The 72,089-nt window shown below is 41.5% G+C and overlaps 3 long non-coding RNA genes across 16 annotated transcripts; 2 read left to right on the top strand and 1 right to left on the bottom strand.

Moving 5' to 3' along the window:
* Positions 1-33,037: 33,037 nt before the first annotated feature.
* On the bottom strand, positions 33,038-71,489 carry LOC116738335. 14 transcript variants are annotated; one of them, XR_004344164.1, is made up of 11 exons: positions 71,073-71,485; positions 70,515-70,631; positions 69,927-69,996; positions 69,513-69,600; positions 63,711-63,867; positions 59,348-59,489; positions 44,369-44,479; positions 44,114-44,190; positions 41,505-42,619; positions 39,793-39,955; positions 33,038-34,909 (listed from the first exon to the last, which is right to left on the bottom strand). It is a non-coding gene; the product is annotated as an uncharacterized LOC116738335 (long non-coding RNA). The 14 variants fall into 14 exon arrangements; XR_004344157.1 differs by having other exon boundaries at positions 69,927-70,631; positions 71,073-71,487; XR_004344159.1 differs by having other exon boundaries at positions 69,513-70,007; positions 71,073-71,486.
* Positions 36,469-39,484, top strand: LOC115524824. Its single transcript, XR_003972226.1, has 3 exons — positions 36,469-36,514; positions 38,468-38,524; positions 39,451-39,484. It is a non-coding gene; the product is annotated as an uncharacterized LOC115524824 (long non-coding RNA).
* LOC115524823 lies at positions 42,578-46,680 on the top strand. The gene is made up of 4 exons (XR_003972225.1): positions 42,578-42,641; positions 42,722-42,875; positions 43,486-43,568; positions 46,637-46,680. It is a non-coding gene; the product is annotated as an uncharacterized LOC115524823 (long non-coding RNA).
* Positions 71,490-72,089: the final 600 nt, after the last annotated feature.

Genomic DNA, 72,089 nt, shown 5'->3' with positions numbered 1-72,089 from the left:
CACCATACTCTGACATTTTTGTTCTAATACCAGCAAACATGGCTGCTCTCTGGGGTCTGCTGGGACTTTTGCCTGTGGAGAGGCTATATGGCCTCTACCAAATGCCCTCCAAGCAGGGGAACCACTTCTCCCCATGTGGCCTACAGACCCCTCAGACCTCATTTTCTGCTCCTGGGGATTCATTCTTCCTACCAGGTATTGGGCTCTGGAATTTCCAACTCTGTGCTTCCCTGTTTTTATAGCGTCATAATAGTATTGAAACCCTCTCTTTTCTCCCCATCAATTATTTTGAGGAACAGATTTCTTGTTCAGTCCCTCGTGGGTGTTTCCACTCTTTCTCTTTCTCTTCAGCTGCTTTTGGGAGAGTGTTTTTCCTATACTCTCCAAGTGCACCACACTCTCCTCCAGTTTCTCTGTCCTCTCTCCCCCAAAACAGCTCCCTACCCTCTATGGTTTCACTGTCCCCCACTTCACCTCAATGCACTCATAGCTGCCAAATTCCATAGCTAAAATCATGCACATTGTTGTGTTAATAACCAGATCAATTTCCTAGGTGTGCATAATGGTTTGGTGCTGACCTAGCTGCATTTCAAGGGTGAGAGAAGCCAAGAATCTCCATGCTGCTCTGCCATCTTGGCCCCACCCGGAGAAGTTTCTCTGTTTCTCTAAATCTTGTTCAGGGTGTTCCCAGGGGGTGAGTTTCATGGAATATTTGGCCTACCTCTCAGCAACAAGCATGTAAACCTACTGATAAAAATCTGAGAAACCAGGTTGGTAAGATGGAATAAATATGTTAAATTCTTCAGCAAACATATAGGGGTCCTCAGTCACTTTAGGAAATGCTTTAACTCTAGTTTGAAATTCAGCTTTAGTCGTATGCACATAAAATACTTGGGGTCTGTTTATTTTGATGAATTTCCAATAGTTTATTTTTGCTTTTGATTCCTTTACCTTAGGAGACGTATATAGAAACATGTTGCTGTAACAGATGTCAGAGAAATTACTGACTGTGTTTAATTCTAGGATTTTGTTTGGATTTAGGGCTGTAAGCAATTTTGACTTTATTTTTGTGTATAGTGTTAAAAGTAGTCCAGTTTAATTCTTTTATATGTAGCTGTCTACTTTTCCCAGCAGAATATATTGAAAAGACTATCTTTCCCTATTGTATATCCTTGTCTCCTTTGTCATAGATTAATTGATCATCTACATGTGGGTTTATTTCTAGGGTCTCTATTCTGTTCCATTGATCTATGTGTCTGTTTTTCATCTAGTGCCATGCTGTTTTGATTACTACAGCCTTATAGTATATTTTCAAATCTGGGATTGTGCTGTCTCCAGATTTGTTCTTCTTTCTCATTATTGCTTTGGCTATTTGAGTTCTTCTGTGGTTCCATACATATTTTTGGATTATCCTAGTTTTGAAAAAAAAAAAGCTTTTGTTACTAAGATAGGGATTACATTGAATCTGTAGATTGCTTTGGGTAATATGGACATCACAACAATGCTCATTATTCCAATCTATCAGCATGGAACATCATTCCATTTGTGTTATCTTCAGTTTCATCAGTGTTTTATAATATTCAGAACACAGGTCTTTCACCTCTCATAAAGAGCTTTTGAACAGCAAAGAATATCATCAACAAAACAAAACTAAACCTACTGAATGGGAGAAGGTATTTGCAAATGAAATATCTGATAGGAGTTACTATCTAAAATACAAAAAGAACTCGTACAACTCAACACCAAAAATACAATCCAATTAAGAAATGGACAGAGGACCTGAAAAGACATTTTTCCAAAGAAGTAATATAGATGGCCAACAGACACATGAAAAGATAAGATGCTCAACATCACTCATCATCAGGGAAATGCAAATCAAAACTGCAATGTGATATCACCTCATGCCTGTTAGAATGGCTAAAATCAAGAACACAAAAAACAAGTGTTGGTGAGGATGTGGAGAAAGAAGAACCTTGTGCACTGTTGTTGGGAATGTAAATTGGTACAGCCACTGGGGAAAACAGTATGGTATTTACACAAAAAATTAAAAATAGAAATACCATATGACCCAATAGTACCACTATTGATATTTGCCCAGGGAAAAGGAAAACACTAACTAGAAAAGATACACACACCCTTATGTTTATTGCAGCACTGTTTACAATAGCCAACATATGGAAGCAACCTTAGTGCCCATTAGTAGATGAATGGATAAGGAAAAAGTGGCATACATATATGATGGAATATCATACAGCTTTAAAAAGTGTGAGATCATGACATTTGAGACAACATGAAAGGACCCAGAGAGCATTATACTAAGTGAAATAAGTCACTTATTTGTCCTGAGAAGGACAAATACCATATGATTGCATTCATAAATGGAATCTAAAAAATATTAATAAGAAAACAAGCAGAATCAGAACTATAAATACAGAGAATAAAATGATGATTGCCAGATGGCCAGCGGGTACAAAATGGGAGAAGGGGAGAGGGAGATATAGCCTCCAGTTGTGAATTGAGTAAGTCATGGGAATAAAAAGCAGAGCATAAGGACTACAGTCAAAGATACTGTAATAGAGATGTAATGGGATAGGTGGTATCTCTCTGGTATCTATCTGGTATGGGATATTGGAATGTGGGAGAGGGCTTCTCAAAACAAAGGAAGGCAGTATGGCCCAATGAACTCCCATACACGTATGAATAGCTCTGACATAACTCTTATACCCTGCTGCACTCAGGGCTCTGTTTTTCAGGTACAAGCCCACTGAGCCTGTGCAAGCACAACAAATAAAGTTGCTTCCTGGACAAAGAAAGCCTCAGTTTCCTGTCTCTCTGTGCGAGAATCCTGCTATATTTCTTGGGGGCTTGCTTCCAGGATTCGGGGATGGTGCATTCACACTTTGTTTATCACTGGGGTATGAAACTCAGAGCACCAGGGGAAGTGACCTCACCTGGTGCCAGCAGACCACTTGATTCATAGGAGACTAGCCCCTCCCGACGCACTGGGGCAAGGGCCCCAGATGCACAACAGAACCAGTGAGGTCCAGGAACCAGCTCAGGGAGCGCCAGTGGTCAGACTGGTAAAAACCAGGTTCATTTTGGTAGACCTGCCCCTAAGAGACAGAAGGGGAGCCTGATCACCTCCCAGAGTTGCCTGAGTAGTTCCATAAGGAATAAGAAGTGAAGCCACAACTCTAAGGTGCTGGGCACTGGGCAGCAGGTTGGAGTCACTCTATGACTATGTGTGAATGAGACAGACAGTGGAAAGGTTCTGACCTGACCAAGGGACTCAAGCGAGTGTTGAATCCCAATCTACGATTCCATGGTAAGTGACTTCATACAGCTTAGGGCGGTGTCAGACTTCCCTGGGAGTCTTATCCAGGTCAGGGCTTGATACTGGACCTGTCAATGCTAAGAGGAGCCTGAAATATCTCCTGGAGGATGGAGATTCCTGGCCTCCTGAGGGAGACATTCAGTCAGTACTATCTTAAAGTTAGATCTATATTGTAAAAGAGGGTAAATGGTTAAAATTTCCTCATGTAAGAGTTGTAAACTAGGTGCCAAACTTCTGGCCCTTAACAGGACCAGGGAAAGCAAGTTCTTGCAGGCTTGCCCTCTGAGGGCTCTTCTCAGGAAAAGCCACCTAATAAACCCTCATGCCCTCCTTATCCAGGATTATCAGAGATGAAAACTCATCCCCTCAAAAGGAAGGCACATTCAATGTATCTATTGACTAAAATGCTTCATGGTGAATTTGATCCCATGAAGGTTCCATTTTCCTTGCAAGATTCTAAGCAAATAAAAAGTACCTGGGAAAATTTGCAGACAACCCAGATCAATATATAGAAGTATTCCAAAGCCTAACCCAGATTGCTGGGAAACAACAACAATACAGGCCATCCCTAATAAAGGGGACTCTAACACTCTTTCTCTGTTTTTCCTAATACATTACAGTGACTCTAACTGTATGTGGGGGCTTCTCCCTCATTCATTTCCTGGGTCAATGATTATGATGATTAGAGCCAACTGTCTCTAGTTAGTCTACCTTGGGATGGATACTTTAAGGAATATTTTCAAGCAGCTACTAAAACTCCTTTTGTTTCAGGGAAGATCCCTGTCTTCTCTAGCCTGGCATGGACTGCCTAATTCTACTTGTTAGTGGACAAAATCTGGCGTCTGCTCCTCTGTCCAAGTTTACAGGCTTTAGGACCAGGAGACCTCTCTCTTTTCTCTCTGGGCTTTTATCTGCCTTCAGGCTTTTAGGCTTAATCTCACCTCTTCTGCCTTCCTCTCCCCCTCCTGTTTATGTATCACCTTGGGTAAGACCTGCAAAACTGGTTCCTATACCATGCTCAGAGCCTGGGGCACCATTGGCTCCTCCTCCCACCTTCTGATGTCAGGGAGCAAAGAGCATTCCCTTGGGACACCCACTTCAGATCTCCCTACCAGTGTCCCAGGTAAAAACTGACAGTAGGGAACAAGCTGATTGCCTTTTAAGCGGATGCAAGAGAAACGTAATATTTAAACTAATGTAAGTTTATTGGTTTAATTAAAAATAGAGTTATTGGCATTAAATAGAAAACTTTTTATTCTATGTAGGTTTACTAAAGTTCAAATAAGCTCATGCTGTCTCTGTTGCAATTTGCTAGCAAAAAGATGACTTAAAATGATGGTTAATTCTTTCTCAAAGTTTTTGTGGGTAATTGTTAAGATAGCTTTCAAAGTCTTTGGTAACCTGAAACTTGTAAGTTTTGCTTGGATGATAAATTGAAATTGAATTCATTGGACATCTAGGTCTTTTCCAAATGAGATAACATGCCACAGCATTGATTGCTAAACATAGGTTTGTGCTTTTGACTTCTTATTGCACAGAAACAAAGGATATTTGGATCTTTTGGAAAACATGATTTTGCTTAATTGATAAATTTGCCATCTAAAGAATTCTGCTGTAACCATTCACAATTGGTTATTGCTTAGTTTTCACTGGAGACTAAGGTTTCTAAGAGTTAAAATTCTGCTAAATGCAATTAATACTGATAAAAATAAGGAAATTTACTATATAGAAAAGTAGGAGATATGTAAGAAAGATATAAACAATGGGAATACATTTTTGTTAAAGGTAAATACATTTTGTAAAAGGTAAAAGGTAAAGGTAAAAAGGAAAGTAATTTTGTCCAAAATGAGACTGGTTGTTTGGAGAAAAGGGGCTTAGGTCACAATCTGAAAGCAAAGAAAAGCCTTGTAGAGGTTTGTGAAGGGAAATCTTTGGAAAGAAATTTTATATGTGGTCAGGACAGACTAAGGTTAAAAATAAATGGATTTTTTTTAATTTTTTTTTTCAACGTTTATTTATTTTTGGGACAGAGAGAGACAGAGCATGAATGGGGGAGGGGCAGAGAGAGAGGGAGACACAGAATCGGAAACAGGCTCCAGGCTCCGAGCCATCAGCCCAGAGCCCGACGCGGGGCTCGAACTCACGGACCGCGAGATCGTGACCTGGCTGAAGTCGGACGCTTAACCGACTGCGCCACCCAGGCGCCCCTAAAATAAATGGATTTTAAAAGTACACTGGTATAAGATTAAAATTCTGCCCTACTCTGTTAAAAAGGCAAAGGTTTCTTGGATTGTTGGTATTCTTTTGATTTTTTAAAAAAAAGGTAAGCGAAGGGTTTTTTTTTTCCAATTTTGTCTGTCCAAAAACATGGGGAAAATATGATTTTAACCAAAAGCGTGGACAGTATGCTCTTTTGAGTTGTTTTACTCAAGCTTTGGTTGAAATTGCTCCTCCTTTGATCCAAAGGCTGGAGAGATGATGATGATGTCCTTGCTGCCAGACACCAAATGCTCCACATTTGTGTTGTTTCTCTTTAGCACAGGAATGGATGTCTGTGCCATTTAAGGGATAGATGACTATAATACATAAATGGCTCTTACTGGAATACATAGGAGTCATTTTGCTACACTTAGTCCAGTTTATGCCAATTTCCAACAGCCTAGATACTCTAAAATGGATATCCACATAGCTGGAACATATTTCTGTGGGCACTGCTGAAAAAAGCAAGGGAATAGACCTCTACTTTGGCCCTTTTAGCCCTCTCAACAGCCAATTTTATCCTCACAAAAAATGGTTTTCATAAGCCTTTTAAAATATATTTGTTAAGATAATTACTTTTGGGCCAAAATAAAATTAGTGCATCCTTCTACAACCAGGCAAGTCTTGCTTGGTCATAGTCAATACCCCCAAAGTCCTGCAGGAGGAAAATGGAGGGATAGGAGAAATCAGGGAAGACAAGGTCACCTCTCAGAGGGAGAGTCAAGGGGCGCCTGGGTGGTGCAGTCGGTTAAGCGTCCGACTTCAGCCAGGTCACGATCTCGCGGTCCGTGAGTTCGAGCCCCGCGTCGGGCTCTGGGCTGATGGCTCGGAGCCTGGAGCCTGTTTCCGATTCTGTGTCTCCCTCTCTCTCTGCCCCTCCCCCATTAATGCTCTGTCTCTCTCTGTCCCAAAAATAAATAAACGTTGAAAAAAAAAAATTTAAAAAGAGGTAGAGTCAAGCCTGGATAAGAGTGACTGCTCCCAGCACCTTACGAGATTGACAAAGCTTTTGGCTGCCAGTCGAATAGCCAGCCAAAATTCAGAGCCAGGAGATAAGACTTCTTCTCCTGGCCAACTGTCAGGGTCAGAACATGAGGATTCTCTTGGCCAGCTATGGAAAATTAAGATAATGGATGCCTCTGCCTCCTTTTCCTGTAGATGGGCAACTCCCCAAACAAAGCCAATACTCATTTGGAATGCATTCTGAAACGTTGGGATGATTTTGATCCATAAATTCTGAAAGAATAAAATAAAGACAGTTCAGTAATTATCAGGGGCTGGAGGTCCTATAGGGAATGTCCAGTTTCCTTCTGGAAATGGCAATGGTATTGCCACCACTTCCAAGCTTGTGCTTTAGAGAAATTAAGGAGGTCTAAGGTTAAGCCCTTAAATTATATTAAATTAGCCTCTACTTTACAGACACAAAATAGGAGCCTGAAGGCCTTCCTGGAGAGGTTGAGGGAGGCTCTCATTAAATATATGGCTGTCTCTGCTGACACCCCTGAGGCTGAGATGATTTTAAAGGACAAATTTGTTACTCATTTGGCCCCAGATATTCAGAGGAAGCTGCAAAAATTGGCTGTTGGCCTGGAAGGGACCCAGGAGGAACTCTTAGGAGTTGTCAATCAGGGACATTACAACCGAGATAAAAATGAAACAAAACAAACAAACAAACAAACAGGAAAGGAGCCTTAAGAAAAATCTGAGACCTTATTCATGGCCTTACACATTATGTCAGACAGAGGAAGATGGGCACCAGAGGCAGGGCCTGAGGTGTGGCCTGAACACAAGGTGATTGTCTCCCTTCTGTAGACAGAGAAGGTGGGGGAAGGGAAGAAGAGGACTCAGAAGCCCCTTTTTGTCTTTTTAATCTATGCTTGCATCATTTAGTTTGTAAGTTGTATTTAGAGAGATGTAATTTTTGATTCTTGATAGCATTTGGAAGCTTCAAATAGGCATCCCATTCAGTTTTGTCAATCTTAGGACCATGGTTGTGCAGTTTAGCTTTGAGAAAATTAGGTTGGAGATGACCAAAAGCTCCCCATCATGGACATTGAAGTTCTACATTATTTCTGGTTAAGTCAGTCTATTTATTTATCAGTGTGCATACATAGAGGGACCATAGTTTTTAAACATGAAACCATCCAGAGTCCCAGTAGGCAGGATGCCCTCAAACCATTTTGATGTCTGGGATCCCATTTCTTAGAAGGTTTTCAGGGACATCCTGTTTCTAGAAGGAATCAGACCAAAGGCCAGCACAGTTCCAGAGAGAACAGTCGAGCCCCAAACAGATCACAGACTGAGGATCGCACAGTTCCAACAGGCAGAGTTCCAATGGGAACAGCCCAGTTGCAAAGGGGAATAAGAACAAAGGTCTTCACAATTCCACCTGGCACCATTCCAACTGGAAAGGTCTGATTTTGAAAAAGACTCAGACTGGGGTGCCTGGGTGGCTCAGTCGGTTAAGCGTCTGGCTTCAGGTCAGGTCATGATCTCGCGGTTTGTGTGTTCAAGCCCCACATCCGGCTCTCTGCTGACAGCTCAGAGCCTGGAGCCTACTTAGGATTCTGTGTCTCCTTCTCTCTCTGCCCCTCGCCCACTTGTGCTCTGTCTCTTTCTGTCTGTCAAAAATAAATAAACATAAGATAAAACAATTTAAAAAAAGAAAAGGACTCAGACTGAGGGCTAGCCCAGTTCCATTAGGAGCTGTCTCATTCAAAACAGAAATTAGACCAAAGGCTGGTGCAGTTCCTTTAGACTGAAGGCCAAATGAGTACCCTCTGAGATACATTTTTTTTTTTTTTTTACTCATAAATAGTTCCCAAATCCTGTAGAAGTGAGACCTGAGGTGCGGAGCTTGAAATCCAGGAGAAAAGCCCAGGTGGGCAAGAAAGCAGCTCAAACAGCTCCATGGATACTGTACCTGTTAGCTAGCCAGCTCTGGAGTAGTTGGGGTCTTCTCTGGAGCCCATTTCTGATCACCAAGAAATGTTAACCTTAAAAATAGAAACTGCCAGTTATTTTACCAGAAGAAGATGGTTTTATTCAGGAATGAAAGAGAACTGTAATCTGGGACACACAAGCTGTCACAAAACCGTAAGCAAGTATGGGAAATAAAGGATGGGCAAGCTTTTTTAAGGAGAAAGGGGTAAGTAAGAAAGGCTGATTAAAAGTCCATTGGAGTAAAATGGAGGTTTGAAATGTGGTGGCTTCTCATTGTCTGAGCTGTTGCAGAGATGGCGGTGGTGAGGAAAGAGTTTCTTCCCTCTGGCTAGAGTAGTAGATTAGTATCCACATTCAATGTCAAGTCTTTGTAAGGTCAAGTCCTTCTCTTCCTATTGTGTCTACAATCAACTTGCCATGGTTGGGTGGGAGAGCTGCCCCTACCATAACATTCTGTGTCCATTTTATAAGGTTTCCCATTACTAATTTTCAAAGTTCATACAAGCTTTTGATGAAATGTGAAAAAATTTTTGAAGGTTTGGGTTTGAGAGAGTGAATGGCTAAGAAAGAATTCTTGAGGTGTTTTTGTTATTTTATTATGACGCAGGAACAGGACCTGTGGGCAGGAAGAACTGCACTGAGATTTTTTTTTAATTTTATTTTAAAGAGAGAGAACACAAGTTTTGGAAAGGGGCAGAGGCAGAGGTGGGGTGGGAGGGAGAACCCCAAGGAGGCCCCATGCTCACCCTGGAGCCTGATTGAGTTCTTCCCAGTCTGGAAGAGCAAACATTAGAGAACCAGTAATGGTTCAAACAAAAGTCATAGAAATCATACTTTTTTTTCAGTTCATTTAGTGTCATGTTACTAATCCTTTGTTCAGTTTGAATTAAACTTTTTAGTTCTAGAAATCTTGTCCATTTCATTTTTATGATTTTAAAGATATCAAAAACCTGTATTTTTTAAAGTTCTTTTTATGAACCTTGTTGAAGATGAAACTCATTTTGCAAATGACAAAAGACTGCAATGCAGTTGACAAGAAAATCCAGTTATTTTTGTGACACAGAACACTTCAATAATTAGAATATCAAGTGATGACTTTATTATCAAAACATATTAAAACTTCAGGAATTTCATTTATATATTTGAACAGTGACAACATTAACCCAAGCAATACAACTTAAAGTTCATCATTATTTGTTTGACAGTTCTTTCCATGTAATTTAACATACCAAATAAGCCTAATTAGTCAAAAAGACTTCATTTACAAATCAAATCTTAAGGAAGCTTGTTAAAACCCTCAAAGTTTTAAAGTACATGTCTAAATAGGATTATGGATCATTATAAAACTTGAAACAATTATTTATTTAACCAATGTGCCAATAAGATTTTTTTTTTTAATTTTTTTTTTCAACGTTTATTTATTTTTGGGACAGAGAGAGACAGCATGAACGGGGGAGGGGCAGAGAGAGAGGGAGACACAGAATCGGAAACAGGCTCCAGGCTCCGAGCCATCAGCCCAGAGCCTGACGCGGGGCTCGAACTCACGGACCGCGAGATCGCGACCTGGCTGAAGTCGGACGCTTAACCGACTGCGCCACCCAGGCGCCCCGTGCCAATAAGATTTTAAAGGCAAATATGTAGGGTTATATAGCTGTGAGTAAAACTTAGCTCCTTTAAGATTGAGAAGTTTTAACCTTTTTTAAGTAACCAAGGACCTGATAAAGACAAAACATAGAAACTTTGGTTCTCTATGGAGACAAAAGAAGAAAAAAACAACTTCGTTTACATTTTTTTTCATCAAGAGCTGACCAACAATCCAAGAAGCCTTTGTCTTTTTTAACAGAGAGAAAAGCAGAATTTCAATCTTCTACCAGTGTACTTTTTAAAATCCATTTATTTCAACTTTGTCCTGACAGCATATAAAATTCCTTTCCAAAGATTTCCCTTTATGAAACTTTTACAACCTTTTTTAAAATTCAGAGTTGCTTTCCTTATTTCCATGAATCTTAATTACATTTAGCAGAAGAATTTTAACTCTTAGAAACTTTAGTCTCCAGTGAAAATTAAGTAGTGACCAATTGTGAACTGTTACATCAGAATTTTTCTAGATCTGAATTTTAGAACAGAGGTTTTTCCCTAGTACAATCTTTCAATAAAGCACACAGCATATTTACCAACAAACCCAAGTATCCTCAGGTTATGTGCAATAAGAAGCTGAAAGCACAAAACTACGTTCAGTAAACACTGTTTTAGTATTTTATCTCATTTGGAAAATACTTAGATACCAATGAATTCAACCCAATTTATCATTTAACTTAGCAAAACTTCAAAGTTTCTGGTTACCAAAGCTCTTGATAGCTGTCTTAACATTTACTCATGAAAACTCTGAGACACGAAATTAACCATCATTTCAAGTCTTCCCTTTGCTAACAAATTGCAACAGAGAAAACAGGAGCTTATTTGACCTTTAGAAAATGTTGGTAGAGAAAAGTTTCACATTTCGTGCTGACAACTCCAAAGACATGTCTATCTTAATTAAACCAACAAACTTAAAGTAGTTTAAATATTGAGTATGGTCCACCTGTGTCCACTTAAAAGTCAACCAATTTGTTCCCCCATTTCAACTTGTACCTGGGACACTGGTGGGGAATCTGAAGTGGGCAGTGTAAGTCCAAGGTGGTGCTCTTTGTTCTTTGACAGTGAAGGGAGCAGGAGGAGCCAATGGTGCCAGAGGCACCCAGGATGGTATAGGAACCAGTTATGCAGGCAATATCCAAGGTGGTACAAAAACAGGAGGAGGGGGAGGGGAAGGCAGAGATGGGAGGTTATCTTCCTGCTGCCAGGAAGGCTGGAGGCAAGTGAAAGCCTAGAGGGCAGAGAAAGAGCTTTTCTGGTCCTAAAGCCTGTCATCTCAGATAACAAGATGCAGATGTTTTCTCCCCACCAGCAAGGGGAAACGGGCAGTCCAAATCTGGCCAGAGAAAACAGGGAACTTCCGTGAAACAAAAGGAGTTTTGGCAGCTGCCTGAGAATATTCCTTAAAGTCCCTGTCTCAAGGTAGATTCACCAGAGACAACTGGCTCCAATTATCATAGCCATTAATCTGGGAAATGAATGAAGGAGAAGCTTCCACTTAGAGCTAGAGGAACCTGAGTCTATAAGGAGGAACAAAGAGTGTCAGCATCCCCTTTGTTAGGGATGGCCTGTGTTTCCTCCAGCAAGCTGGATTTCTTCAGAGGAGGCATATTTAGACAATCATCCAATATATCAGGAGGGAGTTCATCAACCTGGTTAGTGACCAAACATATTCTGCAAGTGGTCCTTAGATCGGAGTCCTGACTTAGGGCCATTCAGGCCTAGACATTGGCCCCTCCTGCTCCCTTCACTGTCAAAGAGCAGTCCATTTTCCCTGTTTCCTGCAGAAGAGATATAACGGAAAGTTTATACTGAAGCTTAATGTCCCATTATTGGGTGATTTTTCCTCATATCCTAAGGAATAATGAGTCTTTGCAGTGTTACAGAAGACCAGTCCTTTTTTAAAGCTTGCAATCCTAACTGGTTCCAGTGGGTTGAAAGTCATGCCAAAGAAGTGTCCCTAGAACCAAAGAAGCAGCCTAGAGAAGGTCCATTACCAAAAATCCACACCATCCCCACCTTCTGACTCCTGGGTGGTGTCCCACACAGGATATGTCTTTGACACTAGGAACCCGTGACGTACCATGGTTTTCATTTGGGTTCACTTGGTTGTGCATTCTTTGGAACTGGACAAATTTTTGATTACATGTATCCACCGTTATAGTATCATACCCACTGGTTTCACTGCCCTAAACATTCTGTGTGCTGCACCTATTCATCCCTCCCCCTCCCTCTGCCCCATGCCCTGATAGTCACTGACCTTTTACTGTCTCCATCATCTTGCCTTTTCTAGAATGTCATATAGTTGGAATCATAGTGTATGTAGCCTTTTCAGATTGGCTTCTTCCCCCTAATAACATCTGTTTAGGTTTTCCTCCATGTCTTTTCATAGCTTGATACCTTCTTTTATTATAGCCCTGAATAATAATCCATTGTCTGAATGTACCACAGTTTTCTTATCCATTCACCTACTGACAGATACGTTGGTTACTTCCTCCTGTTGGAAATTGTTATTAAAACTGCTCTAATCATCCATGTTCAGGGTTTTGTGGGTAAGTTTTCAACTTTGTGGACAAATACGGAGGAGCACGATTACTGGATCATAGGATAAGAGTTTTGTAAGAACCACCCAACTCTCTTCAAAATGGCTGTACCATTTTTCATTCCCCCCCAGGAATGATTGAGTTTCTGTTGCTCAACATCCACAATAGCATTTGGTGTAGTCAGTGTTCTAGATTATGGCCATTCTAACAGGTGTAGTGGTATCTCCTGTTGTTTTAATTTTCATCTACCTTGTGACATATGATGCAGAGCACATTTTCATATGCTTATTTACCATGTGTATATCTTTCTGTTGTGGCATCTGTTAAAGTCATTGCCCCATCTTTCTATCAGGTTGGTTGATTTCTTACTGTTGAGTTTGAAAGGTACTTGGCATATTTAGATAACAGTCCTTATAGGTGTGTCCTTTACAAATATTTTCTACCAGTCTTTGGTTTCTTTTTTTGTTCTTTTGATGAGGATGACTTCTTACATGTTTTTGTGCCTTAATATTTTATTTGAAGCTTTGGAGTCCAAAACTTAATACTAGGGTTGAGAAAATAAAGCAAAACTGTTTCAAAATTTGCCCTGAGAACATCTTGTGTATTTTAGCTTACTTTATATAATAACTTTGAAGCTATAGTTGCAACTATATGCACATTCCTGGCATAAAGACATACTGAGTCAAGTGTTGATGTAGGAGAGTTTGGATGCAAATTTTCTGAAAAAAAATTATATGCCAACTATAATTTAATGTTTTGAAATCCATTCCTACTTGTACAATACTATTGTGAAAATGGCTCTTTTTGAAAATTTTCTTTTGAGACCTCACATGACCAGGGGTGGAGGAGCAGAGAGGGAGAGAGAGAGAATCCGGTGCATGTTCCATGCTCACTCTGGAGCCCAATGTGGGTCTCCATTCCCTTGACCCTGGAATCATGACATGAGCCAAAATGAAGTCAGACGCTCAACCAACTGAGCCACTCAAGCAACCCCAAGATGGTTCTTTTTCAATGAAAAATATTTGAGGGCTTCAGAAATGTTCTCAGGATGCTGGATCTCCTCATTATCCTTTTTTCTTAAAGGACTTATCACATCATTCTTCCCGTTCATTTTCTCTCCTTCAGATGTTTCTGATCTAACTCTCTGACATCATCCTTTGTCATTTATGAGTGATTTTCATACTTTCCAGCATCAGTACTCTTAGCATCTTGAAGTCTTACACCTCATAGACCATTGACAGCAGAGGCCAGCATCAAGAATATCACAAGGAGGGTGAGGAATCGCCACTTGAATGAATTAGAGAGGAATACTTGAGAACATTACCCAGGACAAAACTTTTTAGGGAAAGAATTTAGTGTGTTTTCAGTTGTACAAGGTTTAGTTGGATCCTGGGGGAAGCATGACTTTGTCATTGCATTTATGTGGAGGTTACATGTGGGTTTAGAAAATGTGTGTGGTTCTGTGCTGGTGCATGACAAAGCCATCACAGTGATCAGTGGTACATGCAGCAGGTTCCTTAGGAAATATCATTGTGTTAGTGGCCAGTGCTAGTTCCCTCAGCATCATCCTACCCGTGGATCCTAATGAGGATCCAGATGATCCCTTCCTGATAGTTCAGTCTGAACCAACTGACTGTTTGAGGGCTAAGATGAAATTTTCTAATGCCCACACCACCAGGGCCACAATAGTTGCTGCTTTCATCCCTTCTGAGATGGACAAGGCCTCTCAGGACTTTTCTACTCACTTCTGAGGAGGAAGCCTGTTTGAGGGAGCAAGGGAGGATCTCATCAGCCCTCTTTGCTGCATAGCATGTCGGATTAACACCTGACCCTTCTAAGTCATTGCCTTTTTGTTGCCTACCATAAGGGGCTTTAAGAATGGTTAGTGGTCATTCTGGGGGGCATATGAAGTGGGAGAGGGCCTGGAGAGCCATCCAGGTGGCTAAAGGTGTCCTGAGCATCTTGATGTGGTAGGGGGTTCCACAGATGAATGCACATGTAAAAATTTCATTGCAAATTAAATTGTGTATTTTATAAACTCAATTAAAATATTATTTTAAAATAATTTTGATAAGAATGAGGAGTACTTAAGAGCAAGTGTATCTAGCAGTGATGGTTGTAGAACCTTATGAACATACTAAAATCCACCATGATAAATTTCATGGTGTGCAAATATCTTTTTCTCTTTTTTTCTAAAAAAAAATTTAACTGAAGTATAAAATATCTACATAAAAGTGCTCAATGAATTATCTGATGGTGTGTCAATATCTCAATTAAAATATCCAACCCAGAGTGATTCTGTGATCATTACAAGTTGTTCAGCTTCTCTGGAGCCTCAGATTAATTATCCTAAACTCAGCTTGTTGTCTTACTGTGACAGAGAAGGGGGAATGGATGTTGGGTGACAATTATCATCTTGACTCTAAATGGCCTGGAAGGTCTAGACCAAGCCCACTTCTCAGTGACCCCTGGTATCCAACCCCCGACACTCAGTAGTGTGTGCATGACCCTTCTGACAGTTCCTCTGGTGCGAGCTGCCCCCCCCCACTTCCAGGATGCCCCCTTTCACCTGGTGATGTCCCATTTATCCTTCAGATGTCAGGGCAAGTAGGACTTTTTTGGGGAAGGGATCCTTGTTCTCCTAAAATAGGTAATTTCCTTCTAAAATGTATCTTCATGGCCTTATCTGGTCCTTCCCTGAATAGCACTTATTTCAGTTTGTGGCTATATTATTACAACACTGTTATTAGACTAAAATTTTGGTTTTGCTCTGCTGTATCTGATTCCCATGAGGCTGGGCTGTGTGTTCTGGCTCACCACGATGTACTTTGCTTAGAAGAGAATAGGCTTTCCGTTAGTACTCATGGAGTGAGTGAATTAATGAGTGAAAGAATCAGAAACTTGGATACAGAAAAGGATGCAGGGGAACATTTGCATGTTCCTTAAGTTGTTCCTTAGCACACAGGAAAACTAGGTCTTGGATCTCGACTTCAGAGCATTTCCACATTATTTTAGAAAATACTTGAAAGTATAAGAAATATTGATTTTGTTCATACCTCTGTGTGTTACCTGCCTACACGCTGGAATGAGGCATATTTTTTTAAGTTTATTGATTTATTTTGAGAGTACAGGGAGGGGCATAAAGAGAGGAGGAGAGAGACAATTCCTAGCAGGCTCCACACTCAGCATGGAGCCCGATGTGGGGCTCGATCCTATGAACGTTAAGATCATGACCTGAGCTGAAATCAAGAGTCGGACGTTTAATGGACTGAGCCACCCAGGTGCCCCTAGAGTAAGACATATTAATTAACCTGAAAACTCATAAGCTGAGGTAGTAATGCAATAGGACATATAGGAGATCGTCTTCAACTTCAGATCAGAAAATCTTACTGACTTTTTTACAATTAGAGTCCGTGTGCCAAAAAAACATGCAGCCTGAACATTAGAATGAAACAGGTGATAAGTCAACTCTGAAACCCCAACACTAGCTTGTGACATGGGACAAATTATTTCACCATTTGAGTCTGTGTTACCTTAGAGAAACTGGGGAAGTAACTGTGTACTTTCTAATCCTTTATGAAGTGTAAGAGTCATGATGTGTGGAAATGAATCTGCACCATGCTTGCATACTATAACAGCTTAATCTGTGGTAACCTTCTTATCATTATGAGAATGTGAGTTACTGAGAGCAGGGACCCTGTCTGTTTGTTCTCTACTGCGTCCCTAAGACCATGAATCATGTCTGACACATAGCAGATACTTAACATTTGTTGAATGAATATTTGGCAGTCTTGGAGAGAAGGCAGAAGGAGGAATGGGACATATTTGTAAAATAAAGTGATTTTTCTAGGAAAAAGTTTAAATTATCCTACAGCACCCCATTTCCATCTATATTTAAACAATAGAGAGTCTTTTCTTCTTTTTCCTAAAACATGCTCATATAATGAGGAATAGGATGCAGAATTTGCCTGAAGGTTTCAGATTAAGCCCCAGAGCTCAGGGAAGACTAAACAAGTGCCCTCTTCCCTGACCTGAGGCAGTGAGGTAAGAAACTCTGGGGAGCATGTGACTATCATATTTCTTTCTTTTTTTAATGATTATTTATTTTTGAGAGGGCAGAGAGAGTCAGAGTGTCAGCGGAGAAGAGTCAGAAAGAGAGGGAGACACAGAATCTGAAGCAGGTTCCAGGCTCTGAGATGTCAGCACAGAGCCCCAAGCGGGGCTCAAAGTCACAAACTGCTAGATCATGAGCGGAGTTGAAGTCGGATGCTTAACCCACTGAGCCACCCAGGTGCCCCGTGACTGTCATATTTCTTACCTGGAGTGCCCATTCTTCATGTTTGGGGCCCAAGAAAGAAGCAGGTCACAGGTATCTGGGCTCACTGAGACAGTTATCCTACATACCAAATTAAGATGTGATACTCAAAAATATGACGCTTGATGGCCTGGGTCACCCAGCCCTGCCAGTTGCTCAGAAACTGAGAAGGAGTCATTGATCCTCCAGGTACTGGATCAGGCCAGTGAGGTCAAGAATGCCCTGGTGGAACATCTGGCAGTAGCTGAATCAGCTGTGGTGAGCAACCAGACCCGATTCTAAAGGAGGGAAGGACGAGGACACAGAAGTCATCATGTCTGTGTGTGGGCACCCAGAAGGCAGGAGCCGGAAAAACATTTTCCAGGCCATATCTCCCCAGCCTCCCACCTAGGGTGAGGGAGGGTAGAGTGCATGTGCATGTGCATTTACACTTTGTGGTCACCAGAGGGCACTGTGGCCCTAACTGTGTGCTGACAGAAAATGATGCTTGTGAATGCTGCTCCTGCTGCTGCTGCCAATCTCCTATTGAATGAGCCCTTAATATGTGCAAGCTCATTTTCCCCTCACAACAGCCCAATTCATTAAGGATTCTGATACCCTTTTTTAAATAGTAAAGAAGCATAAAGAGATTAAATAACTTGCCTAATCACAAAGCCCTTAAGTGGTGGAGGTGGAATGGGAATCTGAGAGGTCTGGCTTCAGAGCATGCATTCATTGATTCAACAAGTGTGTGCTGAGTACTCACTATGTACAAGGTCCTGTGTCCCATAACAGGGACATAAATAATCTAAAAAGAGTTAATTACCAACATTTATTTCATGCCCGCAGAACTCTATCTATAATAATAGTAAAAATGGTGATGATAATGATAGGAATACAAGTAATTTAAACTGGCTTCACGTTTTCCATGTATGATCTCAATGAATCTTGACATAAATGCAATGAGGGGTGAAGCTGTGCTATCCCCACATCACAGAGAAGGAAATAAAGGCTGAGAGGTTATTTTCTAAGGCAAAGAGTAGACATTGGAAGTATAGAAACTGGCCCTGTTTTTTCCAAAGGCTCAACTCTCAACTCTCAACTTGTTTTCACATTTATTTAATAAAAATTTACTTTTTAAATTATGCAACTGGTTGCCACTCACCCTGAACTTCCACTCTGGTTCTGCACTGCAGGTGGTGAAGGCATTTATTGTCCTGACCCCAGAATTCCTCTCCCATGACCAGGACCAGCTCACCCAAGAGCTGCAGCAGCATGTGAAGTCGGTAACATCTCTGTATAAGTACCCGAGGAAGGTGATTGAGGGCAGATGGATGGGATCTGGTACCCTCCAGTGGTTCCTGGGGTTCTGCTGCCCCAAATCCCCTTGGGTGGCTGGGGTGAAGCTTATGGAGCCAACAGAATGAACATTTCCCTAAGCAGAAGAAACAGTTCAACTTAGGCATTTGGGGGAAGCAACTCAATCAGATGGAACCTCTGTCCTATGTCAGAAATATGGCTGGCATGTCAACATAAAGAAAAGATGAAGCAAGTGCCCAGAGGTATCAAGATTATTTGTGTGGAGTTAAGATGACAGAGGTGCATGGATATCCTGATCTTGCCTCATCCCTGAAACACAGCCAGATCAGCATGAAACCATTTCTAAAACCTAGGAAATTGATCCGAGGACAATAACAATTGGCATAACTTGAGCAACAGAATTCGGCATGTACATGGTGCAGAGAGGTAAACTGCGGGAGAGAAAAAATGAGAAGGGTAGGGAGATGTTTTTCCGGAGAGAGGACAGAGAAAGAGAAGGGGGGAGAGTGTGGTGCAACAGGATCATGCAAGAAAAGCACTCCGCTGAAAGCAGCTGGAGAGAGAGTAAAAATTCTCACAGGAGACTGAACAAGAAATCAGTACCCTAAGACCTTTGACAGGAGGACAGGAGAGGGTCAGTGGAATGCAGAGTCTGAAGTTTTGGAACTCAATGCCTGGCAGTGCTCTGGTGAGGAAGTATAGCAACTCCCCAGGAACAGGCAGTGGGGCCTGAGGGGTCCTTGTGCCACATGGGGAGAAATGATTCCCCTGCTTGGAATGCATTTGGTAGAGGTCATATGACCTCCTCACAGAAAAAGATCTCATGCAGACCCCAGAGAGCAGCCACATTTGCTGGTATTGGGACAAAGATGCCAGAGTGAAACCTGGCACCAGCTGTGTGTTGTGATTTGCCATAATCTCTGAACCTCTGCTGCTGTGCTATTGCATGAATATTTTCTGGGCAAGCCCTCACCTGGCCATTGCTCAGTGAGACCCTCCCCCAGAGAGTTGGTGCTTGTCCAAGCCACAGGTGTCTCTGAAGTGTGGGACTTTGAAACACAACCCCGTCTGAGATAAAACTCTACAGGAAGGTGTTGCCTGGCAGGCAGACAGTGTGGACATGAAAGAGTAGAGGTGGGGAGCGAACAGAGGCCTGGGATAAGGGAGAGGTGCTTGATCGTGGGTTGGTGAGAGTATGAAGTTTCTGTGCCAGAGACTAGGGAGCTGGGTGAAGCCATTTCCACTTCTCTCACACACGCACATGCGCACACCCACGCCAGTAAGCTAAACTGCTGGAGAACAGAGCCTTACACCAACGCTTAGCCAACTGTCCCCTTCAAGCACATTCCCTAGAAGACCAGCACAAGTCACTTCACTTACTGAGTGTACACACTATAGAGGGCTTCATAGTTTCAGTTCTAGGTGAAACTGGATGTAACTTCATTTGGGTTTCATTCTGTTTCCTGGTTCATTTATTTGTACATTTTCTTCTGTTTGGGCTTAAAATGTAGACTTTTTTCTTTCTTTCTTTGTGCCTCTTTGGAAACAGAAAGAAAAGTGTGTTTTTATTTTTTTTTACTTTATTTTTAACTTTTTAAAGTCTTTTATTCTGTTTCATTTTCTTTATTTCATTCTAATTATATAAATTTTAATGTTTTGTTTTGTGGGCTTTTTTATTTTCTTTCCCTCTTTTCTCTATTCTAACAATATCATAGACAGAATTAATAAGGCACCTTTCTTTTGTTAATCATCTCCACTCTGGGCTGCTACACCTGTAGGTGTAGCAGCAGTCTATAGTCCAACTTACCTAACTTGGTCCTTTCCTCTTGTGAAAGCAGCTTTTTGCTATAGTATTAAATTGGGGTGCTTCCACTCTGAATATCTAATCTTGTTTATTTCATATACCTATGTATTGGGCACCTTTGCGCCCTTATTTCGGGCCTTTGCCCCTCCCTCTCTATTCTAGGGGTTCTGCACCCCCTCTCTATTCTGGGGTGCCTTTGCACCTCTCTATTCTTGGTTGCCTTTTCCTGTTTACCCAACTCGGCTGTGAGCATCCTATGGCTTTGTAATTCTTTATGCCTTGTTAACCCATTGGTGTAAGCCCAGAGAATTTCTAAGCTTATTCCCCACACAGCAAGCTTCTTTCACAAGGCAACAAAACACACCTAGGATCTAGCTTCCTTTATTTGAATTTTTTTATTTTTTATTTGACCATTTTTTTTCTTACTCCCAAATAACAAGGTGAGGGATTCACCCCAAAAGAAAGAACAGGGAGAAATGATAGGGGCTTAATCAACACAGATACAAGCAAGATGTCTGAACTAGAATTTAGAACCACAATAATAGGCATACTAGCTGGGTGGAAAAAAAGCACAAAATCCATTTCTGCAGAGATAGAAGAAATAAAATCTAGTCAGGATGAAATTAAAAATGCTAAAACTGACATGCAATATTGAATGAATGCCACAATGAAATGAATGGACAAAGGAGAGCAGTGAATCAGGAAAATAGAAGATAAAATTATGGGGGAAAATGAAGTAGAAAAAAGTAGGGGAACAGGCAAAAGAGCATGATACAAGAAGTAGAGAACTCAGTGACTTAAAAAAAAAAAGGAATAACATCTGAAAAATAGGAGCCCCAGAAGATGAAGAGAGAGAAAAGGGGGCAGAAGGTTTATGTGAACAAATTATAGTGGAAAACTTTCATAATCTGGAGAACAACATAGACATCAAAATCCAAGAAGCACAGAGAACTCCCATTAGATTCAACAGAAAATGACTATCACCAAGGCATATCATAGTCAAATTCAGAAAATACACAGACAAGGAAATAATTATGAAAGCAGCAAGGGAAACAATGTCCTTAATGTACAAGGGAAGACAGATCAGGTTTGCAGCAGACCTGTAAACAGAAACTTGGCAGGTCAGAAAGGAGTCACAGGATATATTCAATGTGCTGAATCAGAGAAATATGCAGCCAAGAATTCTTTATCTAGCAAGGCTGTCATTCAAAATAGAAGGAGAGATGAAGAGTTTTCCAGACATTCAAAAAATGAAGGAGTTCACAACCACTAACCCAGCCCTGCAAGAAATTTTAAGGGTGAATCTTTGGGGAAAAGACAAAACAAAACAGAAAATACCAAAAGCAACAAAGATTAGAAAGGCCCAGACAACATCATCAGAAACCGCAAATCTACAGGTAACACAATGGTACAAAATCCATATCTTTGAGTACTCAATCTAAATGTCAATGGACCAAACACTCCAATCAAAAGACATAGGGCATGAAAAGGGATAAGAAAAAAAGATCTATATGCTGCTTACAAGAGACTCATTGTAGACCTCAAGATACAAATTGAAAATAAGGGGATGGAGGATCATCTACCACGCTAATGGTCGCCAAAAGAAAGCCAGAGTAGCCATACTTTTACCAGGCAAATTAGATTTTAAAATAAAGACTGTAACAAGAGATGAGGAAGGGCATTATATCATAAATAAAGGGTCTATCCACCAAGAAGATCTACAATTGTAAACATTTGTGCCCCCAACATGGTGGAACTCAAGTATATACATCAATTAATTAATCACAAACATAAGGAATAAAAGTGTCAAATACACAACGCAACCTTACACCTAAAGGAGCTGGGGAAAGAATAGCAAATAAAGCCCAAAAAGATAGAAGAAGGGAATAATAAGATTAGGGCAGAAATCAAACAAACAAACCAACAAAAAACAAAACAGTAGAACAGTTCAACAAAACCAGAAGCTGGTTTTTTGAAATAATTAACAAAATTGATAAACCCCTGGCCAGATTGATCAAAAAGAAAAAGGAAATGATGCAAATAATTAAAGTCGTGAATAAAAGAGGAGATATCACAGCCAACATCACAGAAATACAAACAATAAAAAGACCATACTATGAGCAATTATATGCCAACAAATTGGGCAATCAGGAAGAAATGGACAAATTCATAGAAATGTAAACTACCGAAACTGAAACAGGAGGAAATGGAAACTTTGAAGAAATCCAAAACCACTAAAGAAATTGAATCAGCAATCAAAAATTTCCCAACAAAGAGTCCAGAGCCAGATGCCTTTCCAGAGGAATTCTACCAAACATTTAAAGAAGTTACCACCTATTCTTTTGAAGCAGTTCCAACAAATAGAAATGGATGGAAAACTTCCAAACTCATTCTATGAGTCCAGCATTACCTTTAATTCAAAATAAGACAAAGACTGCACTACAAAGGAGAACTACAGACCAATTTCCCTGATGAAACTTGATCCAAAAATTCTTTAACAAGATACTAGGCAACTGGATCAAGTAATTAAAATAACTATTCACCATGATCAAGTGGGATTTATTCCTAGGATGCAGGGCTGATTCAATATCCACAAATTAACCAATGTGATTCATCACATTAGTAAAAGGATACAAACCACATGATCCTCTCAATAGATGTAGAAAAAGCATTTGACAAAATACAGCATCCTTTCATGATAAAAACCCTCAAGAACGGAGGGATAGAAAGATCATACCTCAAGATCATAAAGGCCATATAATAAAGACCCACAGCTAATATTATCATCAACAGGGAAAAACGGAGGGCTTTCCCTCTAAGGTCTGGACTAGATCAAGGATGTCCATTCTCACCACTATTATACAACATAGTATTGGAGGTCCTAGCCTCAGCAATAGGACAATACAAAGAAATAAAAGGCATCCAAATCAGCAGGGAGCAAGTCAAACTTTCACTGTTCATAGATGACATGGTACTCTGTGTGGAAAACACAAATCCTCCACCAAAAAACTGCTATAACTTATAGATGATTTCAGCCAAGTCACAGGATACAAAATCAGTATACAGAAATCAGTTGCATTTTTATACACAAATAATGAAGCAGCAGAAAGAGAAATCAAGGAATCAATCTCATTTACACTTGCACCAAACACCATAAAATCCCTAGGGATAAACCAAACCAAAGGGGTGAAAAATCTCTAAACTGAAAACTACAGAAAGTATATGGAAGAAATTGAAGAAGACACAGAAAAATGAAAAACATTCCATGCTCATGGATGGGAAGAACAGATATTGTTAAAATGTCGATACTACCTATAGCAATTTACATATTCAATGCAATCCCTATCAAAATAACACCAGCATTCTTCACAGAGCTAGAACAAACATTCCTAAAATTTGTATGGAATCAGAAAAGACCCCGAATAGCCAAAGCAATCCTGAAAAATAAAACAAAGGCTGGAGGCATCACAATTCCAGACTTCAGTCTGCATTACAAAGTTGTAATCATCAAGACAGTATGGTACTGGCACAAAAACAGACTCTTAGATCAATGGAACAGAATAAAAACCCAGAAATGGACCCACAAACCTATAGCCAACTAGTCTTTGACAAAGCAATAAAGAATATGTAATAGAAAAGACAGTCTCTTCAGCAAATGGTACTGGGAAAACTGGACTGCGACATGCAGAAGACTGAATGTGGACCACTTTCTTACACCATACACAAAAGCAAACTCAAAATGGATGAAAGACCTAAATGTAAGGTGGGAAGCCACAAAAATCCTAGAGGAGAAAACACGCAACAACCTCTTTGACCTCGGCTGCATCAACTTCTTGTCATGTCTCCAGAGGCAAGAGAAACAAAATCAAAAATGAACTCTTGGGACCTCATCAGGATAAAAACCTTCTGCACAGCAGAGGAAACAATCAGCAAAGCTAAAAGGCAACCAGTGGATTGGGAGAAGATATTTCCAAATGACATATCAGGTAAAGGGTTAGTATCCAAAATCTATAAAGAACTTATCAAACTCAACACCTAAAAAGTAAATAATCCAGTGAAGAAATGGGCAAAAGACATGAAAGATACTTTTCCAAAGAAGAGATCCAGATGGCTAACAGACACATGAAAAGATGCTCAACATGACTCATCATGAGGGAAATACAAATCAAAACCACACTGAGATACTCCCTCAAATCTGTCAGAACAGATAAAATTAACAACTAAAGCAATGACAGATGTTGGCGAGGATGCAGAGAAAGATGAACCCTTTTGCACTGCTGGTGGGAATGCAAACTGGTGCAGCCATCCTGGAAAAGAGTATGAAGGTTCCTAAAAAAAAATTAAAAATAGAACTACACTATGACCCAGAAATTCACTACTAAGTATTTATGCAAAGGGTACAGGATGGCTGATTCAAAGGGGAACATAACCCCAATGTTTATAGCAGCACTATCAACAATAGCTCAAGTATGAAAAGAGCCCAAATGTCTATTGACTAATGAATAGGTAAAGAAGATGTGGTATATATATACAATGGAATATTACTCATCAATCAAAAAGAATGAAATCTTGCCACTTGCAACAATGTAAATGAAACTACAGTGTACTATGCTAAGTTAAACAAGTCAGAGAAAGACAAATATCACATGATTTTACTCATATGTGGAATTTAAGAAACAAAATATATGAACATAAGGGAAACAAAAATAATATAAAAGCAGACAGGGAGACAAATCATAAGAGACTCTTAAATAACGAGAACAAACAGGGTCATTGGTGTGGTGTTGGATGGGATGGGCTAAATGAGCAAGGGGCATTAAGGAGGACAATTTTTGGGATGATCCCTGGGTGTTATAAGTAAGTGATGAATCACTAAATTCTATTCGTGAAATTTAAAAACATGGATTATTTGTAACCTTTCAGATTTTGAAAAAACTTGAAAACAACTGCCATAGTTTTTAAAAACATTATTTGTGATAAGAAAAACATTGTAAATTGCAACCCAATACATATATAGATAGAGAGCAAACAAAAGTTAACAAATATTTATTCTAGAAAACAATACATTCTGATAGTTTTTATTTACTTCATTTGTTTTCAGTGCCATGTGCAACCTATGGAAATGTCCAGCAACAGAGAAGTGATTGAATTCTTCATGGTATTTAATGTTGTCCTATAATTTAAAAAGACGATGCAGATCTTTTTATTTGTAACATAAAAATATCACAACAATATCTTATTAAGAGTAGAAAGCAGGGTGTGAAATACGTAACATTATCTTATTTGTTATAAAACAGTTTGAAAGGCAACATATGCCACAGGCTTAATATTTCCTTCTTTTCTTTTGTAATAGTTGCTGCATTTTCTGAATGCAATCTGGACATAAAGCTATATAGCTAATACTTATTGAGCATTCACTATGTGTGCCAGGCCCTGGACTCAAAGTTTTATATGTTTTATTACTTCATTTAATCCTCTTCAAACATGAGATGGTGTAACCATCCATTTTATGGAGCAGAAATGGAGGCTCAGAGACTCCCAGTAAATTGCCTGGGGTTGGAGTTAATTAAATGATGGAGCTGGAACTCAAACCCATGTGTATCTAACAACAGAGATCATGCTTTGAATGTTAGGCTGTGCTGCCTCGTAGAGAGGAGAATGGTGGATGCATACCAGTTAGGATGGGCTAGATGTTATTGTGGGAAATAGCCCCAAAGTCTTAATGGCTTATAATAAGGGAAGTCTCTTCCTTGCTCATGCCACATGTCCACCATGATCCTCCTGGGACCAGGATAGAAGAGCACCCACCATAGGTAACTACCAGGTGCCATAAGAGATGGACAGAGAGGTGGCCAGACGCAGTTGTTCCCAAGTGTTGTGTTCGAGGTGGCACATTTCACTCCCACTCACATTTCACAGGTCAGAGCACATCACAGGGCTGCGTCCAGCTTACCGGGTCAGAGGACAATGTGACATTCTTCGTGGAGCCTAGTGAGGCTACCATATGGTACCAGCCTGTCTGGGGGACTGTGCAGGGGCAAAGGAGGGGCATGGGTCATTGGTAGGAAATGACAGCAGGACTCATTGAGGATGGGTTTGCGTCATCCTTGACGAGGTGAAATTTGTCACAGAGTGGCCCAAAAACATCACTGACAAAATTAAAGACGTGAACTTCAGAAAATGGAGTTTAGTCAGATGTAATCAGCAAAACATTCAGAAACCACTATGTGATCTTGGCCAAATCCCTGACTGCCTCAGTTTCCCCACTATGGAGAGGATGAGGAGGGAGTGTTGGGCATTGTTTTGTAAGAGCATCAGGAGTGCACACGAGCCAGCATTTTTGTTCTTTTAAATTAATATCAGTTATTCTCACTCCTGAGTGAGTGCTCTGAAAGTGGTCTGGGTAAGAAAACACTGACATCAGCATCCAAGGTGACCTCGTGTTGTGCTTTTATCCTGTGAATAAACTGGCACTAAATGCTGTCCCTCCATAATTCTCCCCAAGTCCCATCAGAGAAGATTCCAGGGCTAAATTCTCCCTCCTGGTTCCAGGGGCCCTGGGTGACTCCTTATGCCCATTCAACAATTAGCACAGAGGTCAGAGGAGACACTTCTGTGGCCACAGGTGTCTGTCTCTGCCTGGCTTGCCCATGCCCTGCTGGAGGGTGATGTCAGGGCCAGAGCTAGCGAGGTGGCTGGGGAAGGGGGAAAGGGCCCAGGGCAGCTCAGTGTGGTGATTCCACGTGCTTGCAAGACCATGGCTCACTGCTCCATCTACCATCCCATGGATCTGCTGCCTCTGGATGCTGCTGCTGCTGCTTGCCAGCCCCAGCCTGTACCAGCACAGGTGAGTGAGGGGTCTGCCCTTTGGGGACTCACAAGTCCTGCAGGACTCCTCCAGCTCTTTCCCGGGGTGCCCAATCCTGCATTCCTTCCATGGGTCCCAGGAGCCCCGAGCCCTCCCTTGGGGCCCCCACTCACTCACCCTTCCCAGGGCCTAGGAATCCCTCAGCGTCACCAGGGGCCCCGAGGCTTCCCCACTCTTTGTGACCTCCAGCTGCCATTTACAGCCCTCCCAGCCCCTGGCCTGTGATCCTATGAGGTGATCCTGCACTCCATCCATCTACACCACAAGGCATCGCACAAGAGGGGCACTGAAGGATGGGAGAAAAACAGGCAGAGGGAGCTGAGCCTGAGTGGAGGAAGCACATATTGTCTCTTGCTCACCCCCTCCCAGGAGTCACCCTTAAAGGGCCCCCTCTGCAGCTGCTTACTTCTGAGCTGCATGGATACACACGTGCAGAGGAAAACACAGACACCACAAGCACAGAGGCACACAGGCATGGAACCACCGACAGCCTCATCTGGGGACTCAGGTATGGGGCTCATGGACAGGCTCACACACAGACCCACACAGCATACATAGCGAATGACATATTGAGGGGAATACACACACACACACACACACACACACACACACACACACACACAGGGTCACATGACTAAGCGCCATAAAGCAAACTCTACACATACTAGACACAAGCACAGAAAACCACACACATACCCACAGGTATGATCAAGAACACTCAAAGGGGCCTCAAATCCACACATACAACCAATACACACACAGACATCAAACACAGATACTCCCACAGGGACACATGTACCCGAGAGATACAGATAATACAGTCACAGACACAGATTTGCACAGCAGATATATGCTCATTCAGAGACAGACACAAATACACATGCATACAGATAAACACAAGAATAAAACATGAAAGCAACCTAAAAACAGGAAACTCATGTCGACAGTCAATATATTCACAGAAAGAGAACTCAGACTCACAGGTGCATAATGTAGATTTACACATACACACACACCACATTCCACATAACTCTGGCACTCCAGTGAAGGCCAGCACAAGCAGATGGAATGCACAGACCCTGGCATGACCTGTTCCAAGTTGTCATGGAAGAGGGTACTTTCCTGGTTCTAACCCTGTGCTGGGCATCTGTCCCATGCCAGTGGCTTATGGGGGGTTGTGCCCAGGCCTGGATTCCAGAAAGTGGCCAGGGTAGGGTGGCCATGAGGACAGGGGCACAGGATAGGGACAGGATACACTTAGAGTGGGAGTGTTTCATGGGGCCATGTCAAGTGTAGGAGACAGGTAGGCTTCCCCAGAACCCCTCCTCCTCTTTCTCTACCACCTGGGGTGCCACCTGCATATTAAACTCATATACCGTCCTTGGTGCCTCTGGCAGCACTGGCTCCTTCTATCCTCGCTGTTAAGGAGCAAAGAGTAACCCCTTGGACTTATTTCAGATTTGCAGCAGCAGCTCCAGGTAAAAATTGACAATGGGGAACAAACTGATGGACTTTTTAGTGGCCCCAGGTGGAATATATTTGGTATTTAAACTATGTTTGTTGGTTTAATGAAAATGGACATGTCTTTGGAGTTGTCAGCATCAAATATAAAACTTTTATTCTACCAAGGTGTGCAGAAAGTCAAATAAGCTTGTCTTATTTCTGTTGCAATTGGTTAGCAAAAAGATGACTTAAAATGATTCTTAATTTTGTCTGTCTCAAAGTTTTCTTGGATAATTGTTAGGATAGCTTTCAAAGTCCTTAACTTGAAAGTTTTGCTTGAATGATAAATAGAACTGAATTCATTGACCATCTGTGCATTTTCCAAATAGGACTGAGTGCTGTAACATTAATTACTGAACATAGATTTGGGCTTTGGGCTTCTTACTGAAGAGAAGATGAGGATATTTGGGTCTGTTGGGAATATGCTTTGTGATTCCTTAAAAGATTGTACTAGGGAAAAATATGTTTTTAAATTATAAAATGCAATTACACATTTTAGATCTAGAAGAATTCTGGTATAACAGACAGTTCACAATTGATTACTACTTAGTTTTTACTGGAGACTTAGGTTTCTAAGAGTTAAAAGTTTTCTGCTAAATGTAATTAAGACTGACAGAAATAAGAAAAGTAACTCTGCATATAAAAAAAGAAAAGATGTGTAAGAAAGATGTGAGGAATGAGAATACATTTCTGTTGAGATAAAAGAAAGTAATTTTATTTACTTTATTATTTAGGTATTTTATTAATATACAATAGAAGTCGTTGACTTCTTATCTACCATATGTTTAATATTATGTATTTTTCTGTTTTGAGTTGGTTTATAAATTCTTAAGTTAACTATTTAGAAAGTATTTGGAAGTGTTTTTCAGCAAAATAAAATCCCTAAGTGTTGCCTGTTATAGTTTTCCTATAGCTTCAGTGTGGTATAATTTATGTATAATAACAACTTTTTAAAGGAAACAATTTGTTGATATTTAACATATGTAAGGAGTAATGAAGCTATCACCACAGTAAGAGAGTAAACACATTGCATCACTCCCAAAAGTTTGCTCCTGCTCCTTTCTAACCCGTCTGTCCTTCTCCTTTGAGGAGGCATTGGAAAGTCTCCTGGAGATTGTTTGAGGGTTTGTAAAGATGATTCTTTGTGACAGATACATTGTCAATGTCTGATGGATTCCTCGTTGTCTCCAATATTATTTCGGCTTCTCCATATTTGAGCCTACCATTTCTCTCATGGCTCTGATATGTTTGGAATTCTGTGGAAACATAACATTATTACTGCCTCCCTCGGAATTTGTGCATTTCTAATTTACCTCTGGAGAACTGTCCTTGCTGTGAATATACTAAAGTACCTTAGATTTTTTAAATCATAAATAAGCAGAAAATTTTATACTCACTGTGCCTTTATATGCACTCAGTATTACAAATTTCACTCTAATCTGTTCAATTTTCACTATCATTTAAACTGAACTATTTAAAAATTTCTGTAGAAACGTCTTATTTGACCCATTTTTTTTAAGTTCAAGTATAATGAACATAAAATGTAATATTAGATTCAGGTGTACATTATGATTCTGCAATTCTTTACATTTCTCAGTGCTCATCACCATAAGTATACTCTTGATTCCCTTCACCTCTTTTGCCCATCCCCCCACCAATCTCCCCTCTAACCCATGTGTTCTTTAGAAGCTTATTTAATCTACAAGGTTTTTGTCATTTTCCAGCTCTCTTTCTGTTCGTGAGGTCTAATTTGACTCATTTATGGTCTACGAACATACTTCCTATGATTTCTGTTATTGTGGTTGTTCAGATGTATCTTATGGCCACAAATATGGCCCATCTCGGTAAACGTTCTATGTGACCTTGACAGGAATGTATAATCTTCTGTTGGATGAAGTATTCTACAGATGGTAATGGATCCAGTTGATTAGTGATGCTGTTCAGTTCATCTGTGATCTTACTGAATGTCTATATACTGGATCTGTCAGTGACTGATAAAGGGTATTGAATTATCCAGCTATAGTAATGGATTGAGTTCTTTCTACCAGAAGTTTTGTCAGCATTGGCCTTGTGTATCTAGACTCATCTGTTGTTAATGCATGCACATTAGAAATTGTTGAGTCTTTTTGGAGAACTGACTTCTTTACCATTGAAAAAATGCCAGTCATGATCCCTGACAATTTTCCTTACTCTGTAGTGTGTTTGAAGGATAATTTCACTGGCTACAGATAGTTTAATGTTTCTCTTAACACTTGAAATATTTCATTCTTGATTGTGTGGTTTATGAAAAGAAGTCTTAGGTATTTCTTATCCTTGTTCCTCTTGGGTAAGGTGTTCTTGCGCCCCTCTCTCCTTATACCTCCAACCCCTGCTCCAGATTTCCAAAGCTATTTTAATTATCCATAGTTGAATATTATATATTAAGCATAGTTGATGGGTTTAGTGTTGTTGTTAGTTGTTTGTATGTTTGTTTGGGTATTTGTCCTGCTGTTGATTTTTTTAGTATCCTGGATCTGTGATTTGGTGACCAGTATTCATTCTGGAAAATCCTCAGTCATTATTGCTTCAAGTCTCTCTCCTCCATTGTCATGGTATGCCTAACATGTGTGTGTTTCACATTTTGCAATTGTCCCATTGGTCTTGGGTTTTCTGTGCCATATTTTTATTTTTATTTTCTTTGTGTTCCTTTTTGGGAGGTGCTACTGGCATTTCTTTAGCCTCAATGATTCTTTCCTCAACTATGATGAGTCTATTAATGAACCCATCAAAGGCATTTTTTATTTCTGTTATGGTGCTCTTGATATCTCGAGTCACTTTAAACTGTTAGAGTTTCATCTCTCTGCTTACATTCACCATCTCTTTTTGCATAATGTCCACTTTTTTCATTATCTGCATTACCATAGGAATGGAATTGGTTTTAAGTTCCCTGACTGGTAATTCCTACATCTCTGCTCACTCTGCTCATCTCTGTGATTCTAGGGCTTGCTGTCTGTGTTCAAACTGTGTGGTTTTTACTTAACTATGCCTTGTAAGTTGTGTGGAAAGCTAAATGTTATGTGCTGGTAAAGAAACTGAGGTAAATAGAACATGAGTGTGAGGTTTTTGTATTTATATGGCTGGGGGTTAGGCTGAATTTGCTGCCAGGTGAGACAGGAAGGAGAGAGCCCTGGAGTTGAGTATTTTCCCTCAGCTGTATCAGTTACTCTTTGGGAAATCCCCATTTAGGCTCTTAGTTTCTCTTGAGGGCAGATCTTTTCTAGAAGAACAGAATGCTTTGGAATTTATTTCTAAATAAGTATTTCCCCCTCTCCCTGCCACTGTAGAAAACTTGCCTTCACCAAGAAACACAAATATTAAGTATTTGGTGAGTTCATATTCCTTTTCACTTCCCCTGCCAGTGCTGCTGGGTGACAAGGGACAGGGAAGCTCAGAAGTTCCTAAGTGGCTTTTTGATAGCATGATGATATTCTGATGTCCTGGCAAGAGTTTAGGGCTGGCCTTAGCCTCTCATCATCCTTTAAAACTTTAGAATGGGGAAATATGTTAATAGTGTCAAAACTGGGTCATGTCTAGATTTGATTCAGCTAGAATTTATCAGGGGTGACTGAGGTCTGCAGAGCACTTTTTGCTCTTTTTTTAAACATTAGCTGTCATTTCTGTTGTTGCTTGTGCTTTAGCTCTCACCGTGTTTTATTCTTTCTCTCATTTGGCGGCTTTTATTTCATTTGTAGCAGTCTGGAAAAACTCATGGCACCTGATGTGCTATAACTCTGTATGAATTCAGAAAACAGCCAACTTCATGTAATATTTCAGAAGAGCTTTCTAGAGAATGAAAGAGACATATCTTAGTTCAAAGGTTTTGCCCACTCTTCCTCCCTTCCTTCCTTCCTGTTTCTTTATTTCAGGATTTAAAAATAATCCTAGTTCTAAACTTCAGTGTGAATACCGGGTTTAAAAAAAAAATAAGTGAGGGAAATGACGATTTAGAGCATTTTGTAAATGTCTGTATTATCAATGGTCAAAATTGAATAAGCTGAATAGGCTGTTTATATTCATTCAATATAAACAGATTTTTGGTTGAAAAAAGCTATTTACATTGTGCTCTTTAACAGAAATTGTGAAGTAACATGACTTAAATAGGAAATTCTATTTTTTCTTATTTTTTAATCCTGTGAATTAATTATGCAAAATGTAGGCTTTTACTAATAATGTTTTGACAACAAATTTGTCTTTTCCCCTCTTAGAGCCTCTAGAATATCATGGTAAGAATTTAAGCTTTAGTTTTCTTTGCAGTATTTTCTCAGTACTGGTGTTTGGTGTGGGGTTTTTTTTTTGTTTTTTTTTTTTGTTTGTTTTTTTTTTTTTTTAATGTTTGAGTGAGAGAGACAGAGTATGAGTGGGGGAGGGACAGAGAAGGAGACACAGAGTCCGAAGCAGGCTACAGGCTCCTACCTGTCACCACAGAGCCTGATGGGAGGATAGAACCCATGAACCACGAGCTCATGACCTGAGCCAAAGTCAGACACTCAACCAACTGAGCCACCCAGGCACCCCTCGATGTGCTTTTTACTTCAACTAAGAATAAATATGGTGACGTCTGTTGTCTAATTGATTTGTTAACTCTTGAAATTCATCTTTCTCTTCCCTGTTCAGAGCCTAAGTGTCAATGTGGAGGGAGTTAACATCTCAAGATAAGACATCAGGAGGAGGAACACATCACCAGAGTAGAGGGAATGAAACAAGTTATGATATGAGCCTGAGGTTTGGAGTGAGTACTTTGCCATGACCTGGCTCTTGCTGAAATGTCACAATAAGAAAATCCTTTTTGAGTCTATCAAGAAGCCTAAGCTTAGAGAAGAAGCCAGATATTGCCAGGCAGGGTGTGTGTCACAAGAGAGGTTTAAACCATGGTTTTGAGTCTGAAGTGGAGGGAGCCATTTGTGCCAGGAGAGCATGAGTGGAAATGAATTTGTTGCAAATGGGGGTAGACTGTGGTGGTTCTATGGTTGAGAGCCAGGGTGGCTGCCTGACACTTAGCAAACCCTCCAAGGCTGGTGTTTATCCCTTTGAATGCAGCAGTGGTGGTGGTGAGAAAAGTGATCTCAGGGCATGAGAGCTCTCACACTAGGCCAACAGAAGAGAAGTTTGCACTATATGGTCAGAGAGAATTAATCCCTGTTAGAGGAGTCTGTTCTAGAGCTTACATGTGTTATCCACCTGTAATTGGGTGCTTCGTGTGTGTTGAATAATATTCCTGTAAGGTTGGAGGGTAATGTTCGCATGTTGGAATGAAAAAAGTTTGTCTTCTAGGAATTGCCATTAATCCAGATCCTCCAGCCACTAAGTGTAAAGCTGAGATTGTAACCATATGTTTGATTCCAAAGACCTTGTCCTCCAGGGCCCTCAGCCTCGGGTTCACGAAAGGCAATCTGTGAGCAGCAGGAAGACATCCAAGGCCTTTGAGTAGTCAATCAGTCAGCAGTTTGAGCTTTCCTTAATATTCCAAATAGCACCTGGGGGTGTAAGTAGCTCAAATCGAGACTAAATGATGGTTTTGTTTTTGTTTGTTCCTTTATTTGCAGCGACCTATGTATGTACCTTAATAACTGGAGGAGAGAAATTTAAGTTGATAGGATTTGATTTTTCTGTTTCATCTCTGGTGGTGACATAAGTATTTGAAGTGATTGAATTTTCCAGGAAGGGTGTTTCCAGATGGGAGAGAAATTAGAAGATATTTTATTGTGTTGCTCCATTTTGGACAATATTTTAAACAGCAGTCTCATTGAAATAAGGTTTTCTTAGGTTTAAAATGCTGCTAAAACTTGATTCCTTCAGGCACAACGGGAAAGCTAAAATGTTAGTTACACCCACCTGTCAGATCATGTGTCTGTGCTGCTAATACACTGGGATTATTCGATGTCACTGGTTTGGTAACAAACTTAGAAAATGTTTTCTCTCCTTTTAGTTAGTTTACAGAGAATAACTGAGAAGATCAATACTTTTAAGAAAGAAAACAGAGAACTTTACTTCCTGAAGAAATATCCATTTGGGAACAGAAGGTAGCATGGCCCTTTCAAATATTTTTTGTGATTTCATTTTGGTTACTTCCACTCTGGTAGATCATCCTACTGACCTATTCTATGTGTTCTATAAGCAGTACCAATTCAAGACAAGCTTCACAAATGTAAAGAGCTACCTCTTTATTTGTGAAAGGAGTCACACATTAGAAGGTAGGTTTATCTAGCACTGTGCTTTTTTTTTTTTTTTTAATTCTGATTCCTTTTTCGTGTTTTATACAACAATGAATTAAGGAAATGTCTTCAGGAAACTAAGAGAGAAAGTAAGTTTCTCTCTGATGAAGCTCTTAAATTGAAGGTGAGAATCCCTTCTTTGCCTGGATTGCATTCTAAAAAACACAAGTAAAAGTAATGAATTATTATTACTCATTCAACACGTTTTGTTGAAGGAGAACATCAAAATAGTTGAGCACTTTAATTAAATTAAAAATATTAGTGTTTATTAATTTTTTGAAAGACAGAGACAGAGCACAAGCAGGAGAGGGGATAGAGAGAGAAGGGGAGACACAGAATCCAAAACAGGCTCCAGAGTCTGAACTGTCAGCAAAGAACCTGACACAGGGCTCAAACTCACAAACCACAAAATGACCTGAGCTGAAGTCAGATGCTTAACCGACTGAGCCACCCAGGCACCCACTTGAATGAAATTTTAAATGACACCCTTCAAAGTGCACTTGCTACCTTGCAAACTCAGAGAGAGACAGGAATGTGAAGAATCAGGAAGTGGTAAGAGTTGGCTGAGTTTTACTGTAATTTGGCTTTGGAGGCTTTTTGTTCATTGGGTGAAGTGAGCACAGCATATTTGCTTGCCATTTACCACAGTAGAGAGTGGGCCTCTGGGAGCCAAACTTCCTTCTGAACAATGAGCTGGAATTTCAGTAGGAGCACCAAGATAAGTTTTGCCATTTCAAGGACTAGGAGTCCATTTCAAGGACTACCTTTTGTTTTCACAACTAGGTAATTATCACATCATTCAACTCTGCCCTCCAAGATATGTAGAAAATCCCCAAATATAGTTGAGAGAGAAAGGGTGATAGCCAAAGTGTATAATCCTTTCCTTTTAAAAAAATATTTTTAAATCATTCTTTATTTTTTTTAGTGAGACAAGGCATGTGAGTGGGGGAGAGGGGCAGAGGGAAAGAGAGAGAATCTTAAGCAGGATCCAAGCTCAGTTTGCAGCCCAACACAGGTCTGGATCGCATGATCCTAGAATCATGACCTGACCCAAAATCAAGAGTCTGATGCTCAACTGACTGAGCCACCCAGGTGATCTATAGTCTCTTTCTCTCTTAAGGCTGAACAGTGAATTCTCAACATGAATGGGGGAGGGGGGATACACACACACACACACACACACACATACACATACATATGTATACCACTAAGAAAGCCATTTATGAGTTGTTAGACGTGAACTATCTTCCACCATCTTTGTCTTCTAGTTATATTTATGCCTCAAGGTCTTTGTTTATTGCAATGCATGATCTTATTGCTGTGCGATCAGTTTTCTGTAAAAGTCTTTTCTCATATCTGTCTTAACCACAAGATTCAAATGTTGAATTTGAGGATGTGGAGCTAAGAGCCTTGAGGTCCAATAACTGTCAACTGGAAGGTATATTTTCTGTTGGGAAGAAATCTCCATATAATGGCCATGACTGCATTGGAAAGGGAAAGAATATCTTCATGTCTTCAAGGTTCTTGCCCTTTTTCTGTCTCACCAAAATCAAGACTCAGGTCATGTGCACCTTTATAAAGAAAACCCCCTTTTTTTTCTTTTTTACAGAAAATAAAAAGGCCCTGGAAGACAAGTGTAATGCATTGAGGACTGTGAAAGCAACAAAGGAAGCAAAAGTCAAACAGCTGAAGGAGAAAGCACATCACCTAGAAGAATTCTTGAACCAAGAAAAGTGGCTACAGAAGAGTAAGATATTCATGTGAGAACTGTCACAAGTACTGCATTGTAAGAAATTGCCAAATGCATTCAGTGGAATTGTGCCTGCCCTTCCTACCTTGCTTTCTGTAACCTGCGTTTTCCTTTCTGCCCTAAGTGCTTGTCACACATTGTGTCATGAATTTGGGGCCAAAGAGGGAATGTACCAGCAGTAACGTTGATACCTGGATCCACTGTAGATACACCTACGTTGTCCTATAGGTTTCAAGCCCATCACACTGTTTTGTCATCCAGCAATTAGGTCATTTTGTTCAGGGCCAGACACGGGTCAAAAATGTGTGGGGGAAAATTTGAACTATCTTGCTACAGACACAATAGAAACTGCTTTCTGAAAAGTGGGTAGGGGTACCAGCTGTACTGAATCCCTGCATCCATTCGGCCAGTGAGATTGTTCAGTGCAGGCCCAATCCCTAAGAAAGTCGAATTGTTTCCTGTCCCCTGAGGTTTTAAGTGTAACTCTTCTGAGTCTTGACCAAAGCCTGCAGCTTCACTAGGGCTCATCTTTGCTGGCCACCCCTGAACTACATTTGTTTACTTCTAAGTCTTTGCCCATAAGGTTGTTCAGCTTCTTTGCCATTCAGATGTATGCCCCCCAAATCAATGATGAGCCCTAGGAAGATTGGGTCCAACTGCCAGGCTGGCTTTGTCCTGGGCTTCCTTCCTATCTTGGTCTTGTGTGTCTTCGTGGGGTTGTTAAATATTTGGTGCATTCACTCACATGCTTCCTCCTTTGTACAGTATTTCCTTTTGTTCTCAGGACATCAGGGACTTTAGAGTCCCTCACTCATGTGGGAAAGTGAACTCTTCCTTCTCTTCCCTGGAGACTCAGCTTTATGTTAGTCCTTTCCACACCTGGGGTTAGGGTCTGCTCTGTCTCACTGGCATCTTCTGTTTTTTTTGTTTTTTGTTTTTTAATTTGTAAGCTCTTTCTGTGAGTACAGTGCCCTGACCACCTTTCTATCTTCAACCCCTTACAACAGAGCCACTACATTACAACCACGCCAGAAAGCATTTGCTGAAGGACTGCCTGAGGCCAGAAGGAAATGCATGTGCCTTTCTGTGTCTCATGCTTTTGTGTCCATTTCTAAGAGAATTTCAATTTTGCATGTGATTCTTGAGCACATTAAGTGTCAATGTGAAAGCCTTTAAATGAACACCACAAACAAAATAGTCTGAGGGCAACACAACAAACCAGTCTTTCTAAGCATTGCCTTTTGCTGCCTTCACTATCAATGGAACCAGTCTTGTTAAAGTAGATTGGCTCCATGAAGTTGAGATTTTTCCATCTGAAATCTGTTTCCTGGAAATAAACCCAGACTGCGTGACATTTCATATCAGGTTATACTTCAGGAGATGTGGCCCCTCTACGATTGGCCTTTTTCTCCACTAGGATATGTAAAGGTGGAGGCAGGGGTTGGAGTCCTGAACTCTAGCGATGTCTGGGAGTGAGCTGCAATGTTGGTGAAGCCATAGTCTGGGAGGTTGTCTTTCAGGGTGATTGTGTCATGGTACAACTTTTGGACTGAGAATCAGGGCTCCCCATGGAGGTGTAAGACTAGTGATGATCCCCTGCCTTATCCTAATGGGTACAGTTGGTCAGACATGGTTTTTCACACTAATGAAATGAGTCTTCACCATCTCAAAGACCAACTCTGGGAAGGCACGAAGTGCAATGTTATTTGATGACTTTATGATGAAGGAGAGGAAAAAGAGAACTAGAAAGACAGTTCCGATAGCAGAGACATGGCAACAGAGGTTGAATTTTCTTTAACTTAAATGGGGTGTTCACCTCCTTTCTCTGATTGTGTTGTCAGTCTGTGCATTTATGGGAGAGGTGGGGGAAGGGATATCTGCATAGGCCTTCAAGAGTGCTGGGAGGTAAAAAGGGAGAATTTCTGGATCTTGGTCCTGACTGTATTTATCTTTCCCATCTTAGGAAGCTGAAAATGATAGTGTGAACTGATGGCAAAGAAGAATCAGCTGGCAGCTGCAGGTAAAATTTGAAAATAGCTACAGAAAGGGCTCCTGGGGGGCTCAGTCGGTTAAGCGTCTGACTTCAGCTCAGGTCATAATTTCACAGTCCGAGTTCGAGCCCCGCGTCAGGGTCTGTACTGACAGCTCCGAGCCTGGAGCCTGCTTCGGATTCTGCTACCTCTCTCTCTGTCCCTCCTCCATTCATTCTCTCTCTCAAAAATGAACATTAAAAAAAAAAGGAAAACAGCTACGAAAGAAATAAGTACAAGTGAGTTCAGTTACTAATTACCAGCAGCTCATGAAACCTCTGTTCATTTTTTTTTTGTTTTTAACCTTTTTACAATGTTTAGACTCAACTTAGTAATATAAACAAAAATTCAGAGATCATATGCATAGACTATTAACAGATAAAAAAGGTAAGTTTTAGAAAGAACAAAACAATTAGGTTTTTAAACATTTGCAGATCTCAAGCAATAGCCAGACTGTGTAAGAAACTTTGTCCATGCCAACATTCCTTGGGGGTGGTGTCAATTGTCATAATCTATAGGAGAGCAGTGTGTTGTAGGATGAATCACAACCATCAACATGGTAGTGCCATTCCATGGCCCTCGTCTTTGCAACCCTGGGAAACCTGGTGAGGATATAAGTTAAAGAAGAATAGAGCTTTATCTGAAAGACACTTGTCACATGATGAATTAGGGAAAGATTGAAAATGGGAAGGAATTCTATGAACTCTGAGCCCTACGGGCATGGAATAATGAGTAAGGAAAGGATGTAACAATAGCTTTGATCCTACTGTACATTTATAATCATGTGAAAAGTGTTTCATGTGTAAGAATAAATTGTATCAGGGGACAGATATGAGGTTGTTGGGAACGTGAGCAGATTATTTAAAATCATACCCAATACTGGGTCTTATCTGACAAGAGCAATTGTAACTCACAGGCAACAAATTGAACAAACATGGGAACAGCTGCAGCAGGCAGAGCTCACCTTTAGATACCAGGTAACCTGAGTTCTGCCTGACATACTGAACCCTTAGCACCTCATGCGGGTGAGTGTAGCGGCCCTTGGAATCCCTAATCACGGGCTTTTCATTGTTGGCTTTTTCAAATCACAGCTCATGAGAAGAATGCTCAGGACAACTAGGTAAGTGTTTTCTTGTTTCCCCCTCTTTCTTTGGTGCACAGTCTGGCACGACTGAAGGTGGATGTGTTGTTTCTCCCCCAGATCAAGACTCAGATCTGGGATAGGGAGATGGCGGAGTAGGGCAGGGAGGTCACTTACTTGAAATACAGGTGTGGTCATTTGACTTGCGTTTTTATGGGTGTTTCCAGGGATGATGCGTGCATTGTTTGTTGTCTAGAAGATGACGTGGTGTTGCAACTCTTATAGAAGTCCATTATTTTTCTGTATCCAAGACTGGACAGGATGGAAGCAAAGAGGCTGCCTGAGGGATACACGAGGCAGAAACCAATGGCTGCAAGACCAGAGACACAGAACCCTCCAAGGAGAGGTAAGGAGCATGTTGTGATGTGCCACAGTCTAATTTCTGCTATGCAGCCTGTTCCTGTGTGTGATCATCGTGTGGTCTGGAAAGAATCACAAGCACTAAGGACGGCAGGTGGTCTGAAGAGGTGACAGAAGGGTGTTCTCCTCCGGTGCCGCAGACAGTGAGGCACTTGTCCCTGAGACTGGTGGAGCTCATGCCCCTCCTCTGACGGTGACCCTCCCACCTCTAGCATCCCCCTGTCTGAAGAGCCTGGAAAGGATGACAGGACATGGGCCTCATCCTTCTTCCCACCCGGACTCAATGTGAAGACTTTATTTGAGGAGAAGGCCATTTATTCACTATTTTAATGGTCTTTATTTCTGTTTGTTTTTGGGAACTGTAGCCCTACATCCCTCAATTCAAGTTCCATAGAGCTTAGCTTAGTCCTCTGATGGTATCAGTGCAACTCTGCAGCTTCACTGCTAACTTCTCATAGTTTTCCTTTTCTCAATAGTGTAAAATTAGTCTTTCGTTATATAATAACTGCTCTCATGTGGAAGGCAGCTTGTAGATAAGCTGAGAGATTGAACAATTTGCCTGAAGTCTGAAGAAATGCACCCTTCTTGAGATCCATTGAGGATATACACCAAACCAGTATTCTCAATTTTATTCTTTTATTTTTTTTTAAGTTTATTTATTTTGAGAGAGAGAGTCTGGGAGGCACAGAGTAAGAGGCACAAAGAGAGAATCACACGTAGGCACCACAGTGTCAGTGAGGAACCCAATGCTGGGCTCAAATTCACAAGCTGTGAGATCATGACCTGAGCCAAAATCAAGAGTCAGATGCTTAACCGACAAAGCCACCCAAGCGTCCTCATATTTATTCTTAATCTGTAATGAAATTGTGATTTCCCGTGATGTATACTGAGAAACCTCTGTTTTACTGATGATTTCTAAATTGCTAGTTGTGCCTGACCAGTCCACAGTTATTTGATTAATTACAAAACAACATGAACTAGGGCACCGTGAGGTCTTTATCAAGGTGAGGGATGGTTCTCCCCCTTGTCCTTGGGGGGTCGCCTGAGGCATGTGGGATACCCTCTGCCTCTGGTCAGGGACCTGAGTGTAGGGAAAAGTTTAAGATATTTGAGGAATGAGATGAGGGATTGTTTTCATTCCACACAGTCCTCTAAAAGCAGAAAAAACCTCCGTCCCTTCTAGGATCTTTAGTAGATCCAGAAACTGCTGAAACCTCTGTGAATTACAGCAGCTCTGACTATACGAGGACAAGGTAAATGCTAGGGCCATTCTCAGTTGTAACTCTTTCGGGAAACCCTCATCTTTCTGTGTACAGCACACTCTCCCGGCCCTGTCTTGTTCTGTGTCTGTCTGTTCTTTCTTTTCCAAATGCACACCCATAACCCAGGAGCCCACAGACTTCTCACTTTTTAGTCTGTCAGCTTTCTGTGGCAAGTTTAGAGGTGAAAAGTGCTTAGAGACTGAGTACCTTAAGGTTTTTCCGTGTGGTTCAGGAAATAATAAGAGGAGGATGACCCCACACTCCAAACAGAAGTCTCCTGGGCTGGGTGACCCCTTCCAGACCTCACCTCTGTGGGAACAGTGTGGCTGCTGTGTCTTCCTTTCTTGATTCTGGCTAGGACATGAACCTGTTAGAAAGTCTGCCATATTGTTTAAAATTCAAAAGTGCAAAACGACATCATGACTCCAACTTTATATTTTGTGCCCTGTACCATTTAGAGTGGTCTTAGATAAAGTCAGTGTCATCACGTATCACCTTCCCATATTTGTTGGTAAATGAGTTGTCTGGAATCCTTCCAGCTATACCTTAGGTAAAAATAGTTTGAACACTGTGTCCTTCAATTATGTTTATATGAGCAGTTTCTGGTTGTGTCCCCAGTCACTGTTAGAGCTGATACAGTCTCATGACACATACCAGGAGTTTTATACCAAAACACTTGCTTTAAATCTGTTATGTGAATTTCTACCTCTTTTTTCTGTTGGGCATAATTACTCTGTGTCCTGTAGTATGCTTAAAATCAGAATTCCCTATGAATTAAGATGAACACATCTGAGCTTTGTAGACATTCATAAGTAACTTATTTGTCACAGAAGACTCTCATTCCCCTGCAAGATTCCAGGCATCCTCCACTCCCCAGAGGTCTCAGAGGCCTTTGACAACACTTCAGGAAGGAAGACTCCTTTCTCAGGGAGAGAAGCAGAGGAGGCACAGTGAGGGTCCGGCTGCAGAATATTTTGCCAGGAGTGGCTGTGATTCCATGAGCAGAATATGAGCCATTTATTCCCACTCATTTTTTTGTGTTCTTAACATACCAAAAACAGAGCATCTGGAGTCGCCGTAGAGGAGGGATGCAGGGTGAACCTGGACATCGATGGCTGCCTGTCCGGAGAATGCTACTTCATTAGTCTGTAATTACTTCTGTTAACCCTCTAGGACAGGACCCTTGCCATTTTACTTCCGCAGACATGGGCAGTGATGAGTGGTGGCAGTAGGTTAACCTCTTGCATCTACTACCCCAAGCTGTAGGTGGTTTCCAGTGGCAGGGATGGAGCTCTCAGGTACTGATGCTGCTCTCTTGGATCCTGGTGGCAGAGAAGGTGGCAGGTGCGAACACATTCTTCTCTGGTTTTGATATTTGTTCTCTTGTCTGGCATATGAATGTAGCTGTCACTTCTGTTCTGCAGGGCAGTCTGGATCCTGGGGACCTCCTCTGTTAACTGGACGATTTTGCATGCCCTACCCTAGAGGCGCCCCGCCCCCACGGACTATTAGGCACATCCACCTCCTGAGCCTTGGTGGCCCTGGGGCCACCCCAAACCCCTCCACCTGCAACACTTGGTAAGATGATTTGAGCACTAGAAGTTGACTTGTAAAACACACTCATCTTATTTTTGTTGGTGTTAGGCCTTTGGCCAAGGTGCAGGGGCAGTGCCACAGACCATTGTGATACAAGGGGAATGTGTCTGCTTCTATTCCCACATTCCTCAAATTTCTCATGCTCAACATACCATCTTTGTCATTTCTCCCACCATGTGTTGGTACAGGCGTCTCTTGTGGGGAAGGAATGGGGCTGTGTACAGAAAAGCAGACATAGCGGTTCAGCAGTGATGCCCTATAAACAGTCCATTTGCTGGGATCTGTGAGGTATGAGGCACAACATAACGTATGTCCATCTAGTTGTGCTCCCAGCCATCTATAGTTGTTCGATGAGTGAGGAATACATCTGAATCAGGGCTTTTAGGAGTCTTCATTAGGTTATAAGGGATGGTTCTTCAAGTTCTTCTTGGGGATCACCTGAGGCATGTGGGACACCCTCTGCATCTGATTTGGGATCTGACTGGGGCAAAGAGTTTAAGTTGTCAGAAGAATGAAGGGAGGGTTTTCTTTGTTTTTGTTTTTGATCTCTAAACAGTCTACTCAAATCAAAATAAACCTCCATCCCTTCTAGGGCCTTTAGCAGATCCAGAAGCAGGTGTCACTCCCAAGAGTGACATCAACACTGGCTCTACCAAAACTGCCAAGAAGCATAAGGTAAATGCTGTGGCATTTTCAGTTCTATGTTTTTCCAGAGAGCTGCATCTTTCTGTGCAGCACACTCTCCTGCCACTGTCTCTGGGTTGAGTGCCATATGGTATGGGTGCTGTCTTTTTTTTCCCCCCAAATGCACAAGCTTTACCCCTGAGTCTACGGGCTTCCCTGTTTTCCACCTGGCATCTCTTTGTGGCACCTTTAGAAGCTAAGTGTGCTTAAAGGTGAGGACCATAGGGCTTTTCCAACGTGTTCCCAGAATAAATCAAGGAGGATGACACCACACTCCACTTGGAAGTCTCCTACCTTGCCTCATTCTTTCCATATCTGTATCCAACTTATATTTTTGTATGCATCATTTAGAATGGTCTTAGACAAAGTAAATTTCATACCAGTCAGCATTCCATCTTTTTTTTGGTAAATGTGCTGTCCAAAATTCCTTCAAGTGTGCCGTGGGTATAAATACTGTAAACTATAAGAGGTGACATATTTGTCATAAAAAACATGCCCTGAAACTTAAGTTGTGAAGAGAAAAAATCCAAAATTACCTGTGTGGCAAGTCCCCACCATGTCCTTCACTTGTGTTCACGAGCACATTCTCTTGCGTCCTGTGTCACAGGTACAGCTAAAACACAGAAACATACGCCAGAAATCAAAGTGCATTCGTGTTAATTTTGTCATTTAGAATTTCAGCTCACTTTTCCAGAGGACACAATTACCCTGCAGAATGTACTGTACTTAAGCTGAGGAGTACCTCTGAATTCAAATAAATTAGCTGAACCCAACTAACATGTATAGGTTACCTGTTTCTCTAAGAGCATGCTTATCCAGGTCCTCTGCAGGATCTCAGGATCCCCATCTCCCCATGTGTCTCTGTGCCCATGGATAGCACTTCCAGAGAGGAGGAGACCCCACTGTTGGGAGAGAAGTAGATTGGGTACAGGCAAGGGCTTAGAGGCAGAGCTTTGAGCCACGAGGGCTATGATTCCATGTGTGGAGACTGGGATTGTCATTCCTTCTCATTCTGTAGTTCTTCACATATAAATAAGCAGCCTCTGTGGTGGAGGGTGATGAGGGGTAGAGGGTGATCCTGGACATAGATGCCTTCCTATATGGAATATGCTACGTTGTTAATTTGGTATTAAGTCTACTAATCTTCTAGCAATAGAGCCCTTGATGTTTCTACATTTCCCGACACGTGGAGACACTAGTTTATCCATAACATCCGTTCCCCATCCCAAAGCTGTAAGTGGAACCCAAAGTATGGGTAGACATTTTAGCACTGATGCTGCCCTCTTGGAACCTGGTGGTCAGGAAGCTGGCAGGTTATGAGCACTGCTTCTTTGGGTTTCTGCTCTTTGCTGGTGTTGGTGCTTTGTTCTATCCTATGAACATAGCTTTTATTTCTGTTCTGCAGGCCATTATGTATGCAAGAGGGCCTGTTCCTTTCCCAGGATCGCCTTGCAGGCTCTATCCCATGGCCCGCCCTTCACTACCAGTCATGGGTTATGGGCCACCTCCCTCTCTTCCACCTACTCTATTTGCTAAGATGACCTGAACTGGATGAGTGGCTGGTAAAGTATATTCATCTTCTTCATGACTGACTTTGTGGCAATGATGTAGAGATGGTTGTGAGTCTTGGCAATCCAACTACAACCTGCCTGAGGACACTGTAGCATATCTCAAGTTTCTCAGGACACACATACAATGGGCAGTGTCATTTCCCTGTAATACAGTGAGCTATATACATCTTTCTTGTCAAAATGGAAGAGGATTTTCTACACAAAAGCAGACGTATCAGCAGCACTGGTGCATATTTTGGAGGCACAATGTTTTGGGTTCTGTAAAGAATGAGGCGCACCCCTAACTTTTAGAGCATCAGGTGTCTGTGAAAGAGGGACATGCATTAAGTGACACAGACCTTGTGATCACCATAATGGAAACACCGGTGAAGGATCCAGTGCAGAAACAGGGGAAACTTGTATCACACAGCAATAGAAGAGAAGTTGAGGACAGTAAGCAGAGTTTGAGGAGGTGCAGAGCAGAGGGTGCTGGGGTCAGTGAGATGCAGTTGGAGGCCATTCCTGATCACAGCCTGAGCAGGGAGTGTGAGGTTCACACAGAGCTGCTATGTGCGATCACTCTCAGTGCACAATGCAGTGTTCATCTCCGAAATGTCATTTTCGTCAAAGTGCACCTAGGTAATCATCTAAAAAGGCTGTTGTCACCCTGGGTTTTCTGAAGGTTCTGGATATTTGTGGGGGGACAATGCCCTGGAGACATGGGAAATTTAAGTTGGTCTTATGGAAATGCTTGTATGCCCAAGTTCATATCCCTCAGTGAGACTAAAAGTGGAGACAGGATCTAGATCAGCTGAGGGCCTGCACTGGCCTTCAGCCTGAGTCAGACTCTTAGTGGGTCAACCTACAATTCAGCGTTGGCCAGAAGCCGCCCCTGCATCAACCTGATTACAGCTTTGCATCTCCTCAAACTTCTCTCACAATATCCTGAGGCTTTGCCTGTGTTCCTGCTGTCTCAGCCCTAATACCAGTTCTCAGTGGGACCTACACAGAGCCTCAGCTGTGTTATCTGTGAAAACAGGGGTAATATTTGTTTCTAAGAACATTATGAAAAGAAGACATTAAATACATAAAGCATCTGCAAAATGTCTGGGAAGTGTCCATTCACCCTTCTCACAGTTTCAATTAAGATATCTCCACACAGTGATCATGAAAAAAAGATGGTCACAGAAGTTCATTAAACTAAGACTGTTAACATGTCAGCCCAGGGACTGGGAATCGCCGTTTTAAACAATGAGACAAGGTCCCTCATTTTTCTATTAAAATTCGGGCCCTACCAGACAAAGAAAGAAGAGATAATTATGAGAATGTGTACATTCAGAGATCTAGATCTGAAGACAATCATTTTCCATTACATACAATCTCACAGATGCAGCCACACTCTAAAGTGTTCATCTGAGGCCACAGCCACTGATAAACTACAGAACACAGAATGCATGTAGGAAAACATAAGATCAGAGGGAAATAAACCAAAATCTCTTTGCCTTATAGGACAACTATTCTGAAATTTGAAGAGGACTGTGCACGGAGACAGACTATGGTGATTACATATACATTTTAAGCAGGTGTCAGATCTGCCTGAATGCTTTCCCTGCCCATCCTGTCCGCTCCACTTTGTCGTTCCTACTGTCCGCCAATCCACCTTTCATCGTTCTATCTCTGTGTCAGCGTCTGCTTCTAGGACCATCTACTCTCACTCCCCATCGAGTGCACGCAGTGGGGTTCCTGTACACACAGGTAACAAAGTGTTACCAGAAATGGTGGTGACAGAGGATAGAAGCAAGATCACCCTTTGTGCAGGGGAGCCCGAGGGAGTTTTCTGGGGTGATGGGAACTTCCTATATCTAGATTGATGGGGTGCTTATGCTCATTTATTTTAGAAATATTCACTGGCTTCCTGGTGCCTTGGGGTCAAATAGATAGGTATCTGTCCCTGGGAAATGGTGGAGTTCTAATGGTGGGGAAGGATGAGGGACCAGCAGTGACTGTGGGAGAGGAGTGAGGAGGCCACACATGGAGTCAAACCCTTGCCCAGGATGCCAGGTCTCCACAGACAGCACCATGTGTAGGAGGGCTCTGAGGAACAGAGATTTCTTGATCAGACCCGTGAACTACATAATGCTCTTGCAGTTTCCTCACTGAGGGATGGCCAGAGCAGAGGCCAGGAGCTGGAGGACACCCTGATCATGGCTGGATTGGAGCAGGGGACCTGGGGGATTGAGTCAGAGAAAGGGACAGGCAGAAGGTAGCGACAGGGAGTCTGAGAGACAAAGGGGAGAGAAGAGAAGGTATGTTTCTCTGCTGACTTCACCTACATTTCTGTGTGAACAAAAGGGGATTCTTGTCTCCAAGGGAAGGGAAGAGTGCGAGCAAAAAGAGTGACATTCTCAGCTCAAGTGCCCAGGATATCTGCCTTGCTCTTGAGTACCTAACACAGGAAGCCCATGCTTTCTGTCATAATTGGAACTGCAGCTCGTGCCATTTAGTGAAAATCAATCCAATTATGAATCCCTCATCACTCATACTGCAACATCATCATACTGCAACAAAATTAACAGAGTAAAAGATACAATACAGGATAAAGTCCAAAGCTAGACCGACTGCAATACAGGAATACAGGCTATCAGAAAAGGAGGTACCCCAGTGCAGGCATTCAGACACCTGGGCAATATCTGAAAACATAAAAAAAAATGTAGTCCATACTTGAAAAGCAACATTAACTTAGACACAAAGGAATCATGATTTAAGGTTTAGAGAGAAACCATATGACTTCATGGTGCTGTACCTATGAGATCAAGTCTCATCAAATCATACCCTTTAACTAGAGGCTATTTGTTATATGTAAATTATACCTCATTAAAGAGAGTTTCAAAACATAAAATACTAGAAGCAAATGTGGGAAAGTTCCTTTCTAATCCTGAGTGCATGGGTGATAGGAGTCTGTCTGACCATGTCTCAAAAATCCAAAAGATGAAGACATTTAAAAAATTAATAATAGCAGAGTAAGAGCACCCTGAGCTCACCCTGTCCCATGTTTTCAATTGCATAACATCCACATCCAAGTCCATGAACCAGAGAGCGATCCAAAGACTGGCAGAACAAACTCCACAATTAAATAGAAGCTGTACCTGAAAGGCTAGGAAGGTCAGAATGGTGGAGGGCAGCTGCCTGCAGAGAGGCAGAGAAAGTGAGCCCTCACACCAGGGAGCTCACACAGGCAAGACTAATCCCCAGAACATTTGGCTTTAAAACCCAGAGGGGCTGAATTCCCTTGAGTTTGGATCCTGGAGCTTTGGAGGTCAGATGACCCAGCACTGGGTGATCCAGGAGGATGAGTGATAGCCAGGTCCCTGCCAGTGTAGACAGACAACGTAAACGTAGCATTTTACACAATGCCAAGGCAACAGGAGACAGATCTGTTCATGCTGACTTGAGTGGTTAGGGGACTTCTCCAACAATGAGGGAGCTTACAGGCACCATTCCCGCCTCTCCCCACCACCACCACCACCCCGTCCAGGAATAAGACCAGAGGCACATACCAGGGAGTGGAGCTGCACAGACACTTGCTACCTAACATACTAGCCATGTGCCAGTCCTCTGGTGGACTCACCCACTCCAAGCCTGCTGGCCTCAGCGCTGGGCTCAGGGAAAACTTTCTTAAAACCGCATGGGCACCCTGTCTGCCCACCTGCAGGCAGAGCTACCACCGCATGCTGTGCACCCCTGGCTACCCTCATCTGTCTCACCCAGCCACATGTCCCAGCCACTGACACACTCTGTGCACAGCCTTGAGCCCCTGGTTGCCCTGGTGCATTGCCCCCAGCCACCAAAGACAGCTACAGATTTGTCAACAGAATCTTGGGAAGACAGAAGGAAGTGACATGACATATTCAAAGCGCTGAATGGAAAAATCAGCAGCCAAGAACCCTCTATCCAGCAAGGCTATCATTCAGAATAGAAGGAGACACAGAGTTTCCCAAACAAAAACTAAAGGAGTCTGTACCACTAAAGCAATCCAGCCAGAAATACTAAGAGGGACTCTTTGAGTGGAAAGGAGAGAACAAAAGTGACAACAGGGAGGTAGAAAACACAAATCCAGTAAAAATGAATATTTCTGTAAAAAATCAGTCAAGGAACTCATGTACCAAAATATAGGGAGAAGAAAATAATGGGTTCAAAGGTAAATAACCATCAACTTAATATAAATGGCTAAACATAAAGAAATTATGTAAAAACTTAATGGTCACCATACATCAAAAACCACTCATAAATATGCAAAGAATAAGGAGAAAGAAATCAAAATACATCAGTAAAGTAAATCAGCAAAACATGAAAGAGAAAGACAAGAAAGGATAGAGAAAATCATTAGAAACCACAACAAAACAGGTAACAAAATGGCAATACATAGATACAAATCAATAATTACTTTGCATGTAAATGGAATGAATGCTGTAATAAAAAGACATAGGGTGTAAAAATGTTTGAAAACACAAAACACATTTATATGCTGCCTACAAATGGCCCATTTTATTCCGCAAGACACCTACAGAATAAAAATGAGAGGATGTCAAGAAACGTAAATGAATGTCAAAAGAAACCCAGGGTAGCAATACTTGTATCAGAAGAAAAAAAAAAAGAGAAAGGACTCAAATAAAATCATAAATCAGAGAGGAGAAATCACAACCAACACGTCAGAAACACAATCATAAGATAATATTACGAAAACTTGTAAGTAAAAAATTTGGACAATTTACAAGAAACAGGTAAATTCCTGGAAACATATAAGTTACATTAACTGAAACAGAAATAGAAAACATGAACAGAACAATAGCCAGCAAAGAAATTGAGTCAGTAATCAAAAAACTCTCAACAATCAAAAGTCTAGGACCAGATGACTTCACAGGTAAATTCCACCAAACAGTTAAAACAAGGTTAAGACCTCATCTTCTTAAGCTATTCCAAAATATAAAAAAGGATGGAAAACTACCAAATTCATTCTATGAGGCCAGCATTACCCTGATACCAAAACCAGATAAAGAGTGCACTAGAAAAGAGAACTCCAGGCCAATATCCTTGACGAACATGGATGCAAAAATTCTCAATCAAATACTACCAACCAAATTCAAAAATACCTTCAAGAAATCATTCGCCACAATTAAGTGGATTTGTTCCCAAGCTGCAAGGTGGTTCCATATTCACAAATCAATCACTGTGATGCATTACATCACTGGGAGAAAGGATAAGAACCATATGATTTGGGCTCCTGGGTGGCTCATTTCTTGATTGGCTCAAGTCATGACCATATGGTTCATGGTTCAGGCCCTGCATTAGGCTCTCTGCTGACAGTTCAGAGCCTGGAGCCTGCTTCTTTGTCTCCCTCTCTCTCTGCCCCTACCCCACTCACATTCTGTCTCTGTCTTTCAAAAATGAATAAACATATAAGAAAAAAAAAACATACGGTCATTATCAATACATACAGAAAAAAGCATTTGACAAAGTACAACATCCTTTCATGATTATAACCCTCCTAAACTAGGTTTACAGGGAACATACATCAACGTAATAAAGGGTTATCTATGCGGTTAACATCAACCTTAATGGGGAAAATCTGAGAGCTTTTCCTTTAAGGTCAGCTTTTCCTTCTTCAGGAAGAAGACAAGGATGTTTACTCATCACTTTTCGTAAACATAGTACTGGAAGTCCAAGCCACAACAATCAGACAAAAAAAACAAAACAAATCCAAATCTGCAAGAAGTGAAACTTTCACATTTTGCAGATTACATGATACTATATATAGAAAACCCTAAAGAGTCCACCCAATAACTGCTAGAACTGATAAATGAATTCAGCAATGTCACAGGATACAAAATCATCGTACAGAAATCTGTTGCATTTCTAGACAACAATAATGAAACAGTATAAAGAGATATTAAGAAAACAGTCCCATTTACAGTTGCACACCAAATAATATCTATGAATAAATCTAACCAAAGTGGTGAGCGACCTATACTCTGAAAAGTGTAAAACAGCAATGAAAGAAATTCAAGATGACACAAAGAAACGGAAGGACATTCCATGCTCATGGATCGCAAGTACAAATATTGTGAAAATGTCTATACTTCCCAAAGCAATTGACACAATTATTGCAATCTACATCAAAATACCAACAGCATTTTTCACAGAACTAGAACAGTCCTAAAATTTGTATGGAACCACAAAGGACCCCAATCTTCAGAGTAAACAACCTTTATGTGAAGTGATAATTATGGATGGCATTATGCCTCTGGATCTTCTGCTCCAAAACACATTAACTCTGGCCTAAGCATTTGAACAAACATTAGACATATCCCAACCAAGGATCATGCTACAAAATACATTGTACAAAAGTACCCTCAAAACTTTGCAGATTATGAAAAATATGGAAAATCTAAAAATCGTCATGACCAGGTGGAGCCTAAGGAGACAGGATGACTGAATGTAATGTGCCAGCTGGGAGGAGTCTGGAACAGAAGAGGTTAAAACTGAAGAAATCTGAGTTAACATATAAACTTTAGTTAATACTACCATATCTCTTCGGGATATTGACTGTGATAATGTACCAACTCATAGGACATCAATAGTCAGAAAACAGTCTGATGTCTGTGGAGACTCAGTACTATCTTCCCAATTTTTTTGGTAACTAGAAACCCATCACGAATGAAAAGATTATTAGAAATCATGGTTTTATTTTTTCAACACATAATATTATATAACTAGTTCTAGTATTAGTTACTAGTGATTGACATGTACCTCTTCTTGTTGTTCTTACTATCGCTTAATTTAAATAATAGCATTCATGTTATGGAAAACCAAATGCACGATGATATACAATTCATAGAAACATCTACTTTACATATTTTAAGGTAATAACATATGTATATACCACTGTATTCTGTGGTATGTATATTAAGTGTTTTTCTGGTCTTGAAGGAGCATGTCATCTAATGGCTTTCCATAAAGGTGGTTATCCTAGATAATGAATGATACTCAGATTTTACAGGATGTGCTTCACATCATGCCTGAACATTTAAAAAAAAATGTACAAACGGCCAGAGGAATCATTGTGACTGGCTCACTTATTCTAAAGAATCCTTGCTTTAATATTTTCATGCATATTTTTAGCAGGAATACAACAGAATAAAATATTTCCAAATCAAAGAGATTTTCAAAGACTGGAAGAATGATAGGGAGTTCAAGTGGTTTCAGAAGGAAAAGATGTGACCATGAAGTGGCAGTCACAGGCAAGCACCTTTCTCTGGGCCACTTTGACAGGTTTGCATGAGGATATGTGACTTGCCAAAGGGTAAGACCCAGAAGTACAAGAGGGAAAGACAACGCTTTAGGAAGGGGTGACTTGGAAAGGGTGCTTCTGTGCCTAAGTGATGGCTCAGCAGCCTGGCTGGGGGTCCCTGGGTCAAAGACTTCAAAAGTCCATCAGTAACTTAGACTCACAAAGATCTTAGAGCCACAGAGTTGATCTTCATCTATGAGTAGGAGATGGTCATAGTTTCACAGGATATGAAAAATCGGGCTGGCAGTAGATGGCTAAAATATTATTTAGGGCTATATCTTTAATAAAAAATGGACGTGTAAAAATTTGCGTTTGGAATGTTAAGAAAAATCACAGGCCCATCATGGAGTTACTTACGTTAAGGCCCCATGTCACCAAACCTAGTTTCATTCCTGCAGGAATGTAACCTTTAACGAGTCAACAAAGAATTTCCTCATCAGTGCTGGAAATTTAACTGATAGACTCCTGCCATTCCCCTCAGGGAGGCAATCTTACCTAAATAAGGTATTCCGTGCCACTAATTTTTTTTAAGTTTATTTATTTTGAGACAGACATAAGGAGAGCACATGCAAGGGAGGGGCAGGAAGAGAGGGAGAGAGAGAATCCCATGACCATGAGGTCACGATTTGAGCCAGGATCAAGAGTCAGACACTTAATCAAGCCATCCAAGCACTCCAAGAATGTGGAGTTTCAAAGGTTAGCAGGCTTGGCTGGGATATAGCCCTGAGGACACTGGTCTACTCCTGGAGAGAAGGCAGCAAACTATTTGCAAGCAGATGGCATGGAAACAGTGATCTGTACAACTCCTGGTGCACACAGTGGGGAGATTATACATTCACCTTGGAGAACATCACTGAGAGGCAGTGTTCACAAAGAGGAGACAAAGGAGCTGGGCCAGAGGAGCTGGGTGGCGCCATTTCCCTCCTCTGCCCCCCAGCATAAACACAGAGCCACATGCTAGAAACAAGGCCATTCCCACACTGGCTGCCTAACCTGCTTAGACCAAGCCCCACCTTCCTGTGCTCTGGGGAGACTGGCCTTCTGGGTCATTCAAGGTTGCCTCAGTCCCAATGGAGCTGGCCCCTTCCCCAGAAGACCAGGTGAAGCCCATGACCACACCACCTCTATTGACCAGACAGTTCTGCAGGGCTTCACTTCTAGTGGCAGTCATTTCAAGTCTTATTTAACAAGCAGATCAGAGCAGACCTAGATAAAACTCACCACATTCTGGCCAAGGACCATACACTTCCCATACAACTGGCCTGAAGGTTAGTGCAGCCAGAACACAAAACAGTGCATGCAACACACACCACAGACACTCCCTGATGTGTCAGTCCCTGGACACTGGATGAGCTCCTCTTCATAAAACCATTCAACTCAGGCAGGTAACACAATGAGGTTTGGTAACAGAGAGAAGGCAAATACTCAGCCAAAATACCAAGACAAGAGGAATGCATCCCAAATGAAAGAACAAGATAAGGTCATGGGAAGAGAAATGGAAGGAACACTTCCAAACTCATTCCATGAGGCCAGCATGGCCTTGAGTCCAAACTGGACAAAGACCCCACTAAAAAGGAAAACTACAGACCAATTTTCCTGATGAACCTGGATGCAAAAATTCTCAACAAAAATTAGCAAACCAGATCCAACAATACATAAAAAGAATTACTCACCGCAATGAGGTGGGATTTATTTTTGGGATGCACAACTGATTCAATGTCTGCAAATCAACTGATGGGATACATCACGTTGATAAACGAAAGGGTAAGATCCACATGATCCTCTCAATAGATGCAGAAAAAGCATTTGACAAAATACAGCATCCTTTCTTCATGAAAAAAAAAAAAAACCCTCATGAAAGGAGGGATAGAAGGATCATGCCTCAACATCATGATGTCCAGATACAAAAGTCCCACAGCTAATATCCTCTTCAATGGGGAAAAAAGAGAGATTTCCCCCTAAGGTCAGGAACACAACAGGGATGTCCACTCTCACCACTATAATTAAACATACTGTCAGAAGTCCTAGCCTCAACAATCAGACAACAAAAAGAAATACAAGGTGTCTAAACTGGCAAGGAGGGGTCAAACTTTCCCTCCTCGCAGACATGATACTCTTCGTGGAAAATCCAAAAGACTCCACCAAAAAACTTCTAGGACTGATACAGGAATTCAGGAAAGTCTCAGAATATAAAATCAAGATATAGAATTTGATTGCATTTCTATATGCCAATAATGAAGCAGCAGGAAATCAAGGAATTGATCTCATTTATAATTGCACTGAAAACCATAAAATACCCAGGGATAAACCTAACCAAAGAGGTGAAAGATCAGTACACTTAAAACAGTAGAGGGGCCCCTGGGTGGCTCAGTCAGTTAAGCGCCGACTTCGGCTCAGGTCATGATCCCACATTTGTGGGTTGGAGTCCCACGATGGGCTCTGTGCTGACAGCTTAGAGCCTGGAGCCTGCTTCACGTTCTGTGTCTCCCTCTCTCTCTGCCCCTCCCCTGCTCATGCTCTGTCTCTCTCTCAAAAATAAACATTAAAAAAAATTAAAAGAACAAACAATAAAACATCTATGCAAGAAATTGAAGAAGACAGAAAGAAATGGAAAAACATTCCATGCTCATGGATTAGAAGAGCAAATATTGTTAAAATGTCAATACTACCCAAAGCAATCGACACATTCAATGCAATCCCTATCAAAATAACACCAGCATTCTTCACAGAGCTAGAACAAACAACCCTAAAATTTGTAAGGAACCAGAAAAGACCCCAAATAGCCAAAGTCATATTGAAAAAGAAAACAAAGCTGGAGACATTATATTTCTGGACTTTATGGTGTATTAGAAAGCTACAATCATCAAGACAGTATGGTATGGACACAAAAAGAGACACAAAGATCAATGGAACAGAATAGGGAACCCAGAAATGGACCCTCAAACATATGGCCGAGTAATCTTTGACAAAGAATGAAAGAATATCCTATGGAAAAAAAGAGTCTCTTCAGCAAATGGTACTGGGAAAACTGGACAGTGAGAAGAATGAATCTGGACGATGTTCTTAAACCACACACACACACACACACACACACACACACCTCAAAATGGATGAAAGATCTAAATGTAAGACAGGAACCATCAAAATCCTAGAGGAGAAAACAGGCAACCTACCTCTTTGATCCTGGCCACAGCAAATTCTTGCTTGTCGTGTCTCCAGAAGCAAGGGAAACAAAAACAAAAATGAACTATTGGGGCCTCAAGATAAAAAGCTTCTGCACATCAGAGGACACAATCAGCAAAAGTAAAAGGCAGATGATGGAATGGGAGAAGATATTTGCAAATGACACATCAGGTAAAGGGTTAGTATCCAAAATCTATAAAAAACTTATCAAACTCAACACCCAAAAACCAAATAATCCAGTGAAGAAATGGGCAAAAGACATGAAGAGACACTTTACCAAAGATGACATCCAGATTGGTCACACATAAAAAAAGATGCTCAACCTCACTCATCATCATTGAAATTCAAATCAAAACCACAATGAGATAGCCCCTCACACCTATCAGAATGGCTAAAATTAACATCTCAGGAATTGACAGGTGTTGGCAAGGATGTAGAGAAAGGGAACCCTTTTGCAATGCTGGTGGGAATTCAAAGTGGTATAGCCACTCTGGAAAATAGTATGGAGATTCGTCACAAAAACTAAAAATAGAACTACACTATGATCCAGCAATTGCACTACTAGGTATTTATCCAAAGGATACACAAACGCTGACTTAAAGTGGCACATGCACTCCAATATTTATAGCAGCATTATCAACAATAGCTAAATTATGCAAAAAGCCCAAATGACCATTGTCTGATGAATCGATAAAGAAGATGTGGTATTTTTATACAGTGGAATATTACCCAGCAATCAAAAAGAATGAAATCTTGCTATTTGCAACACTGTGGATGGAATTGAACTATATTATGCTAAGCAAAATGTCAGAGAAAGACACACATCATATGATTTCTCTCATCTATGGAATTTAAGAAATTAAGCTGATGAACATAGTGAAAGGAAGGCAAAAATAAGATACAAACAGAGAGGGAGTCAAATGATAAGGGACTCTTAAATACAGAGAAGAAACTCAGGGTTCCTGGAGGGTTACTGAATAGGGGGATGGGCTAAATGGGTGACAGGCACTGGAGGGGGGCACTTGCGATGAGTACTGGGTATTTTTCGTAGTTGATGGATCACTAAATTCTACTCCTGAAAATGTATTCTATAAGATAACTAACTTGGGCTTAAATTAAAAAAAAAAAAACGAAACATGAAAAACAAATTAATTAATACCAGTCAAAAGAAAAGAATATTTAAATCGAACTCTTTGAGTGGAAATCAAAGACCAAAAGTGATACACACAACAAAGGATCAGAGAAAACATCAAGAAATAATGGCAAAACACCTAATAAAATGGCACTAACTATATATCCATCAATAATTACTCTGAATGTAAATGGACTAAATACTCCAATAAAAAGACACCGAATAGGGTGTCAGAATGGACAAAAGAAAAAAAAAGAAAACAAACAAACAAACAAAAAAAACCAAGACCTATCTAGATGCTGCCTGCAAAGCCTTATTTGGACCTAAAGCCACCTTCAGATTTAAAGTGAGGGAATGAAGAAACATGTCTCATGCCAATAATGTCAAAAGAAAGCCAGTAGCAATACTTATATCAGGCAAAATAAACTTTAAAACCAAGACTGTATTTTGGTACCCTTTGGGTAAATACCTAATAGTGAAACTGCATACACCCATTATTTATAGCAGCATTATCAACAATAGCAAAACTATAGAGAAAGCCCAAATATCCATCAACTCAACTGCTGAAGGTATAAAGAAGTTGCGGGGTGTGTGTGTGTAAACATACAGACATATATATACATACGTACATACACACACACATACACATATATACAATGAAATATTACTCATCCATCAAAAAGAATGAAATCTTGCCATCTGCAACAATGTGGCTGGAGCTAGAATATATTATGCTAAGTGAAATATGTCAATCAGAGAAAGACAAACATATTCAGAACACTCCATACTAAAATGGCAGAATACACATTCTTTTCAAGTGTACATGGGACATTCTCCAGAATCGATCACATTCTAGGTCACAAATCAGGCCTTAACATGTACCCAGAGATCAGACCAAGCATCTTTTCTGACCACAAAGCTAAGAAACTTGAAGTCAACACCCCCCCCCAAAAAAAAGAAAAGAAAAAAAAAAGGAAAGGCCACAAATAAAGGGAGGTTAAACAACATGCTACTAAATGAATAGGTCAACCAGGAAATGAATGAGAAAATACACTGAAACAAATGAAAATGAAAATACACTGGTAAAAACCTTTGGAATGCGGCAAAAGCAGTCTAAGATAGAAGTATATAGGAATACAAGCCTACCTTACAGAGCAAGAAAAACCTGAAACAATCCAAACTTACAACTAAAGGAATGAGAAAAAGAACAATCCAACCCTAAGGATGGCAGAAGGAAGGAAATAATAAAGATTAAGGGATAAATAAGTGATATAGAAACTAAAAAACACTAGACCAAATCAATGAAACCAGGGGCTGGTTCTTTGGAAAACAGTAATCAACTTGAAAACCTCCTAGACAGACTTTTCACAAAGAAGAAAGAAAGGACTCAAAAAAATAAAATCACAAATAAGAGAGGAGAAATAACAGTCCACACCACAGAAATACAATTAGAAGATAATATTGTGAAAAACTATATGCAACAAATTGGACACTCTGGGAAAAAAGGATAAATCCCTAGAAACACATAAACTACCAAAACTGAAACAGGTAGATACATAAAATCAGAAACCAGAAAGAAACTGAATCAGTAATAAAAACAGATCTCCCCCAACACAAGAGTTCGGGGCCAGAAGGCTTCACTGATTAATTCTACCAAACATGTAAGGAAGAGGTAATATCTATTCTTCTTGAATTATTACAAAAAATAAAAAAGAAGGAAAACTTACAAACCATGCTATCAGGCCATTATTACCCTGGTACCAAAATCAGATAAAGCCTCCACTAAAACCAAAAACTGCCGGGGCGCCTGGGTGGCTTGGTCGGTTGGCTGTTCAACTCTTAATTTCGGATTAGGTCATTATCTTGCGGTTCATGCGTTTGAGTCCCACATTGTACCCTGTGCTGACAGTGGAGAATGCTCAGGATTCTCTCTCCCTGTCTCTCTGCCCCTCCCTCACTTTTATGTACTCTATCTCTCTATATAAATAAACATTCAAAAATATGTTAAAAATTTTTTTTAAAAATAGGGGCACCTGGGTGGCTCAGCCGATTAAGCGTCCGACTTCAGCTCAGGTCATGATCTCGCGGGTCGTGAGTTCGAGCCCCGGGTCGGGCTCTGTGCTGACAGCTCAGAGCCTGGAGCCTGCTTCAGATTCTGTGTCTCCCTCTCTCTCTGGCCCTTCCCCTCTTGAGCTCTGTCTCTCTCTCTCTCTCAAAAATAAGTAAATGTTAAAAATTTTTTTTTAATTTTTTTTAAAAATAAAACTGCAGACCAGTAGCCTAATGAGTATGTACGCAGAAATTCTCATTAAAATACCTTCAAATTAAAGTCAACAATACATTAATAGAATCATTTACCATAATCAAGTGGGATATATTCCTGGGCTGCAAGGGTGGTTCCACATTCACAGATCAATCAACATGATGCACCACAGTAATAGAAGAAAGGATAAGGACAATATGATACTTTCAACAGATGCAGGAAAAGCACTTGACAAAATGTCACATCCATTCATGATAAAAAACCCTCAGCAAAGTAGACTGAGACTCAACCTACCTGCACATAATAAAGGTCATCTACGAAAAACACACAGCTCATCTCATCCTCAATGGGGAAAAATTGAAAGCTTTTCCTCCAAGGTCAGGAACAAGACGGGGATGACCCCTCTCACCAGTTATTCCACATAGTACTGGAAGTCCTAGCCACAGCAATCAGACAACAAAAAGAAATAAGAGGGATCCAAATCAGCAAGGAAGAAGTAGAACTTTCACTATTTGTAACTGACACGATGCTCTCTATAAAAATCATGAAAGACTCTGATAGAAATTGCTAGAATTGATATATGAATTTGACAAGTCACAATATACAGAAATCAATGTACAGAAATCTATTACATTTCTATAGACGAATCATGAACAGAGAGAGAAATTAAGGAATCAATCCCATTGACAGGTACACCAAATACCACAACATACCAGGAATAAACCTAACCAAAGAGGTGAAAGACTTTTATACTCTAAAGGCTATGATACACTGATGAAAGAAATGTAAGAGGACACAAAGAAAGGGAAATACATTTCATGTTCATGGATGGGAAGAACAAAATACTGTTAAAATGACTACACTCCTCAAAACAATCTACACAAGTAATGAAATCCCTATCACACTAACAAAACATTTGTCACAGAATTAGAACAAATAATCCCAAAATTTGTATGGAACAACAAAAGACCCCAAACAGCCAAAACAAACTTGAAGAAAAGCAAAGATGGAGACATCACAATTCCAGACTTTAGGTTATATTACAAAGCTATCGTGGGGCGCCTGGGTGGCTCAGTCAGTTGAGCATCCGACTTTGGCTCAGGTCATGATCTCGCAGTCTGTGAGTTCTAGCCCCACATTGGGCTCTGTGCTGACAGCTCAGAGCCTGGAGCCTATTTCAGATTCTGTATCTCCCTCTCTCTCTGCCCCTCCCCCGCTCATGCTCTGTCTCTCTCTCTCTGTCAGAAATAAACACTAAAAAAATTTTTAAAAAAAGCTATAGTGATCAGAACAGTATGGTACTAGCAAAACAAAACAAAACAACCAACCACAGATGCATAGATCAATAGAATGGAAACCCAGAAATGAACTCATACCCATATGGTCAATTAATCCTCAACAAAGCAGGAAGGAATATCCAATTGAAAAAAAGATAGTCTTGGGGCACATGGGTGGCTCAGTCATTGAAGCGTCTGATCATGGCTTCAGCTCAGGTCACGATCTCAGGTTTCATCAGTTTCAAACCCGTGCCGGGCTCCACACAATGCAGAGTCTGCATGGGATTCTCTCTATTTCTCTCTGCCTCTCTTCTGTATGCTCTGTCTCTCTCTCTCTCAAAAATACATAAATACACTTTAAAAAAAGTCTCTCCAACATATGGTTTTGGAAAAACTAGACAGCAACCTGCAAAACAAACCAAAAACAACAACAGACCACTTTCTTACAACATACACAAAAATGAATCCAACATGGATAACAACCTATGTGTGAAACCTAAAACCATAAAAATCCCAGAGGATAACACAGGCAGTATCTTATTTGACATTGGCTGTACAAATGTCTTTGTAGATATATCTCCTGAGGTAAGGAAACACAAGAAAAATAATGGGACTTCCTAAAAATAAAAAGCTTCTGTCACCAAGGAAACAATCAACAAAACTAAAACACAACCTACAGGATGATGATATTTGCAAACGACATCTGATAAAGGATTAGTGTCCAAAATATACAAAGTTACACAGCACGCAAAAAAAGAGAAATCCAATTAAAAATGGGCAGAAGACATGAATAGACATTTTCCCAAAGAAGACATACAGATAGCCAAGAGACACATGAAAAGATGCTCAACAATACTGATCTTCAGGGAAATACAATTCTAAAGTACAATGAGATAACTCATCACATCTGTCAGAATGACTAAAATCAACGAATGATGAAACAGCAGGTGTTGCCAAGGATGTGGGGAAAAAGGAAACCTCTTGCACTGTTGGTAGGAATGCAAACTGGTGCAGCCACTCTGGAAAATATCATGGAGATTCCTCAAAAAATTGAAAATAGAACTACCTTACAATCCAGCAATTTCACTACGAGGTATTTACACAAAGAATACAAAAATAATGCTTCAAAGGGATACATGCACACTGAGGTTTACAGCAGCATTTTCTACAACAGCCAAATTATGGAAACTGCCTAAGTTTCCATCAACTGCTGAATAAATTGAGATATAGTATATGGAATGGAATATTATTTAGCTGTAAAAACATGAAATCTTGTCATTTGCCATGAGGTGGATGGAGCGAGAGAATGTCATGCTAGGTGAAATAAGCCTGTCAGAGAAAGACAAATACCAGATGATTTCACTAACACATGGAAATGAAACAAAACAAAGGGGGGAAAAGGAGACAATGAAACACAGACTCTTAACTAGGAAACAAACTGAGGGTTTCCCCACTGGGGTGGGGGATGGGTGAAACAGGTGATGGGTATTAAGAAATGCACTTGGGATGAGCACCAGGTGACATGTGAAGTGTTGCTCTACATTATACACCTGAAACTAGTATTACACTGTATCTTTACTAACTAGAATTTAAATTAAAAAATAACATAAGGTTAATGACACCTACCAGGTTTTCTGTAGTTTTCAATCACTTCACTATGTTGGAAAAATAACCATTACATTTTTATTTACTTTTTAAATTTTTTTTAATTTTTTTTCTTTCTGTGTTTTTTTAATATATGAAATTTATTGTCAAATTGGTTTCCATACAATACCCAGTGCTCATCCCAAAAGATGCCGTCTTCAATACCCATCACCCACCCTCCCCTCCCTCTCACCCCTCATCAACCCTCAGTTTGTTCTCAGTTTTTAAGAGTCTCTTATGCATTGGCTCTCTCCCACTTTAATCTTTTTTTTTCCCTTCCCCTCCCCCATGGGTTTCTGTTAAGTTTCTCAGGATCCACATAAGAGTGAAACCATATGGTATCTGTCTTTCTCTGTATGGCTTATTTCACTTAGCATCACACTCTCCAGTTCCATCCACGTTGCTACAAAGGGCCATATTTCATTCTTTCTCATTGCCACATAGTACTCCATTGTGTATATAAACCACAATTTCTTCATCCATTCATCAGTTGATGGACACTTAGGCTCTTTCCACAATTTGGCTATTGTTGAAAGTGCTGCTATAAACATTGGGGTACAAGTGCCCCTATGCATCAGTACTCCTGTATTCCTTGGGTAAATTCCTAGCAGTGCTACTGCTGGGTCATAGGGTAGGTCTATTTTTGATTTTTTGAGCAACCTCCACACTGTTTTCCAGAGCGGCTGCACCAGTTTGCATTCCCACCAACAGTGCAAGAGGGTTCCCGTTTCTGCACATCCTCTCCAGCATCTATAGTCTCCTGATTTGTTCATTTTGGCCACTCTGACTGGCATGAGGTGATATCTGAGTGTGGTTTCGATCTGTATTTCCCTGATGAGGAGCGAGGTTGAGCATCTTTTCATGTGCCTGTTGGCCATCTGGATGTCTTCTTTAGAGAAGTGTCTACTCATGTTTTCTGCCCATTTCTTCATTGGGTTATTTGTTTTTTGGGTGTGGAGTTTGGTGAACTCTTTACAGATTGTGGATACTAGCCCTTTGTTCGATATGTCATTAGCAAATATTTTTTCCCATTCCATCACTTGCCTTTTAGTTTTGTTGATTGTTTCCTTTGCTGTGCAGAAGCTTTTTATCTTCATGAGGTCCCAATAGTTCATTTTTGCTTTTAATTCCCTTGCCTTTGGGGATGTGTCAAGTAACAAATTGCTGCAGCTGAGGTCAGAGAGGTCTTTTCCTGCTTTCTCCTCTAGGATTTTGATGGTTTCCTGTCTCACATTCAGGTCCTTTATCCATTTTGAGTTTATTTTTGTGAATGGTGTAAGAAAGTGGTCTAGGTTCATTCTTCTGCATGTTGCTGTCCAGTTCTCCCAGCACCATTTGTTAAAGAGACTGTCTTTTTTCCATTGGATATTCTTTCCTGCTTTGTCAAAGATTAGCTGGCCATACTTTTGTGGGTCTAGTTCTGGGGTTTCTATTCTATTCTATTGGTCTATGTGTCTGTTTTTGTGCCAATACCATGCTGTCTTGATGATGACAGCTTTGTAGTAGAGGCTAAAGTCTGGGATTGTGATGCCTCCTGCTTTGGTCTTCTTCAAAATTACTTTGGCTATTCGGGGCTTTTTGTGGTTCCATATGAATTTTAGGATTGCTCGTTCTAGCTTCAAGAAGAATGCTGGTGCAATTTTGATTGGGATTGCATTGAATGTGTAGATAGCTTTGGGTTAATCATTAAATTTTTAAAAAGCATGTATGATGTGGGGTCCAGTTTGTGCCCTTACCTCGGTCTCTGGTTCCAGCAGGACTCGGAAAATGGGTCCCAGCTCATTCTTCTAGAAGGTCCTGAGATGAGCATTTCATGCATTCATGTCCTAATGGAATGCAGCTCCCGTTTTTCTGAATTTCCATCAGGATTTCTTCCCGGAAACAAGCCTGAATCTGGAACAAACCATCCACGGCCCATGATGTGATGTCATGAGACCCCTCAATCCACGGGTCCTTTAGTAAAATACGTCTTGTTCAAATACTGTCCAGGAAGGGGAGGAATGAAACACGGGAACAGCCCAGAACGTGCAAGGGCCTGTGCTGCTGACCGACCAGCGCGCCCAGGGAAGCCACCCAGCACCCCCTCCTCAGCACTCAGTACAACAAGGCAGTTTCTCTCTGGTGACTCAGGAGATGCCAAGTTGCTGCAAAGCTCCCAAGGCCTCCCCTGGGACGGGCGGCAGAACCTGCTGGAAATACACCCTGGTCTCTGTCCTGAGGCAGCAGCAGAGGCCCTGAGTCCTCTGGAAGCAACAGAAGCCCTTCCTGTTCTGAGGTGCCCTGGGTCAGAAAAGCCAATGGGGTACCCTCTGCAGGCCTTCACTGTGCACGCAGAGGAACCAGCCCCTCCTACTTTGTGGTGCTCTAGCTCTCTCTGCTGGCCACCATGGGAATTCCTGCAATGTGGAAGGCCCTGGTCACTCAGCTGACGGACCCAAGGTGCTCTGGGCAACTAAGCCTGTTCTCCACATTGGGAAGGGTCTTACTGACAGGGCCTGGGACACAAAGAAATCTTTTCCTTCTCCTTTCTTGTGAGTGAAGAATCAAAACGAATTTATTAATGTAATGACATCATTTGTAATGCGTTAAGCAATGTTCACAGAAACATAGACCACCAATTTACACATACTGAACAAGGGGTAAATGTGTCTACCACCAAAATACTTAGGTTAGATAAAGAGTTGACACCTTTGAGAGAGATACAGGCTTCCAGCTATGGAATGAATGAGTCCTAGGGATACAAGGGACAGCCAATGGAATAGAGTCAATCCTGTAGTAATACTGTTGCATGCTTCACATGATAGCTACACTTGTAGTTAAGTACAACATAATTTATAGACATATGGAATGACTACAATGTATGCCTAAAACTAACACAACAAATGTGTGAAAAATATTCAATTAAAAATTGACATCCTTTACACTATCTTTAATTTCTACTTCTTTGCCAATAAACTATCATTCCTGGGGCACTTGGGTGGCTTAGTTGGTTAAGCATCTGACTTTGACTCAGGTCATGATCTTGCAGTCCATGAGTTTGAGCCCTATGTCAGGCTCAGAGCCTGGAGCCTGCCTCAGATTCTGTGTCTCCCTCTCTATACGCCCTCCCCTGCTCAGGATCTCTCAAAAAACGGAAAAAAAAATAAACATTAAAAATGAAAAAAAATCATTCGTAATTTAGAATCTGTGAAATTCCATTTATACCAGATTCTCTAACATCACCATCTTGATGTTGACAGCTTATCAGAAAAGTCACTAATAATATCTTTGATGGACACATAGGTGACAAGGTCAGAATGCAACTTACAGGAAGCTACACATCTGTTATGAATTTACTGTAAGTATCCTTGGCTAATATTTTCAATGAAATGTGCTTTAGGGATATAGATGAATGAAGCAATGTCTATCAGTCATATAGGTCAATTTCCTATAGGACCATTGTGTCTTCAATTATGAATTGCCATCTCTTCAGAATTAAAAGAAAGCTGGGAGATGAAAATGTCTCTGACTTTGATGTAAGAGAAGACAACGGTGTTTTAAAGGGTTCACCTACCATCTGGCATCCTCAGTTTGGCAGTGCACAGGAGGATAGCAACCCACTATCTTGAAACACACCGCTAGTTCCAGAGGGAGAATATGGACCTTATTGTCAAATACTTTTTATCAATATCAGCCACCTCTGCCAGGTCCAGACTGCAGGACTTGGGGGCAGCACAATGCCTGATGCCTGGGTTCAGAACATGAGGAAGGCCAGCAGGTTTGCAGGGGATGCAGCAGGGCCTGGGGCAGTGAGGGAGATGGCCCAGGGTCATCTCCCCACAGAGAAGCTCTGGAGTTTACCTGCCAAAGAGCAACACACTCTCCCTCAAGACATCCCCTCTCCATGACAGAACATGAGGCTGAGCCCCACAATTCCAGGAGAAATGAGGGATACCAGTCTTTTCAAATGCAATGCCCTCTGCAGAGCTTAGCCCCGGGGTCTTGGGAGTCACAGAACTCTGATGCCCATGATACCGGCCTTTTCTGCCCCAGCACTGAGCCACTTCATACACCCCCTCTCCCCTGGCCCATGTCACCCCGTCCACATACCTGGACCAGGTCCCTACTTTCCTCCTTGTACTTCTTTGTTCCTCTCTAACCCCATCTCTCTGTTTCTTCCTTTCACTCTCTAGGACTTGCTCAATCCCGCATCACTCATCCAGCGTCTCTCTCCCTGTCTCTTTCTCTCCCCAGGCTTCAGGCTATTTGCTCTGTGCATGCAGCCCTGTCCAGGAGCACAGGGCACTCCTGTCTCTCCCTCTCTTCTGTCATATTTGGTCCCAGGCCCTGATCACAATAGAGGAGAATCCCCCTGTACAGCAGCTGCTCGTGTTGACATTTGCTATAGCAATGCTAGCAGCATGTGGACAGCCAGGCATTTACCCTTGGTGGCCCAGCCATGACCCCAAAGCTGTGGAGGGCTGGCTGCTTCCCTAAGCTGGGAGGAAAAAGGGGCTCACAGGGTTCAGGGTCCCTGGGGGCAAAGTGGATTGGATTGGCCGATGTAGAAGGAGCCATATGCTTACAACCCAACTCTCCTGGGTGGTGTCGAAGAAACCTATCTCAGACCATGGACCTCTGCCCTCCCCATGCCTCAATAAGGCAACAGGGGAGGTTTATGGGACCTCATGTGACTCACCACAAAAATTGCTGCCATTTGCCCCCTTGGAGGCCACCTGGATTGGTGCTATTGGGGGCAGCTGGTGAGGTACATAAGGGCACAAGTGCTGGATTAATGCAGGGCCTCCTTACTGGTCTCCTGAATCCATTCCCCACCTTCAGAATAGACCCTTTCCTGGAGACAGATACCTGACCTGCTCATCAGCACAAACCCCATAAACTAGCAGGCATGCCATATGCTCATGAGTATCTACCTACAGAATTAACCGCCACCACCAGAGCTCCCTAAAGGATGTGTACAACTCCTCAGATGGAACTACAGGTCCCTTCCAGGCAATACAACCCCAAAGAATGGTCTGTCTTCTTCCACCAATACTATACATTCTACCTGTTGGTTAACTGTGTTACAGGAACCCGAAAGTGTACACCTGATGAGGCATGAGTGTAGATTTTCCTGGAAGCAGACGCTGACACAGAGACACGACTGTGACAAGTGTATTAGAGGACACTAGGAAGGACAAAGTGGAGGGGACAGGGTGGGCAGGGAAAGAATTCAGACCAAGGGGCAGATTGGACACCATCTCTAAATATATAATAACCACAGCTGGTTTTTAATGGTTCAGTGTCCTCTTCAAATTTCAAACTGATTGCCCTCTATGTCAAAGTGATTTTTAGTAATTGCAAACGGATCTTCTGTTCTCCTTTATGTGTTTTTTCTTCTACAATACATCAGTGGCTTTGGATGAGCACATATTTGTGTGGCTGCATTTGTGTGTCTACCTGCAATGGAAGAGGATTATCTTCAGATCTTAGATGTAGATCTCTGAATTTACACATCTCATACTTATATTTTCCTTCTTTGTAAAGTAGGACCCCAATTTTAATAGAAAAAACACAGGGGTCTTTGTTGTATCTTTTGAAACAGGAATTGCCAATTTCCCAGCCTCAGGCATTATAGCCTTAGTTTCATGAAATTGAATGAATATCTGTTGATGATCTTCTGTGTGCAGATACATTCATTTCCCCCCTGAGAAGGGTGAATGCCCACTCGTCCCATACATTTTACAAATTCCTTATGTGCTTAACCCCCTCTTCATTGCACTGACCTCAGAGACCAACACTGTCCCTGATTCTCAGGTTACAAAGCTGAGGCTCTGAGATGGCCCCACTGAGAGCTAGCATTAGGGCTGAGACAGCGGGATCACAGGCAGTGCCTCTGGAAATTGTGAGGGAAGTTTCAGAGATGCAAACCTTCAGGCAGGGTGGTTACAGCAGGTGCAGGGGTGAGGTGACAAGAGCCCAGCAGGGGCATTTCCTGGTCAACCCTGAATTCCCCGCTAGGAGTCTGACTCAGGCTGAAGGCCAAGGAAGCCACACAGCTGATCTACAACCTTTTGTCCCATCTAGTCTCACAGAGGCACACAAACTTAGGCAGAGATGCATCCCATAAGAACCAAGTTAAACTACAAATCTCCAGGGCATTCTTTCACACAGATCCAGAACCTTCAGAAAACCAAGGGAAACAACAGTCTTTATTTCGATAATGAGCTAGGTGCACTCTGGACACCATGGCATTTCAGAGATGATACCTGCATGAACTGTCCTTGACCCCATGCAGCAGCTCTGTGTGGACCTCACGCTGAGCTCACTCTCCCTGCCCAGGTTGTGGGCCCTGCCAGAAATGGCCTCCAACTCCATCTCACTGAGTCCAACACCCTCCCCTCTGGACCATCTCAGCTCACTCTTCTCAGGCAGTCTCCAATACATTCCCATGAGATTCACGTCTCTGGTTCTTATACTTAAAGCCCCATTACTGGAGCTGCCACTATTGTAGATCAGAAGCTCCATGTCTTTTAATGCATGTGACTCTCTCCCCGTTAGGACCTTGAAGCCCCTGATGGTAGGGGTGTGCCTCATCTCTCACAGAGCCATTAACACGGACTCTGTACAAGGCACACCTGCAGAACTGATATGCCTGCTTTTCTATGAAAAGACTCATTCCTTCTCCACAAGAGACACCTGCAGCCCAGTTCCCCAGTTCAGTAAGGGAAAAGACACAGCCCAACATATGTATGTCCTGAGAAACCTGAGGAATCTTAACAGTGTCCTCAGCCAGCAGCACCCTTGCATTGCCAAGCCTGTGAGGCCATCTCTGTGTCTTCTCAAAGACTCAACAAGACAGAAGCTGAACGTGCTGAACACGTCCACTCATACTGTTCATATCATCTTATAAATAGTTGAGGTGGAGGTGGTGGGTCCTGTGTCCGAGGACACCAAGGAGCTGGAGGAGGCTCATAGAGCCCATGAACAGTGATAAAAGTGGTCTTTGGGGAAGGGCCTGCAGGGTGGACCTGGTAAAGGAGGAGGTCCTCTTGCATCCATAGGGATCTACAGAACAGAAGTGACAGGTATGCTGGTAGGACAGACAGAAGCAGAACACCTGCGGGAGCTGAAACCCAATGAAGCAGGTGTCAGCACCTGGCTGCTTGTTCATTCACAGGTTCTAGAACAGGGCATCAGTGCCAGAAAACTCTACCCTCCCACAAGATCCCACCTACAGCCTGAAGCATCCCAACCAGATGCTACAAGGAGAAACTACTGTCGCCACGTCACTTCCTGTGTTTACAAATGCAGTAGGCCAAGACGTCCTATTCTAGAAGACTGATGGCAGTAATGCCAGTCTAATAAAGGAGCATATTCCAGAGAGGCAGGCATCTGTGTCCAGGACCCCTCTGGTGTCCTCTTCCACCACATCTGCAGACTTTTTACTTGCACGTTGAGAACGGACAGAACATGAAGGAAAGAAAAGCCCAGCACCACACAGAGATTAAGGCCACCCAGGGTCAGAGCTCAGCCTGCCAGCCCATGCCTGTACTCACTCTGCTTCCCTCCCTGACAAAGGCATCTTCTCTGCAAGGCCACAGAGACTTCTGAGGAGACGGGGATTCCTGGAGTCCTGCAGGGGGCCTGGAAGTGTGTTTTTGGAGAGAAACACATTACCTGTACACATTCGTTGGTCTCAGGTATGTTTACCTTAATCCACAGGTAATTCAGCTTTTAAGTACAATATGAGTTGCAGAGCTATTCTGTCTCATTGTAAAAGGGAGGTAGAAATTCTACATAAAAGAATGAACAGAAACATGTCTCGATTTCAGGTGTCAAACTCCCAAAAGGTATCGTGAGACAAAGTACCAGTTATAACTGCTCCAGGGACACAAGAGAACCTGCTCATATAAACACAACTGAAGGACTCTGTGAGATACTGGCCCTGCAGGTAATCACTGATTCTCTACCTTCACGACTGCAGTTCCATGTACATTTTCGAGTACACGTGCCGCTTCTCATAATTCAGAGTAGTTCCACCTAGGGGACAACTGAGAAATTCTCTATCGCACATTTACCAACACAGAAGGATCAGTAATGAATTCTGAAATTTATCTAAGAACATTCAGCACTGCACAAAGCACACAATATAAAGCTGGAAAGAGTTTTCATCTTTTCCAGTCACGAGGCTTATCGCAGACATTCTGAACAAGTTCATCGCCTACAATGAAATAGGAAAAAATAAAAATAATAACAATAACCCCATGTAAAGAAGGTGCGGAAGGAGTCAGCCACTCCAGAAGACTTGAGGGTACAGTGAAGTGTCATCCTCCTCAAGTTATTTCCACAAACACAAAGTGAGAGCCACGTGGTCCTCAGCCTCAACGCACTTGTGGCTTCCAGAGGTACCAGCTACCATGATGATCTTAAACTGGAGAAGCCTGGAGGCTTGTGAGGATGTAAATAAAACAGTAAAGACACCAGAGGACATAGAATATCAGACAAGGCCAGATAAGTTTCCAGAAACCATTACAACTGAAACGGGCAACAGAATTTACCTTGTCTTTCTCTGCATCCTTGGTAGAGACAGAACTGATGTTCCCCATGGGAGCTGTACCACGTCCTGGGTCTCATAAAGGCTGGAGGTGGATGGAGGTGATTCTGACTTGCATAGACTTTGTGGAAGAAAAACAAACCTTCTGCCACATGTTTCATTATATTCAACTCTTTCCCACTCCTGGGTCCCTTACTGGGGGCAGAGGATTTTCAGGTGCCTCGGGTGACCCTTGAGAACAAGAGAGAGAGCTGATCCTGTCCCTTGAGAAAGGTTCACAGGGCCCTGGTTCAAGTGTTTTTATAACGAATCAAGCAGCTGTGAACAGCTCAGGTCTCAACTAGCTAGAAATAAAGTTAGGGGTGTGTCTCATCCCTCAGAGAGCCCAGTACCTGGTCTCTGTACAAGCTACATTCTAGGGAGTGCTCTGTTTGTCGGCCTGTATAAGGCCTCTTTCCTTCTCTATGAGAGACATATGTTGCCCAGCTCACTATGTGGAAATGACTGTCCATTTCATGCATGTCCTGAGAAACAAAAAACATTACAACGTCCTCAGACTGACCTGAAGGCCATGTTGTACCATCACTGCATCTTCTCCCAAGACTCAACAAGAAGAAAGACAAAACGTGTTTTCTAAGTTAACTCCTACTGTTCAGATCATCTTCCCAGATGGTGGAGGTGGAGGGTGAGGTCCCAGAGGTCACCAGCTTGGAGAAGGTGGGGGTGGCCCAAAGCCCATGGATGGTGATAAAGGACAGCCCACAGGATACAACATGGAGGGCACTTCTGGGAAAGGAAGAAATGTTCTGGCAGCCACATTGACCTACAGGACAGAAATTAAACTTTTGAGATGTGTTAGGGTAAAAGGTGAAAAATCCAACACCACACCAACACTAACATAGCTGAACCCCAGTGAAGCAGGAACAGTGCCTGTCTCCTTCCCCTCCACCTGGTTTCAACAGGGCAGCATCGGTGCCACAAAACTCCATGCTTCCCACCAGCTCCCACCTAGAGCTTCTAGGAGCTTGAGGAGACAACACAGTGCATTATTGACAGCATGCATGGTACTAGCTGTGTCTGCAAATGTAGGGAAGGAAGTGGCTAGTCCTAAAGGATCAGAGGGATAATTCCAGACTACTAAAGAAAGTCTGTTCCACACACACAGGCTTCTATTTCCAGGACTACTCTCTACCCAGCCCTTCACCACCTCAACAGCTCCGTCTTGGCATAATAAGAGCTGAAATGATGAGGAAGAATTAGGTTTCCCTATAATTCATTTACATCTTTAATCCATTTCAAGTTCATTCTTGTGAGTGGTGTAACAACATAAGGTTCTAAGCCTTATTCTTATACATATAAATATCCAATTTTCCCAGCACCAGTTATTCAAGAGACTACTTTACTCCACTGTATATTCCGGACTCCCTTGTCAAATACCAGTTGACTGTGCATGCATGGGTTTGGGCTCTCAATTTCTGTTCCATTGTCTTGTGTGTGTCCGTATACCAGCGACATAACTGATTTCTTTAGTGTTAGAATGCAGCTTGAAATCAAGAAGTGTGATGCCTCCTGTTTTGTT

This window comes from Lynx canadensis, chromosome D1 (assembly GCF_007474595.2).
Source record: "Lynx canadensis isolate LIC74 chromosome D1, mLynCan4.pri.v2, whole genome shotgun sequence".
In the NCBI taxonomy this organism is placed as follows: Eukaryota; Metazoa; Chordata; class Mammalia; order Carnivora; family Felidae; genus Lynx; species Lynx canadensis.
This window is presented reverse-complemented; position numbering and strand designations above follow the sequence as displayed.